Source organism: Castanea sativa, chromosome 2, assembly GCF_040712315.1.
Source record: "Castanea sativa cultivar Marrone di Chiusa Pesio chromosome 2, ASM4071231v1".
Taxonomy (NCBI): domain Eukaryota; kingdom Viridiplantae; phylum Streptophyta; class Magnoliopsida; order Fagales; family Fagaceae; genus Castanea; species Castanea sativa.
Window position 1 is genome coordinate 12,522,310 of NC_134014.1, and position 72,089 is coordinate 12,594,398.

General features: G+C 33.3%; 2 protein-coding genes across 3 annotated transcripts; both read right to left on the reverse strand.

The window, feature by feature from the left end:
* Nucleotides 1-5,794: 5,794 nt before the first annotated feature.
* LOC142623672 (uncharacterized) lies at nt 5,795-10,183 on the reverse strand. 2 transcript variants are annotated; one of them, XM_075797114.1, is made up of 7 exons: nt 9,931-10,183; nt 8,074-8,483; nt 7,027-7,636; nt 6,746-6,846; nt 6,579-6,668; nt 6,334-6,461; nt 5,795-6,150 (listed from the first exon to the last, which is right to left on the reverse strand). In XM_075797114.1, the coding sequence occupies exons 2-7, from the start codon at nt 8,443-8,445 to the stop codon at nt 6,006-6,008; spliced, it is 1,446 nt and encodes a 481-aa protein (XP_075653229.1). In that variant the 5' UTR covers nt 8,446-8,483; nt 9,931-10,183; the 3' UTR covers nt 5,795-6,005. The 2 variants fall into 2 exon arrangements, with proteins under 2 accessions (XP_075653229.1, XP_075653230.1); XM_075797115.1 differs by having other exon boundaries at nt 8,074-8,486.
* Nucleotides 10,184-14,469: 4,286 nt separating this feature from the next.
* Nucleotides 14,470-17,272, reverse strand: LOC142625740 (universal stress protein PHOS32). Its single transcript, XM_075799449.1, has 4 exons — nt 16,851-17,272; nt 15,683-15,792; nt 15,468-15,586; nt 14,470-14,852 (listed from the first exon to the last, which is right to left on the reverse strand). Exons 1-4 carry the CDS (start codon nt 17,029-17,031, stop codon nt 14,762-14,764), a joined length of 501 nt encoding a protein of 166 aa, XP_075655564.1. The 5' UTR covers nt 17,032-17,272; the 3' UTR covers nt 14,470-14,761.
* Between the last annotated feature and the right edge of the window lie 54,817 nt (nt 17,273-72,089).

A 72,089-nucleotide genomic window follows, 5' to 3' on the forward strand; every position in this document is an offset into this window, starting at 1 on the left:
AGTTTCATTGGATTTTTTATTTTTCTGATCTGATTGGGTTTTGTGATTTTGTGATTTCATTGGCTTTTGTGATTTTGTTTGTTGTGAATGATAGTGATTGGCAAGGAATGGTGGTGCAAGTGGTTTGGGTAGTGTGGGGGGTCCTATTTTTAACAAAATGAATGCAACCACTACAATTTCTCTTAAGCATATGCATCCTATTAAAATTAGGCACACCTAATACCAAAAGAGACATGCATGGTGACACATGTTCTATACATTAAGCCTAAATTGGCCACATGGCCGGCCATGCAAAGATCTTCATTATAAAAGGGGGAGAGACCATTTGGAAAAGGGGACATACTCTCTCTCACTCACTTTCTCCTTCTTTTTAATTCTCTTAGAACTTTAACCGTTTGAGGGATTATTTCCCTTTGGCCGAGGTGACCTTCCGGAGTACTCCCTCTGACTTGGCCGAGGTGCATTGGGCCGAGGACTCCCTTTGGCTAATGCAACCTTCCGACGTACTCCCTCAAACCTTCCTCAATACTCCCTTTAACTTGGCCCCTGGTGCATTGGGCCGAGAACTCCCTTTGGTCGAGGAGACCTTTCGGATCACTCTCTCAGACCTTCTCAGGTACTCTCTCTGACTTGGCCGAGGTGCATTGGCCTGAGAATTCCCTTTGGCCGAGGTGCATTGGACCAATGACTCCCTTTGATAGGTATATATTCTTTGATTTTACTAGGTATACACTCTAACCCTTTTAGGTATCTTCTACCGATGACACCCTCATGATGTACTTAATTTCAGCAGAACTTCCTTCAAATAACAAATTTATTGTAGGAAAGTCAATAGTACCATATTTTTACCCACTACAAGCAGTGATGTTAAAAGTGTGTTATGGACCTATGGTGTGTTGCTGCCATAAGGGTGGGGAGGAGAAAAAAAATTATATTTATTTTTAGAGAGATAAAGATATGCTTAAAAAATCTCAAGACCCAAACCAACAATGATATGCTCAACTCAACAATTCTTTATCAGTGTGTCTGAATAGCAGGATTTGGGCGGATTTGGGTTTGAGTGATTAAAATTAATACTTTGATTTAAACCTTGAAAGATTTAAACATTGAAATCCTTGCATTTCAAATAACATCTTAGCCCATTGAATTTTAGAAATTGTAGCCACACTCCAAAATAACTAGAACATCCTAAACTAATGAAATGACTAAAATACCCCTTAAAGCTAAAAAAGAAAATAACTAAAATACCCCAAGTTTCTAAAATGACCAAAATATCTTTAGAACCCAAAAAAATGACTTAAATACCCCCAAACCTCTAAAATAACAAAAATACCTCCCCAAATCTCGAAAATGCCTTATATTAGGGAATTTTTTTGAGCGTGTCAACCACTGGACGGGTGGCTTTATTAGACCAAAGCTTGTTTTTATGAGTCCAGCTCGAAACTCAACAATGGCTACTAGTGTACTTTAAGCGTGAGTGAGCAAGAAACAAAGCCCAAAGTACAAGCAATGGAGTATGGTTAATAAAGGAACTTCAACTTTTATTTAGCAATAAGGTTATTATCATAATAATATAGATTTTGTGACAAGTTAAAACAAAATAATTATATTAAGTGATGAGATCAATGGAAGAATGTATGTCTAACATTAAAGAAAATTAAAAAAAAAAATTATGTGTTCAACGCTAAGGCGTCATTGAAGCCATATATGTCTAGTGGTAAGATTTTATTATTATTATTATTATTATTATTATTATTATTATTATTATTATTATTTGTTTTTTTGGTGAAAAAACGTCTAGTAAGATTACAATGAAATAACCTGCATTTAATCGCTTAGAAAACATCAAATAACCAAATTCCCCCAAAACTCTAAAATGGTCATCACACCCCCAAAATCACAAAAATAAAAGCCAAAAATAAATTTGAATTTCCCAAATGAATAAAATACCTTAGACTCTTTAAAATGACAAAAATACTCCCAAACTTCTAAAATGACCGAGTTACCCTGAAAAACTCCAAAACATAATTGCAAAAATAAAGGGATTTTTTTTTTTGTTTTTTTGTTGTTGCAAAATGACACAATTTTTCAAACAATTTCGTTAGTTAGATTGATTTCCAAGCTGTTTAGGAAACTAACATCTCAAGTCTTTTAGACTCAATTTTACTGTAGCAACTCAAGCGCAAGAGACTACTCGAGTTTTATGCTCTGGCCACGCTAATGTGGAATTTTAATCCACATGGAACTCGAGCTTATAAGACTCAAGTTCCTTACCGAATTCCTTTCATTTTCTCAACTTCAGTTCTTACCTTTAACCAACTCCACCAAAACCTTCCTCACAGTTCCGATCTTATCCGAGCAACTCCAACAAATATCAGGTTCAATCCAATCTGAGCAAAATCTCCACCACCTCATACCGATCTGATCAAAACCTTACTAACAAACCCAAACCCAACACCTCATATCGATCAAAGCCAATCAGAACTCTGCAAACCCAAACCCAACAAACACGTCATCACCTCATACTGATCAGAACTCACAAACCTAATACCAACAATTGCGCCACCACCTCATCCCGATTGGAACCTGCAAACCGAAACCCAACAAATGCTATTCATCTTGATCGGAGGATAGCTTTGGTGGGGAACAAGAGATATGGAACAGAATAGAGTGAGAGAACCACTTCGGTGATGAGCTTTAGCCTTGGAGGCTCGATTTGAGCTTTGATCTAGAGAAAAAACTATACAGAAGAAGGTTCAGAGAGAGAGAGAAGTCAGTTTTTTTTTTCTCTTTTTTAAAAAAAAAAAAAATTTATTTTCTTTTAAGGAACTCTAGTCTATGAGACTTGAGTTTCACGTGGATTAAAATTCCACATCAGCGTGTCAGAACATGGAACTCGAGTCTCTTAGGCTCGAAAGACTTGAGTTGCTACGGTGAACTTGAGTCTAAAAAATTTAAGATGTTAGTTTTCTAAATAGTTTAGAAACGCTGCTAACTAGTGAAATTATTCGAAAAATTTTGTTATTTTGCATAAAAATTCAAAATAAGGTTCCAACTTCCATGAGATCTAAAGACTTCTTTCTTTTATGCTCATCGTGATACCATGAGATTTTCCTTTATACGATAATTTTACATTTTAATTACGAGGAAAATGAGCTCAAAAGATACAGGTAGATAATTGAAAATGCCAAAGCAACCTATCAATATCTGAGAGAAAAGGGGAATCATGCATTAGAGATTCTATAAATTAGGGTAAGAATATACAAGCCATTGGTGCTTTGCTTTCCATGTTATTGAAGGTTCGACTATCAATGTTCAGGAAATCATCCACCATGAAAGCAGAATCATCCGCAATGAGAAATCAACAACCTGTTGCAAAAAGGAAGAAAACTGAGCAGGGACAAGGTGTGTTAGCCAAAATAAATTAGAATACAGTGATCAAATTAGATTTTTTCAGTTTAGACAAGGAATCGAGAGTGTCTTATATTAAGCCTAACTTCTTAATTGGGAGGTAGCATTGGAGAATAATAGCATTTGTTTGAGCAATCTGGTCGAACTATTTATCAATAAGCTGCTAGCTTTGATCAAAGTTCTGAGCACTCAATCAGAAAGATTCATTATTTTTCTAGGCATTGTGATATTGAAATCTCTTCTACAATTAAGCTCTTAATCAAGTGAGGGATTTAGAAATTTGCTTTCTGGCACTCTGGCTAAAAATTCTGATACGATTGTTATTGTCAAATTCTTTCTTGTTTGGACCTATCTAATGTTTCATCATGTGAATTAAATGTTCCAAGTATGTTTTTCCTTAACCAAAAAAAAAAAGTTCAAACTTCAAAGTATGTTTTAGTAACATGCTTTCAAAGTATGTTGTAGACTCGTAGTAACTAAAGACTTTCTTTTTTTTAAACGACTTGTAAACCTTCTCTTATAATTATAAAAGTGGTTGTAGCAGGTACGGTCAATTCCACATCCTTTTCTTAGGTTGAACGACCTGTAGCTCTCTCTCTCTCTAAAACCAAACAAGTGGCACATATTCCAAACTCTGGTAAAGAAAATATAAATTACAACGTAATGAAGTGCAATGAGCTCAGAATGAAAACCGATTACAATTCTTAATCCATATTGAGAGAGGGGAAAAAAAAACTTTTTATATTTATCATCAAAAAATAGTATTATTGGGAAAAAGAAATGGCCCATTTGGGAAAAGGGATGTTGAATCCAAATTTATAGGCTATTACGGTTCCATCTGTTGACATAGCCATTGAACAACCAGGTTGTCAAGGCAAACACATTAATCAATTTGGATTTGTTAATTGCCCGGTCATTATTATACATCAACAATATTTTCACAATAAATGATAGGTTGTTATTAGTTGTTATTAGTGGGCAAACAGATAATTTCAATTACAGAGTTAGAGGTTATTTTTGAGGCATGTGTGCAAATGGTACCATTTATATTTCATTATTTTAGCCCCAAAATAGTAGATTTTTTATTAATTTTTTTCAATATCTCAATAATTATGCTTGTGACAAATTTTTAATAGCAGTGGAAGGGAAGATGGGTTCAAATCATAGACATGAGGCAATACAAAAGTTGATATTATTACTAGGCTATCACTTGAATCCATGATAATTTTACAATCCTCACCCTTTAGTGTTTTATTTTATAAACAGAATAAATGAAAAACAATAAGTATGTAGTGTGCTAATCATGCGTTTATAAATTTGGAAATTACATGATATGGTGACTAGTATAAATAGACTTCTTTTATGCCAACTAAAAAAATGTAAACATCACTTTGGTAGTAATAAAAAAAATGCAAATATCGTTATTATCAATTTATTTATTCTATTTTTTAAATTTCTTTCATTCATATCGTGCCTTATTTTACATACTAACTATTAGAAACTTTCTTTTGGTATGCCATTTTTTTGACAAAAGTAGTAAATAATTTTTCATATAATGAGGATTGTAAAATAGGAGTAACTTTCTCTTCCCGATTTGAAGTGTTTAATAGATAAGACATCTTTATTAGAGAAACAAAAACTTCATTATAATGAATTCACATAGTCCTCTAGGTAAATTTACCTTCTACGTTTGAGTATTTTGCTTCATGTTATACTTGATCATTAATTGATTGGTATCCTAAACGTGCAAGATTGGAACTTCCCAAAAATGTTTTAAGGTAATCATGCAGGGTTTTATGTGAACCCCATTTTGCCAAAATTCATATTAAGCATTTACATGCTCTTGCCACTTATGGGTATGAGGAAAAATAAGGTAACATGATTATAACCATTACAATACTGAGAGAGTGGAGCAGGTTTTTTTTTAAATTATAATTTCATTGAGAATTTTATGATTGGATTTATTTTGCTGCGAAGAAAACAAAGGAAGACGAGGGGAAGAGAGAAGAGAGGGGAATGAGGGTTAACAAAGGGCGATAGATTTTTCACGGTTGGTTAGCAATAGATGAGGTGAAAGCTTTGCTGGATTTTTAATAAATTTGGTAAGCTTTAATTGGACCAACTAAGTCATTTTGCAAAAATTGTACCCTAGTGATATGATTCCACAATTTGCTTCATTATTAACGTGACAAATTATTATTAGAATAATATCACTTTCATATAAATTTACTACTAACATCACTTTTATTAGCACAATGAAGCAAAAAAAGTCTTATATAGATAATAAGAAATCATATCACAAAAAAAAGAAAGAATGAAGGAAAGAAATGGAAGTTTGATGACCTAAACATCATCCACATAAACAGGATTTCCAAGATATAACTTTTGTACGAGCTTCATCAATATTCATATCCAAAGTTTTAACTAGTTTTTATTTACATTAATGTCCTTCCCTTCCCCATAAAATTAGATCTCAAAAAATACTTTGGTAGACTATATTTAGAGTGTATCACTTCTAAATGATGAATTTCACCTGACTAATCCAACCTTCACCCAACAAACAACAATGTGACAAATTAAGAAAGAGGATGACATTAGCAGGCAATTAGAGGTTGAATCTTTTGGTGTATTGCCCTGTAACAGTGGAGACTGCAGAGGGGAAGCTTTGACTTGGAATCCCGATACTTGTATGAATTTGTGCAATTTGGAGCTGCACATTTTTCTCGTGGGGGAGGATAACTGAAACTCCACACAATAAAAACCCGTCAAACAATGAAACAACGACGTAGGTCAAGTACAAGAAGAAAAATATGATATATGTATACACACACACACACAGTTGAGTGTGTGTATGCGCGTGTGTGTGTGAAGAAAGAAAAAAGGGAAGATAATAATAATAATAATAATAAAGCAAACTTGTACCTGCAGGGCACAGAATCAAATATACTTGGCAGACCAATATCTTCAGAAAATGTAACAATTGTCCCAGTAGGACCAATGACCCATCTGACAGTGTTTGATGCAAGTGATACGGTGCTGGCAGCCCTTTCCTGCATGACATAATGTATTAATACCTGAATGTGTAAGGTGAACAGGCATTACATTTTTTTTAGGAGGGGGGGGGGGGGGGGTTATTAAAATGAAGGATGTTCATCAATTCTTAGAACCTGTGCTAATTCATCTCGCTGCCTTTTCATCTTCTCTTCCTTCTTTTTTCTTCCAGAATCTTGCCCAAGTATTTTTCTAATTGCCTCAGCCTAAAACACAAAGAAAGTAAGGTTGATTCCTTCATTTATTGCCAAGAGCCAAATAAAGCATGACCTGATGAGCAAACCTCGGCCTCCCTGGCAGCCTTCTCTGATTGCATTTTACGCCTCTGTGCAGCCTCAGATCTCTTCAATTGCTGTTCTACTTCAGAGAGTTTCTCCTTTTTCCCTGTCCACAACCAACCAATGATGAGATTATTTAGATTGACAATATGCAGATACATTGGCATTTAGATGAGTATGTGCTTGTGTTATCATTACAATTTCAATTCATCAATGGTACTTGATGCAGAAAAGTACTTAATAATGAAAATGTAACAACAATAGCATGACAAACATAAATGCTCACTTTTAGAGGAAGCACCATTTGGGAGGTCAGTAAGACCCACATCAGATGCAAATACATCTTTGCCAGATTGAAGTGCACGGTTACGTGTAGTGGGAATTGATGCATTTCTTCCTTCAACAAATAAATCAAAAGTTTCCCTTTTTGACTTTTTCGCTTTATATTCAAGTTCATCATCCAAGCTTTTGTCTTTATCTTCTTCCGCATAATCTTTATCCTTATATACCTTTTCTAATCTTGACCTTTTTCTGCCATCTTTTACTGATCTTGGTGATCCATAATATTCCACATCATCACCATACATGCCATCAGCCAATTGACCACTCTCCTCATCTTCATAATCTTCAGAAATTCTTGAAGCACTCAATCGCCCAAGATATTGGATTTCCTCATCATCGTCGTTATCAACTCCTAAATCCAAGACACGTCTTTTAGGAACCCGCTTACTCTTACGAACAGGCTCATAAATCACAGAAAGACTTCCCTCAGATGTCCTTCCCCTTGAATTATATTCCTCTCCAAAACTAGAACCAGTATTGGAAAAGCCCTTCCACTTGAATTTAAGGTTATTCCCCTTGTCCGAAGGATAGACACGATTACTATCTAAATCATCCTGCACCAATCAGATTATAATGTCTTTTAGCTTATTTAAGAATCTACTACATTAGAATATCCTATAAACACAATAAAAATCCTAATAAATATTGCATGATGGGGAAAACAAAGTCTTGCATAATGGATAAAACAAGGTCATATAAGGAAGGGGGTGATGAAAAGGTAATCGACCTGAGACCAGATAGAGTTAAATGGTTTCAAAAGCCTAAATAAATGAATCCATCAAATCACTTCAATGACTAATATAGTAACTACTGGACTAGAAAAGTAGAAATGCCCTCAATGAGTCTCTTATATCTGTAGTAGTACTTACTAGGGATTAGCGGGGGGGAAGGATTGGACTAGATTAGCGGACATGATAAGTTACCCTGATCAGCAGCATAGAATGAGAAGAATTTGGGGTTGGAATGATTAACAGGGATCAACACAACATACCTGTGGAAGAAACTTCTGGAGGGGCTTATGGCCATCAGAACAGTGAGAAATTTTTGTGATGGAAGAATCACCAATTAAGTCGTTGCTAGACTTGCTGTGAATTGTACGAGTAACACCACCAACTTTGAGCTTTAGTCTCTTCAGCTTGTTTTCAGTTCCTAATTTATCAGAAGCAATTATTGTATCTCCAAAATTCTTATATTCATTGTGTCTTCCACTGCTAGATGGTTGTGCAAATGAAGGTAAAAGATAAAATTTCTGTTGAAATGCCTGTGAGTCAGGGTGAGGTCTGCGACATACACTACTCCTCTTCTTTTTCACAGTGCTACCAGTACCAACAACAGCAAACTTAGGCCCACCAGAGGTTTCCATTCATACTAAAAATTTGCAGCACCCTTATGGCGATTTCACTGCTACAAAAAATATAACATTAGTCAAGGAAGATCAGCAGCACTCAATAACAACAACATGAGCCCAATGACAATATGCACAATGGGAATGTCAAAAGTAAATATATAATGAACAGTCCCAGAACCAAGAAATAAGCCTTACCAAACATTATCAAACAAGGTGTAAAACAAAAAATAAGAAGAAACTATCCTAAATACTACATAAAACATTCATTAGAATAAAAACTAGCAATAGTTATACTCCATTTTGTCAGTCGGAAAACCAAGGAAAAGAAAAGAAAGGGGGGTGGGGGAAGCAAAAGTTTTAAATTTGATATCCTAAATACTAACATGCCCGTGCAATGCAGGATCGATAAAAAAAATCATGTGTAAACTAAATAATTTTTTTTATATACATTTTAAGTGGGGGAGAGGATTTCGAACACTGGTGACTGGATGTAAACATCATTGGATAAACTAAAGAATATATTTCAATAATATAATTCTTATCACATGCCAAAGCTTATTATAAGATGGGTAACACATATGTTAGCCACTTGGTGCAAACAACGGTTGCAGCACCTAATTTTTATTGTATAGTATATGATATGTAATATGAGTCACATACCAAAGAATAATTCAAACTAAATTGCACCGCCTAAATTTGATCATGCTCACTTAAGTGAAGGTTTCAGTCATCACGATCAACAAAGAGGAAAAATCATTAATAAACAAAAAAAAAAAACTAATAGGATTTAACAATAGGACTAACAACTTCAAGAACAAGTGCACCAGAGAATATGCATGCATACATATACACACCAACTATGGCTCAACTGGCGCTTCCTTCTCCATTAATATGGGATGGAGGGTGAGTTGGTGGGTTCAAGATCTACTGGGTGTGCATAACTTACAAATTAAAAAAGAACAATAAATCTGAACTACAAAAGGCACAAATTATATAACAAAGTAGCAACTAATAATAAAAACTTAATAGATACCTGTCAATGAAAAGTGAATACAATATTACAATGTAGAATGTTCAGAAATATCTGGCCTTAATATGAAACTTAATCAGTGTGGTGTTTTACCAATAAATAGGGAGGGAAAAAAAGAGAGTAGAAATTGAAGAAAAAAATCATTTTGAAGCTATATTGTCTCATCTGAGCCTCAAACAACTATTGGGTAACACAAATTTTTAGTATTTTTCACTTGGACACAATCACACAACATTAGTAGAAGAAACATAAACTTTCATAACTTTTTTTGCTTCTCTCTTCTTTTGGTTTTTCCCTGTTTTCTCAGCAGCCAAACTGAAAATAGAGGCTGCATTTTTATACAAACAAACACCCTTACCTTAAGCTTCAGGAAAAGAAAATTTTTCCCAGAAAAGAGTTTCCCTCGTAACAAACAATGCTTAAGAAACAAATTAAGTGACTAAGTAAGTGAAAGAAAGCAAGGAGCTTACGCTGAGGAACAACGCTAGGTTGCCAGTAAAAGAAGTCTCCAGAAGCAAAGAAAGAAGCAAGCTTTGGAGACTGAAAGAGGGTTCTGAAAACTTTTTCTTTTTTATTTTATTTTCTTAATTTTAGGGTATGAGTTTTTTTTTTTTTTTTTTGCAATTCTGAGACTGAGACTCATTTTGGCTTGGTATTGGTAAAGGCCTTCAAGTCCCAGAGCTTTTATCTGCTCCATTTCTCTCCATATTTTGGGGTCTCCAACCATTTTTTTTTTTTTGAGAATCTTTTTCAATGAGTTATATGGGTATATATATATATATATATTATGGATAAGAGAGAAGGCTAGATGCAGTAGATTGCAGTACAAGCCCAAAGCCCAAAGCAAAAAAAAAAAAAAACCTAACAAAAATCTAGCGGCAACAAATATTTGTAGTTTTTTTTTTTTTTTTTAATTTTTAACTTTTACAACTATTAACGTATGTGACTTATTTTTAATGATACATCAGAAAAGTGGTATTAGTAATATGTATTATATGTTCACGTAAGAGTAACATGACTTAAATCACAACTTACTATTTTATTAGCAAAAAAAAAAAAAACAATCACAACTTACTATCCTTTTGTTAGATTCCAACACAACTTAGTGTTTGTTTGGCAAAATTATTTTTGTCAACTTATTTTACTATTTAACTTATTTTTGCTACTATTTATGAGGTCCACTGCACTTTTTAATACTATTCATGAGTCCCACTGTACTATTTCAACTAACTTTTACCTTTATCTACCGTACTTTTAACAAAAAGTTTTCAGTTTCAGTAAAATAAGTAGATCCCAAACAGACCATTATTATCTTAATAACTCATTAATAAGTTTTTGAAAAAATATGTATATTTCTTACATTGCTCTCCCCTTAACCGGACTTAGGACTTTGAGTGGACCACACCACCAATCAAGGGACAAGGATCATCTCTATTGCAAAATTATCCATTTTATGGTTACGATTTAGTTTTTGTCTAAGACAATTTCACTCCTCCAAATAAGAAATGAACGCTAGTTTTAAATGATATTTTATTATTTATACCTTAAATTCTTGAAAACTAATCTTTGCAATGAAAGGGATTATTTTCCTATCAAAGACAAATGAAGAGAATTTCAAGGTAGGGTCTAAATGGGATTCCATTTCAACTGCATTTCTTTTAATTGGGACAATTTGCATTTGATTTTGACGTTCAATTTGGTTTGGGGGACTAAAGTTTGATAAAGAGAGCCTATAAGTTACTTCTTAAATTTCTTTCATTTTTTTTCTCCATAATTTATCATATGATATGCTCATATTTTCTTCTTCTTTTCTTTTTAGATAGATTAATATGATATGTTTATGCAATAGTCTTACATGCACATCACATGCTTACTAAATTGGGTATAAAATAAATCCTATTTTGGCATATGAATCACTACAAGTTCTTAGTTTTCCTATGATTTTGAAAGAGTAATGACGTTTGAAATATGATGTATATCGTAGGAGGAACAAATCAACAAATTCATTTGAACTTCATAAGACTTGCATTTATACCAAATTAATAAAGCAGTGTCTTTGATTGAAGAAATTAACAAATTAAGAATCATATGTTTCATCAAATGATTATACAAATTTGTACCTTACAGCCAAATTTTCCCTATAGTCATATAGACAATCAAATATAATAGGGTACTAAAAGCTTCTTTTATTCCTACTACATATACATGAATCTCTCTTCTTTTTTCTTTTTTTATGGAACACTTACATGAATCCTAATTGATCTCTCTCTTACAGAGAGAAACATGTACAACTAATTAACAACAACCAAGCTTCGTTAGCCCAAAAACAAAAACACCAAACCTTAATCCAAAAAAAAAAATCACTTAATTAAGGAAGCGATGGCAAGGCAATTGCTAGCCATCTTGGTACCCTTGTCATCATAAGGGGATAATTCGGAAGTTTCTCCACTAAATTCATCCTCACAGGTCACAAAATCTGACAAAGCCGCACTAAGCATGGTATTGATTGTGCCAATGTCACGAGCTGGAATTGCATCCATTGCACTCTGAAGGTTATCTAAAGCATCATTGTACATTTCTGTACAGTCTTTGAAAAAAGGAATATTGCCAGAATCAGTACTAGCCTTGTGCACATTGGTGAGAACTGAAGCCGTGGCTATTGCATCCTTTACATGTTGAGTGCAAGCCTTGATTGCCATTTCAAGCACTGAAATGGGGTCAGTCTTGCCACTTAGAAATGGGGCTAGAGTGGAAAGGCAAAGAGCAGGATTGTCTGTGGAGTCGCATATTTTTTTTATGGCAGGATCCATTGATGCAGGTATTGACGGTGGGTTGCTATGTGGACTTGTTTTGACAATATCTGTTTGGAGACTCAGAGAATTTGAGGATTCTGAAGAGGGATTGATAGTTTTTTGAGAATCCATTGATGCAGGTATTGACGGTGGGTTGTTATGTGGACTTGTTTTGAGAGTATCTGTTTGGAGACTCAGAGAATATGAGGATTCTGAAGAGGGATTGATAGTTTTTTGAGATGAAGAAGGGATTGAGAATTGGTTTGAAGATGGAGGCTTTGAATTCGAAGGCTTGGAAGTGGGATTTGGGATTGAGTTATGGCTTATTGGTGAATCTGATTGTGTCTGTAGGGAGGATGGTGCAGACTCTGATGGAGAATTCAAGGGGGGAGTTGGGGCTGTGATATGGTCAACTGGAGATGAAGAAGGAGTTTGATGTGGAGTATAATTTGGTGGGGTAGAGGGGTGAAGGTTTTCCTTCATTGGCATTGGGGAGGGTGGCAATGTTGGTGCAGACTCCGGTGGATTACTTAAGGCTCCCGATGGGGCCGATATATGGCTAATTGGGGTTGTAGATGGACTTGGTTGTGGAGGAGAATTTGGTTGTGGAGAGGGGCCGAGAGAGTGCATTAAGTTGCGTGGCACACATACTCCTTGTGCAGTGAAGAAGATGAGAGAAAACAAGAAGATGAAGCGTGGTATTTGATTGTTGTTAGGCTCCATTGTTTCTTAGTTTGTTGTTCATAGGAAGCTAGAAGAGAAGAAGAAATGGATTTGATGGGAAGGTAGACGAAGATTTAAAGTTAGGGAGTCAAATTGGTTGGTAATTATAGTTATCCGAAAAAATAGGATGACAGTGAGGAATACTAGCCGTTAGCATGGTTTCAAGGAGCCCTTGTGGTTTTAATTACTTCTATCTCAGATACAGAAATTTGGAAAGTTTGGGGTTCTGTTTTCGTCATCTAAGCCTGCACCATAGCTATAAGCCTATAAATATATACTGTACCGGTGGTCATGGATTTACCCTTCAAAATTTGATTGGTGGCTGCCGGCTGGTATTCATTTTATTAAGTTTTCCTATTAGTATAATAATAGTAGAATGGCATGAATGATAAAACATAGGGAGGGTGAAGATTCAAGCAAAGCTCATAGGAAAAGAATGGAAACCACTTCATTAACTTTGGCTTTATGTAACGAGTTTCATGCTTTATGTAACGAGTTTCATGCTTTATGTAACCATTGCTGCATCAAAATAGGCAATTAAAAAAAGAGTAATACTACATACACAAACTATTTGACAATATTTTTACAAAATATTGATGTGACCAACATCTTATTGGTTTTCATATAAGCCTACCATTGATATCACTTTTTTATTTACTAATAATCACTCACCACATCAGCAATTTGTAAATTTTTTTGTAAAATAGTTTGTATCTTTAGCATTATTCATTAAAAAAGAATAATATTACAGACACAAACTATTTTACCAAAATAGATTACCCGAAAAGACTTAGCTAGAGTATTTGCTTAAGGGCAGGAAAAAAAGAATATTACCGAAATGGGTTACCCGAAATTCATTCTACATTCACTTTAATGAGATTTTTTTTATATATTTAAATTACACATTACACCTTTTTAATTTTTCCTATTTTCAATTCACTTTTTCAAATTTTATTATTTCAATCATTTAATTTCTATGCATTTTCAATATAATGGAATATAATGGAATTTTGTCACCAAAATAGGCTTTAGAAAAAGAATAATTTTAGAACCATACATTTTACCACAACTATCCTACATTGTAGACGGTAATAATGTCGTTTTTACATGGACTAGCCACATTTTCTCCACTACTACCTAGCAAATTGTGGCACAAAAAGATGTAACCCTTTTTTTAAAAAAAAAAAAGAAAAGAAAAGAAGAAGACACAACATTTGATAGCGGGAACATGAAAATCAAAAATCAGCTTTGTTAAGAAGAAGACACAACATTTGGTAGCGGGAACATGAAAATCAAAAATCAACTTCAACAAAGCGAAGAATAGACAGAAAGCCACAAGCTTTTTCATGTTCTAAAGGTTGTAGGATTCTCCCTTATTACCATTAAAGCTACTTTTTCTTTTTGTTTTTTTGATAAGCATAAAAAAGATTTAAAAATAAAAAAAAAATTGCTCTGGCTTTTTTGCCCTAAACGAACAAAAGCACATCCAAAACGTTAACTAAATACTAGTGCATTGGTAATGCAAGAAATTATTGAACAGTTTGCTGCCATAAAATACTGGGAAAGTCAATGAAAGAGAATACAGGATACAGTAGAATACACTCCAAACATATATAATGACTATGAAGTTCAACCAACTTCAAAATGAACTAGGTGAGAGCAGGTTTATTTGGTACAACTCCATCCTAGATACCAAATGGACTAGGAGTCAGGCTGGCAAAAGAAAACCAGTTCAAGCACAGTCAGCATTGCACTAGTTTCACATACAGCCATATAGGTAATGGAACTAATGATGTTCATTATCCACATTCTTCACCACAGTTACAGGACAGGCACCATTGTTCACCACATAGTTGCTGACACTGCCTAATATAGCCCTGAAAGGAAATCAAAATCAAAGCAAATCCAATCAAATCCCAAATCTGCTTGGCAACAACCTTTTTTTTTAAATAGAGTTTTAGCTTTTTGCTTATGTATAGCTTTTCAAAGCATCACTTCTTCTAGGTACAACCATACTTTACAAACCAACTTTTAGCAAAAAGTTACATTCCTTGATCCACTAACTAGTGCCACAGAAATTGTGCATTTGAACCCATACACTACACTTTAGCATATCCAATCCATTTAAAATCATTTTTCCTAAGAAACTTGGCTATTTACTTGACTATTATATGGTGATGCATGCTCTCTACACTCAAAATAAATGGTCCATAAAATTTTGGTATCACTTGACTCCTATTTCAAAAAGGCTCTCTTTCACTACAGAAATATGAATTAAATAGATTCAAAAGAGGATAATTGAGGAGGAAATTCCCAGTTGGTATCACATCATTGCCTCAATAAGTCAATATGAACTTGATAACCAAGCACCACTGTCCACCCAATGAATGAGTATGACATCCATGGAAAGCATTATCAAAAGTTAAGATCCAAATAAACCTAACCAAATACACAGTCAATTCCATGAACTAAAGCAAGTAGTGGAATTTTACCTCTTAAGCTTGCCGAGCCCTCTGTTTCCTATAACAAGGCAGCTCAGAGGAATGTTATCAATTGCTTCGCATATTTTCTCGCGAGGATCTCCCCAGAGGATCTTCATGACTGCCACAATCTGCTTCCACCTCACAAAGTTAAAAATGATTGACAATTACAATTAACAATAACATCAAAAGCAGTAAGAGTTCACTCATATGAAGAAGACACATGCCTGCTTTTGCTTCGCAGCAGTGTTGACAATGTCCAGGGTCTCGGGGTCAGGCTTCACTCCATACTTTTTCATAATGATAGGATCAGAGAACTCGCTCATAGGGATCAAAGCTGCACAGTGGAAATTTTTCAAACAAATAAAAATCCATAGGCGACAAAGAAAGCATTGCATAAGGGACTTAGACCGTGAAAGGGCCGCCAGCACTGCTTAATGTGGGTTCAACTATAGCATGACCAGCCCCTCCAGGTTCACAATAGTATGAGTCAGTCGTAACTCGTAAGGGTCTTGACCCCAACCAAAATTACAGCTCCAACTCCAAGGGCTTGAACTCAGGACATTAACCTCAACCAAACCAAATGGGAGTAAGCCTCTATCATTGGACCACTCATGGTTTAAATACATTAAACCATCAAACTCTAAGCATGAAATACATGTCCATCAGCAGGTTCATTTAAGAACTAAAATCTCTTAAGAAGATAATTAGGCTACTGATAAAAACCCAAAATCAGTAAAAGAAACTGTTAGTTCAGCTAGTAAATTGTTGTGACGTTAATTTTAAGAAATCAAACAATTGAAGAATTTCTGACTAGAAGGCAGGTTTTTCCAGCACAGATCGTGGATAGTAATATATCAAAATCCACTTTCCATTCATTGTTATAAAAAAAAAAAAAAATTACCAACAAATAATCTATGTTCTGGTTCCATCACTAGCCTTTTTTTTTAATGAAAAATAAGTACCAAACATTTTCTAATCTCTACCCTTCTGCTCCTTGAAAATGAAAAATTGAAGCAAAATTCAAGCATTACCAAAAAACAAAAATAAAAAAAGGACGATGAATTAAATAATTAATAAATAAAAACAATAACAACAACAACAAAATCCACCTATCTGTTGCTAACTTAAAAAATAAATAAATAAATAAATTGTATTAACAGAACCCCTTTCTTAAAATATATATATATATATATATATATATATATATTTACTTTATTACGAAAGCTTTTTTTTTTTTTTTTTGAGAATCTATTACGAAAGCTAAGAAGGTATATCTTAACCTTCAAAGCTTTCATAATTTTTCTATTCATATCTGAGGATTCAGAGCTCTTAAAAGTTAAAACAAACAAACAAACAGAGAGACAAAGAAGCAGAGAGATCATAGAGAATTACGAGAACCAGTCGTTTCCCAGAGTTGCATCTCGCCCTCCTCGTAATGCCCTTCGGGGCGTACGGTAACGAGGATTAGGCTATCCCCATCACGGACAACGTTGTCCACAGCCCATTTCAGCGCTTTCTGGCTACACGCCGAGAAGTCCACGGCCACCCCAACTCTCCGATCAACCTGCTCCATCTCTCTCTCTCTTTCTACACGAATACGTATGTGTGTGTATGAATATATGTTTGTCTTTCTTGAAAGTTGAAATCAATATTGGATGCTTGTCCCAAAATGGACCGCGACTTAGTGGCAGAGAAACAGGGAAGACAAAGTGGCAAAGTCCACACTTTTACTTTTTTTTTTTCCTTTCCTTTCTTTATTGCGCTTTCCCAATTGAGGTAAATATGGTTTATATCTGGTAGTATATTACAGTTACAGCTCATCTGGCCAGATGGGTGGGTCTAATGTCTGTGATACCATATCAAGAATTGAAGTAATCCTATAATTACTAGCCTCACGCTTTTTATTTTTTATTTATTTTTTTTATAATTTTAGGTTTAGTCATAATTCTTCGTTAATGAAAAAAAGAAGAAGAAATTTAATGAATAACAAAATACAATTTAAAGAAAAGGAGATTTGAGAAGGAGGAAAAAAAACCTTAAACGTTTGAGTAGGGATTAAGGAAACTAAAAATTCAAAAAAAAAAAAAAAAAAGAGAAAAAAAAAACCGTTATCTCTTGTTGATAAAGTTTTTTTTTTTTTATTTTTTTATTTTTTATTTTTTTTTATTTTTAAGTAGAGTTGTTATAAAGACATGGGTTAATGGGAGAATAATTCAATTTTGTAGGCAAAGTTCTAGGTGGAGTTGGAGATGTATTTTTATTATGTTGTTCTCAAGTTTGTTATGCTTAAATTTAGAGTGAAGAGGTATTTTCGAAACACATAAAAATCCAATTCAATAAGATATTTTATGAATTTTTTTTTTGACGTTATTGACCCTATTCATAAAACATTTGTAAGAAAAATCATTGGTTATTGGATAGAGTATTTTTTATCTTCAAAAATTTTTAGATTAAAATGGGGAATCCTATTATAGATAGTATAGATAACATTTACCAGACATTTTTTATAATTATTCTATGTGACAAACCCTAATTAGCTGTTTGTCACTTTTACATGAACTCACTATTTTTAAAACATTTGTAAGAGAAATCATTGGTTATTGGATAGAGTATTTTTTATCTTCAAAAAATTTCAAATCACAAAGGGGAATTCTGTTATATATAGTATAGATAACATTTACCACACATTTTTCATAACTATTCTATGTGATAAACCCTAATTAGTTGTTTGTCACTTTTACATGAACTCGCTATTTTTTCTCAATCGCTCACAATTTGTCAGATGAGGAGAGTAGTAAAGTTGCAACACAAAAGGCTATAATCCTAGACTTTTTTTTTTGCAAGAATTATCTTGCCCATGACATGAGATGCTAAACATATGATTATTGTTCATTTAATATTATTTGGATTTTGAGTTGAGTTTGATAAGTTTGAGTTTACCAGTGAATTAGATTTTATGTTAAAATTTGATTAAAAAAAATAGGTTTGAGTTTGTTCACGAGTTAATTGATTAATTTATTCTTTTTTTCTATATATAACAAAAATCATGAGTACATTTTTTTTTACTCTTTCACAATATACCCTACTATTTAATAACTAAAGTATTGTAGAAATATTATTATTTGAGTTAATTAGAAAGAATCATTTTTGCTTATGAACTAGTAACAAATTAGATTTATCATCCTCTTGTAATGTTTAAATTTGTATTTAATTTTATTATATAACATGGATTATTTATATCATTCAATAAATTACAAGTAATAATTTTCGTATCTTATGAACTTATTTACAAACTTACATAATCTAATCTATTTGTTTTTATTGAGCATAATCCAAGGTTAAGCCCTTCTAAAAAAAAAAACCAATCTTAAGTCTATATAAATGTAATTTAAACAATTACAAATATAAATATGTATATATATATATATATATATATATATCATATACATTAATCAAATCTCATACTCACAAGTTCTTCATGAGCACATTATAATTGTTGAGCTTAACTTAAAAATGGACATTGTGCTTGACTTTTTAGTTAAATAAACAAACATAAATAAGTTTTTCCTCAAATCAAATCCAAGCCATTAATGAAAAATTTGATCCATTTACATCACTAAATATGTGAAATATTTTTCTTCTAAACTTCGTAATTATGTCCTTAGTTTGTGGTGTACTTTTAGGGATGGATCCAGGATTTCAAATTAGGGAGGCTAGAGAATATGCAAAAAAAAAAAAAACACAAAATAATAGTATTAACAAATAGACATCTATATAGTATTAACAAATTATCAACCAAGACAAGTACACAAAATCATTATTTTTACATTAATATGCAATCATCTACCAATAAAGACAATAAAAAAAAAAACACAAAATAATATCGTTTCTTAATATTGAGCTGGCTAGGAATTTTTTACTTTTAATTTTTTTTTTTTGGTTAAGTTTTTGGGTTGGGTAGTTTCTAGTTGGATTGGGCTGGTTGGAGTGGAAGGGGGGGGGGGGGGTTTAAGGTTTTGAAAGAGGGAGGCCCAATTCCAAAAAATGAAAAATAGAATCTACAAAAAAAAAAAAAAAAAAAAAATTCTTAGGGCTAAGGGGGCTAGGTCCCCTTGGATTATTTATATCATTCAATAAATTACAAGTAATAATTTTCGTATCTTATGAACTCATTTACAAACTTACATAATCTAATCTATTTGTTTTTATTAAGCATAATCCAAGGTTAAGCCCTTCTAAAAAAAAACCAATCTTAAGTCTATATAAATGTAATTTAAACAGTTACAAATATAAATATGTGTGTATATATATATATATCATATACATTAATCAAATCTCATACTCACAAGTTTCTTCATGAGCACATTATAATTGTTGAGTTTAACTTAAAAATAGACTTTGTGCTTGACTTTTTAGTTAAATAAACAAACATAAATAAGTTTTTCCTCAAATCAAATCCAAGCCATTAATGAAAAATTTGATCCGTTTACATCACTAAATATGTGAAATATTTTTCTTCTAAACTTCGTAATTATGTCCTTAGTTTGTGGTGTACTTTTAGGGATGGATCCAGGATTTCAAATTAGGGAGGCTAGAGAATATGCAAAAAAAAAAAAACACAAAATAATAGTATTAACAAATAGACATCTATATAGTATTAACAAATTATCAACCAAGACAAGTACACAAAATCATTATTTTTACATTAATATGCAATCATCTACTAATAAAGACAAAAAAAAAAAAACACAAAATAATATCGTTTCTTAATATTGAGCTAGCTAGGAATTTTTTACTTTTAATTTTTTTTTGTTAAGTTTTTGGGTTGGGTAGTTTCTAGTTGGATTGGGCTGGTTGGAGTGGAAGGGGGGGGGGGGGGGGGGTTAAGGTTTTTAAAGAGGGAGGCCCAATTCCAAAAAATGAAAAATAGAATCTATAAAATAATAAAAAAAAATTCCTAGGGCTAAGGGGGCTAGGTCCCCTTGGATGTGGCTTTATGTGCTTTTGTGCTAAAACCTTATTCCTTTTCCGGTTTGTATGTGTGTTTTTCAACCAAAAAGAAAAGAAAGTAATGTCTATGGATTTTTCCTTTAATTTAGGTAGGTAATGTCTATGTCAATTATTAGTAATAAATATTTTATCTTAATTATTATAATTTTTTGTTATTTGTGAATTTTAACAAAAAATGTATATAATAAAGATTTAAATTTTATATTAAATTAAATAAAAATCCTGATGAGATGAACAAAATATTTATTAACAATAGTTCAATTTATAAAGGTTTCATAGGGTCGAATAAAAATTGTGGATTTGAACCTTGAGACACTAAAATGAAATCCTTTGTTATCCGTAGTTGTTAGTTTTTATTTTTAAGAGAATGGTTTTAAGATATTGTGAGCGGTGGATTGTCTTATGGTGAACGGATAGGTACGTGTGACGAGAAGTGGTGTGATGAGAAGTACAATAAGGTTTCTTTTTCTTTTTTGATAACAAGGTTTCTTGGCTTTCAATAATGGATGTACGACGCGAAAGAACAATGCAACTTGATACTATGCAAGTGGATATTAATTTGGAAGGATAGTCATTGTGTCGATTGTGGGTCCCAAGATGGTGATTACTCGTGAAAGTGAAACCGCTGTGAGAGACGACGGTTTCACAGTTTTCAATGTGCGAATGATGCTTGCCAGGTCCACCTTTGAAATGAGAATGATAGCTCAGAAGAATTTTCCGAGAAAGAGCGAGGGTGTTGGATGACATTGCTTGCCACGTGAGAACGAGTTGATATTTCTGCAAAATAATAAGAAATTAAATGGGAAAGAAAAGATTTTTCTTCATAGTTCAAACCCTAATGGGAGGAATCTCACTTAATCAGATGGTTCATTGAATCATATAGAAGAAATCTGAAGTTTTGAAGGATAATTAGTCAAGGATCCATGAATCCATTTTCCCAGTTTACTTTTCTAGTCTCATTCTAGAATGGATTTTGTGATTTCTTATTAATTTTGAAAAGGTCTAGATTTTTTTTTTTTTGGAGAAAAAATGTCTTCATCTTGAAGTCATAAATAGAAAATGCCATGGATTTATATGAATATGGCTACAAGCCTAAGACAAATTATTGTTGTACTTCTTTGACAAATTGTTGACATATAACTTTTTTTATTTATTGTTTTTATGCACTCATTGTTTATTTATTATTTACAAAAGGGTTAATTATAACTACTTGCTTGTTATCAATGGAAAGGAACGAATAGACAGCCGTTGATAATGTCATGAATGACAATAAAATCAACCGGGGCGTTACAAAGGCCATAAAAGGCATATAAACCATACTCCATACTAAAAGGCATATAAAGACCAAAAAGGTACGGACATAATACTTTTACTAAAAACACACATCCATGTTCCCTTCCTCATAATTCTAACTTAAAGCATCGGAAAATCCTTGGTAAGCATTACTCTTATGTTATAATCAAGGTCAAATTTCAAAACTCACCCTCTAAATCTCATTATTTTTCATCTCAGTTCTCTAAATTTACGTTCTCTCATTTCAATTTTCTAAATTTCAAAACTTCTAAATTCAATCTTTAGTTAAATAGACATCGACTGTTGTTGTTAAATTCCCAAAACTATGTCGTTTTGCCCCTAATTTAATATTTATTTCTTAATTTATAAAAAATGTTAGTTAAAAAAAATCAAAAATTAAAAAAAAAAAAAAACAAAAACAAAAACAATTGCCATACACGGTCATACCTGTTGGTGCAAACACAATAATAATGGAGATAATACGAAGAGAAAATGAATAATACTTCTGAATTTTTTATTAATTTAAAGAAAGAGATTACACAACACTATTTGGACTGAGACGCGGCACTCGCTCTCTTTAAGGAGATTCAAGCCCTTGGTTGGCTAAACTTTGTAACCGGTGCAGACCGTTTCTGACTTGTCTCCCTCAGGATACAACAGCCCAACAAGTGTCGTATGGCTAGAACAACCTCTGCACAAAGTGTTCAAGCCCAAAGCTCCACCAGAAAGAACACCCTTCCTTGCCAAGAATCTCTCTATTTTTTTTTTTTTTGTATATTGCAGTAACTTGGATTGTGTCTGAATGGGTCTATTTATAGGCTCAATGGGCCTCACGAAATTACTACCCAAATTAATCTGATTAATTATGCCCATTATTATGATATAGTGGGTGTTACAAGATTAATTGTTAGATATTATTCTGATGGGCTAGAGTTACACAATTTAATGGTGAGATAAGAAGTTTTCTGAATAATGAAAAGGCCCAAACGGATAGTACATTAAGTGGATTAATGGCTCATTATTTTCCATAATAAAAATGGAATATTAATTCGGGCCATTTACTCACCAACGGATATAGTAATTACTCTGAATGGGCTGTCAAGTAGGAGGATCCAAGGTGCTGATTCATTTCCAAATTTGATACCTCCACCCTTCACCTCCCCTTTGCGCATGTATCTGGCCCAATATTTGAAACAATTCATGTTAGCCCATTAATCACCACAATTAAAAAGAACAAAATAGTCTCTCTCCTTTTCAATGTGGGATTAAACATTTTCACTAACTCCTCATCTTCCACATTCACTCCCACATCTTTACATTTATGTTATAAAATTTATTCATTTTAATTATTTAATATTAAAATGTTCCAACAATACCTAAGGTTGATTTGAGGCCCAATCTTGTAAAAATTGACTTGAGAAATTATTTATGGAAAAAATAAACTTATTTTTGAAAAAATAAACCTATTTTTGGAAAAAAAAAGCTACTAAAAGCCTTAGGTGTGCGTACGCATACATATGTATGTGCACACACACTCAAGCCATGCATACATATACTTAGGGCATGCGCACGTATATCGTGAGTATGCACACACAGCTAGGGTTCCAAGATTATATGAAAGAAAAGTTTTTGCACACAAATTCATGAGGAATGAATCTCACATCGTTTGGGAGCTACCCCACACCCCTACCTTACCACTATATAAAGCCATAAAAGGCACTTTTTTAGAGGAAGGTGAATATGCGCAAGATTCATTAGAAAATAGTGATAAAAAAGAGAGTTTTTTACAAAACATCCTCAAGTCAAAATCTACTTGGTTGGGACCTGTTTTGGTCTTGGCTTTTGAGTTCTAAAGCTTACTAATTTGTTGGTTTTGTTGTTGGTTAGACTGGCTGAGGGGAACGGTCAAATAAAGCTCTAAAGTGTTCTTGTGTTAAGGTAACGGTTTTAACTTTGGCTCTTCACTTTTCTTTCTTTTGTTGTTCGTTCATATGATTTATATGTTTTAATATGTTTATGTTAGTTTAGGTTTACTTTGTGTTTGTATCAAAAGCATATTAGGTTGTTAGCTTTCTTGTTTCGTTTAGTTTTTCTGTTTTGGTTGCTAGGTTTGTGTTTCTGGGCATGTATCAATGTGCATACTTCATGCATGCATACGCATACCTGAGTGTGCATACACATACAACTGGGATCCGCACGCATACTCGTATCCAAAAACTCTAATTCACTTTTTTTTTTTTCGTTTTCTTTTGCTTTCTTTCACATATTTAGTCTCTGTTTAGTTATGCTTCCCATGTTTTGAGTTCTGTTTCAAGTTATGTTTTAAGGTTTTAACATGTTTTGCTTTATTTCATTGCTTAGATCTTGATTAGGGTTCTTGATTGGGAATCACATGAACATGCACTTAAACTTGAACATGCATTAATGTATAGGTGTTGTGATGCAGTAATGTAAGTAAGGTAAGTCATGCATAGATCACATGAACATGCATTCTACATTTGAGTATTAAGTTACTTAATATGCTTGGTTGAATACCATGAGTTTTGACGCCTTTGCTTGAGTTTTTTTGACATACTTGTTTAATCTGCTTTGTGACGTTTGCTGCCCTTGGTGATATTTGTTAAATGCCATGATAGATGAATGCTAGATTTGGGGATGATATGTCATGTTTGTTTGCTCTAGATGCATGTTAGTGTGTGTGTGTGTGTGAGAGAGAGAGAGAGAGAGAGAAAGTTAGAATAACATATTAGAAAACCCTTTAATAAGATTAAGATTTGGAACACAATAAGTGGAGGTTGACCCACGGGTTGGGTGGAGTTAGGTGCCCAACATCTTCTCGTCCTCATACCTAAACTCTGGACACGTGCTCTAGTAAAGATTAGTCTTTCCACAAGGGTGCTATACTACAGTTCCTATACCTAATCTAGATGGCGACTCCATTTACACCCTCTTCCATAGTCCACTCTAGGCCAAGGCATACTTTCCACAAGATCCCAAACTCATCAGCCCACACTCTCCCTAGTAAAATAAAAACCCCTACCCAGTTGGGTAAGTTAAAAAAAATTTGGATTTTCAATTTCAGTTTGTTTGATTTAATTGTTTGCAAATCGATTTCCCATGTGAACCAAAAATATAATAGAATCCAAGTATTTTGGTGATGACTAAAATCAAACAAACCAAATAGAGGCTAGAGATGCTAAAGGGCGGCCGGAGACGCTAAAGGGTGGCTGGAGATGTCGAATGGTGAGATGCTAAAAATACCTCCTTGGAGCCGCCGGAGTCGCTTTGTTTTCAAGTTTCCTAGAGAAGCCAAAAATAGATCTCTCTCTCTCTCTCTCTCTCTCTCTCCCCCTCTCTCTCTCTCTCTCTCTCTCTCTCTCTCTCTCAGTTTCCTCTTCTCTCTTTCTCCCTTAGTCAGGCTAGGGAAGGAATTTTAGGAATGATGGGTTATTATTATTTTTTATTTTACTGGGGAGGGAGCCATGTATGGCAGTTGTTTTTTTTTTTTTTTATTTAATTTTGGAATATTTTTTAATTAAAATTTTTATAAATTAAGAAATAAATAATAAAGTAAAAAATAAGTATTAAATTAAGGGCAATATGATGTGGTTTTGGGAATTTAAAGGCAACAATGAATGTCTACTTAACGAAAGACTGAATTGGGAAGTTTTGAAACTTAGAAGATTGAAATGAGACAACATAAACTTAGAGGACTGAAATGAAAAACAGTAAAACTTAGAGGGTAATTTTTGGAATTTGGCCTATAATCAAAAGTAGTTTATCCTATTTTGCAAGTTGCGTTTGGTCTTCCAATTCACTTGGACGAATGATTTAATTGATCAAATATGATGCACCATATAAAAAATAAGGTTTCAAAAACTTTTTAAAACAAATATATTAAATTAAAAAAAAAAACTGATAACAAACATAAATCTTCAGACCACAAAATCAAAATTACTTGCAACTGTGTTTGATTGAGGGAGAGTATAAAAGAGATTTGAGAGGAAATAGAAGATGAGTTGATACTTGAGATTTTTCCTATTGGGTAAAGTGGAAAAAGTGAAAATAAAATAAAAAAAATAAAGATGAAGAGAGAGATGACATTCTATATTAATTATTGGAATTCAGTATGCAATCGGCATGGACCAAGTTCATGGGTTGTAGCCTTGAACAGTTGGTGAGCTTTCTTTTATGATTAATAGGTTCTAGTGGCCCCCTCTAAAGCTTATTTTAGGTCTTAATTTACATGGATAACGGGCCTTGATTTGAATGGGGTTTTCGGCTATAAATTTAGTTCTCAAAATTAGCAAAATTAGTAGGCCTTGTTTAGTTTTTTTTCTTGACCCAATTCAACTAAATTTTAGTTGTTTAGTTTCCATGAAATTGGACTAACATTGTGGGCTTTAAGCTTACTAGTTAGTCGTCCAAGAAAAATGCTTCTAACAACATCGTAACAATAAAACAACTTCCTAAACAAACCAACAAGAAAAATACTAGGACCACAACTTGCTCACGTGGCAAATCATGAGTGGTGGAGTAAAAGAGGTAGGTTCATTTAGGTCCACAATTCCACCACTCATAACAAGCCACATGAGCTAACTGTGGCAAAAGCTGTGGTAAAAATTATTGTGAGAGACCACAACACCTAGGGTGCTCTCAAAAAAAGAGATTTAAGTGCTTTTAAGGGCACCTCTCTTTTTGGATAAGTGGTGTGGATTCTTCACTTATTTTTTGTACAAAAAAATAAATACAAATTACATGATCAGAATACTTCATGATTGAATAAAAAGAAATACAATCTTGATAAATTGAACCTTACAAGGTTTTGAGTCTTAGTTACAATCTATGCAAAAGAATACAAAACTTTTTGTCCTAGTTACAATCTACCCAAAAATAAAAAGAAAGACAAAGCACAGATCTACCTATCCAAAAGAACTAAGTTTAGGAGCTAGGTTACGGAATGGAAAGGTGTTAGACACCCATTCCGCCTAGACAAAATCCGGTCTTCTAGACTTTCATAACCAATGTACCCTTCTTGCATGATGTGAATGATATGTTGCATATACATGACAAACACTTGACTAACACTAACTCAAATAAATCTATCTTATGAATGTATCCATTTTTTAGAAAAATTCAGATCTGTTTTGTGAATTAAAAAAAAAGATTTGTAAAGAAAAATCAAATTTGTTTTTGTGTAAATAAAAAATCAGATTTGTAAGGAAAATCAGATCTGTTTTTGGTGTAAAGAAAAGAACAAGATTTTTTGTAAAAAAGATCAGATTTGTTTTTGGTGTAAAGTTAAAAAAAAGTGATTTTATTAAGAAAAATCAAATCTGCTTTGAACAATTAAAAAAAATAATTTTTGGTTTATATGTAAAAAAAAAAAAAAATCAGATCTGTTATTGAATTAAAAAAAAAAACTTTTTGAAAGAGGATTCCCACTCATTAGATAAATTTATATTACATGCATCACATATACAAAACTTCAACCTAACTTTTAATTTCTTCTTCTAAATGTCAAAATCCGCCAGTGCATCAAAGAAACTTTTTTCTAAAAGATCAAATCTGTATCTAATGAAAATCCAAATCAGTTTTGAGAGTTTAAAAAATTCAGATTTGAAAATTCAGATAAGTTTTATGTGTTAAAAAAAAATCAGATCTGAAAAATTCAGATCAATTTTTGGTTTAAAAAGATCTTTGATAATTAGTAGATTTTGAGATTCAAGAGAGAAATCATAACAACAAATCAACTAGAACATTTTTTTTTTATAAAAAACTTTAAACAAAACATGGCAATTATATCTAGAATTAGAAATAATAAAACACCTTAAACCTATTCATGCATTATCAAATAAAATTAATAGAGAAGAACAGAAGAAAAAGAAAAGAAATAGACTACCTCTTACATGAGTGTGCTCTTCTTTGTGAAAGGATATTTTAGGATTCAAAGAAATTTATTCAATTCTCTTTGAAGCCTAAAATATTTTTCTTACAGAATAGAAATTCCTAAGGCAAGAGCCTTCAAAACGTCTTTAATGTAAGAGAGAAAAGAAGAGAAGAGAAGAGCTAGAAAGAGGGGGGGTCAGAAAGCTTGAAAAAGTGTGCTGAATTTTGAGAGGCATCCTCTATTTAGAGAGGCTGGGATGTTCGAAAAATTAGCTAAATGATCAGAATACGAACTAGGACGCATTCTTATCTCTAAAACATCGAAAAGAATCAGATTTATTTCAATCTAGGAGCCCTTAGGCCATGCCCACAATTTTTGCCAATCGACACTTGAGAAGTGCGAAATGGCCCTCTTGGGTGCTGGTCCAGTGTTTGAGTTTTAGTCCATTTTGGATTCCTTTTTTGAGGTTTTTTTAAGCTGGGACTTACGCTTAGACTCGTTTTTCATCCATATTCTTAAAATTAAACTCCTCTTCTGATGATTCAGGTCTCTACAGCAATGATTATTTTGTAGATAAACACTCCCAAAAGTCTTGATTATCCACAATTTTATTGCTATCTGATTATCCTCTTTATTTCCGTGCAAGCAAGCCTATTTTTAACACTAACTAACAACTAATCACAAAATTATTTAATTAATTTTAATTGTCTAGCCAATCAAAATTAATTTAAATTATTCATGTGTGGCTGGTTCTACTTAAACAAAACTTGATCATGTGATGTCTTTCAATCCGACGGTCCGATTTGGAAATTGAGCACACCGTCACGACTGTTAAAATCCTAAGATCATTTTTATGATATGCAATGAATGAATTAATGCATGTAATGCAATCATGAATTTTGGGTATATGAATGGTAATTCTAGCCATCTTCCTTGATTAAATTATGGGTGCAAAATCGAGTGTCTACAGAATGCCCCTCATTGATAGAGCTTGTAAAGTGAATGTCAATGTAAAACGAAGACACTGATTTTAGTAGTCATGATTTAATTGAGGTTGACTTTTCAAAGAATACCTAGCCTTTGAACCTAAAACCTCGGGACGTAAAACTAGTGCCTTACTGCTTGACAAAAATGAAAACTGTGAATACTTGACCTACTTGATAACTGATAAATTTTGGAATGAATCTTGAAATTTGGGGTGACTGAGAGGCTTCTTTATCCCAGTTTGAATATGGCACGTCGATCAAGGGGCTTCTCTACCTCGATCTTGATGAAAGGTGACCAAGGGGCTTCTTTACCACGGAACCTAGGTTGTGGCGACTAAGGGGTTTCTCTACCTCGATCTTGGTAAAAGGTAACCAAGGGGTTTCTCTACCTCAGAACTTGGGCTGTGGCGACCAAGGGGATTCTCTACCTTGATCTTGATGAAAGGTAACCAAGGATCTTCTCTACCTCAGAACTTTTGTTATGGTGACCAAGTGGCTTCTCTACCTCGATCTTGATGAAAGGTAACCAAGGGGCTTCTCTACCTCAGAACCTGGGCTGTGGTGACCAAGTGGCTTCTCTACCTCGATCTTGATGAAGTGTAGCCAAGGGGCTTCTCTACCTCAGAATCGGGGATGTGGCGACCAAGGGGCTTCTCTACATCGATCTTGATGAAAGGTAACCAATGGGTTTCTCTACCTCGGAACTTGAATTGTGGCATTGTTCTTGAAGATTTGTTCATGGAGAGTCCATTGAATATTTGTTCACGGAGATTTGTCCTATAAAGATTTTTTCTTGGAGATTTGTCCTTTGAAGATTTGTTCTTGGAGATTTGTTCGTTGAAAATTTGTTCACGTAGATTTGTCTTTTGAAGATTTGTTCTTAGAGATTTGTCCATTGAAGATTTGTTCTTGGAGATTTGTCCATTGAGGATTTGTTCTTGGAGATTTTTCTTTTGAAGATTTGTTCTTTGGAGATTTGCCCATTGAAGATTTGTTCTTGGAGATTTCTCTTTTGAAGATTTTTTCTTGGAGATTTGTCCATTGAAGATTTGTTCTTGAAGATTTGTCCATTGACGATTTGTTCAAGGAGATTTGTCCTTTGAAGATTTGTTCTTGGAGATTTATCCTTTGAAGATTTGTTCTTGGAGATATGTCCATTGAAGACAGCCACCCTTTGAAGGGGTTCATTTAGTTGATTTGTATAACTCATGAACAACCACCCTTTGATCTTTTCATTTGATGACTTCGATGTGTATGGACTTATTTTTGTAAGAGCTTGATGCAGAAAAGTTTAGATTTTACCTGATGAAGCTTTGTGGTGCAAAAGTTTGAATTTACCTGACGGGGTTTTGACATGGGTGATCTTACTTGAATGAGGCAAGGCTGAATGCCCCTAGTCTTGCAAATTGAAGCATGATTTTTGGGAATCTTGATTTTTAAAGAAAAGATGACCCCCTTATTTTTTTCTTTGAAATTTGAAACTTGAGACTTGGGACTTTAAAATTTGAAACTTTTCTTTTCGAACTAAGGTATTCTTTGTCCTTGATCATCTCTAAGAATTCATTTTCCTTTGAAGTCACAAAATTTTGAAATTGATGTCATCTATCTTTGAAATTTTTTTGAAAAGTTTTTTTCTTCTTGATTTTGTCCTTTCTCTTAAAGAAAAACAAAAGAGAAATCTTTTTTGGAAGTTGACGGAATCAACTCAGGCTCAGTCAGACCTGAGTTGACTTAGCAACTCAGATTTGTTAAAACAAAGGGGGGCGAATTTTGGCCCCCATTCTTTGTCTTTTCCTTCTCCTTTTTTTTTTTTTTTTTTTTTTTTTGTTGCTTTTCTCTCTTCTTTTTTCCTTCTTCCTCCATTGTTACTATTCACTCCCCCATTCCACTTGGATTTTCTCCCTTGTTACACCATTTCTTCTCTAAAAAATCACTTTCCTAAGCTTCTCAACCTTCTTTCACTCATCTCCCTCAAAATTTTTTAAGATCTTTGTGGTCTTGACCATTTTTGCTACAAACCTTTTTATTTATTTATTCAAAACCCATCTCCAAACCTTCATTTTTCTTGCATTGACAATGGCATCTTCCAATGGGCCTTCCTTTCTCACTTTCAATGGGAAAAAATATCATTCATCTCTTGAGTGGAATGATGGAGAAGGGCTCCTTCAAGACCCAAAGACCCATGCTCCACACTCCAACATGAATTTTAAGGTGAGCTTACTTTGCTTGCTTTTTTTTTTTTTTTGGTTGGGACATTTGTTGATTTCATGTTTTATTGAAAGTTTGGTGTTGAGAGACTGTCATTTGGTTGTTGTTTGCTTTTGTTGGAATTTTGGACATTGTAGGGTTTGGTTGGAAATTCTTGTGATCATGTTGTAATCTTGGCCTTGGGGTATTTTTGAATTGTTGAGCTATTGGACATGGTGAAATTTGGGTAATGTTGATGGCTCATGAATTTTGGCAATGTATGTAATTTGTGGTATTATTGGATGAATTTTGACTTGAATTTTGGAGGCATTGAAGTTATGAAAATTTGTTGTGTAGGCTTGGTTGAGCAAATTCATTTTTGATGAATGCAAAAGTTTTATTGGAATGTGTAAGTCTTATTTTATGAGCATGAAAAAATTTCATTGGTATGGGTATGAAAATTTTTGCGGTGGTATGTATTTTTGTGTTTGACATGAGATTTTTGGTTTTTGAAAATTTTTGTTGGGCATGGAAAATTTTTGTTGGACATGTGAGTTTGGTCACGGAAAATTTTTTGTTGGACATGGGATTTTTGGTCATGGAAAATTTTTTGTTGGGTAGGAAATTTTGGTCTTGGAAAATTTTTTGTTAGGCATGAGATTTTTGGTCATGGAAAATTTTTGTTGGGCATGAGATTTTTTATCATGGAAATTTTTCGTTGGGCATGTGATTTTTTTGATTATCCTGATGATGACCAACTTTGTTTTGTAGAACCTTAAGAGCCGAGGTAGCCTTCAAATACTGAAAGACATATGGGAAATATTGTCTCTAGATATTAAGAACATCATTAACAAAGCCGGCTTCTAGACTTTTTTCCAAGCTTTATTGAACCAGGAAACTCAAAAGTACAAGGATCTCTAGTTACTCCTTGCTTTGTCTGAACGGTTTTGGGATACCACATGATGTTGACGCCTTACGACTTCTCCGTCATCACTGACTTGAGATTGGACTGTGAAAGAATCAAGGTCAATAATTCCCTTTCTTCGAAAGAGATTAAAAGTCTTTTAGGCATAGTGCCTTTAAAACTAAAGAGCAAAAATGTCTCTTTGATGTGGCTGTATGAGAATATTGAGAATTGTAAAACCATAGCAATCGGCACACACATGTTCATGCTTCTCTTTATTGGGACTTTCTTGTGTCCAGACTTAGGTAGTACTGTGAGCTTGCGCTATGGTGTTATGACTTTTGCTACCCTCTTGCACTTCGTGAATCAACTTTTTCGGCGTAGTCTCTCAAGCTTAGGTGGTGCACCGTTTGTTTGGCAAGTGAGGTTTGGAATTTTTGGCTATGTGTGGGTTTTAGAAGATCATTTTGGCTATGTCATAATGATGTGTGTTGATTTTTTCAGGTTTGGATGTATGAATATTTTAGGGTTGGTCCTCAAGTTTTGGAAGATGTTGATGGTATATATCCAATGTTTCTTCGTTGGTTGCCCAAATACCATCTATCAACACCTTCCAAGAATTCTTTGGATGTTTGGCATATGGTGATTGACAATTTAACTGTGGCTGATGTGAGTTTCCTTTTTGTTTGGGCTTTTTGTGTTTGATTGTGGTTTGGCCTTCTTTTCATTATGGGTTCTTTGTGATTTTTAGATGTCTTTGGATCCTTGGCGTGGATATGAGGAGTATGCTGAGTGTGAATGGGCTCTGGAGCTGAATAGCCGTTAGGTTTTGTTTGAGTGTGGCCATGGGAGGTACTGGTATCTTGGTGATCGGGTGTTGCCTTAAGTTCAACATGTGTACCCTCCTACAACAATTCTAGTTCCTCCTTGTCCCTCCATCCGATTGGCTGACCTTCTAGCTAATGAAGAGATTGCTCGTGCTCGAGTTGGCCATGTTGTTTCAGGGACACCAAGAAATTATTTTGAATTTATTCAAACTCAATTACAGGGTTGTCTAGCTGGAATTCCTGTAGCATCGGTATTTTCTCTTTCCTTCCAAAGTCAAATTGTATTTCATTTTGTATGCTCATCCTCTATGTTTTGGCTTTCTGACAATATCTGTATGTTACACTTTCAGGCTTCATCTTCTGAAGAAGAGGAAGAGGAAAAAGAGAATCCCCCTCCTAGTCATGCTAGCGGCTCTTCTAGTTCTTTCATGGAGACCTATCCCCACTTTCCTATGTGTCAATATGAAGTGATGAATCCTAATAAATCATACAACTCCATTACTTTAGACAGGCCAAAGCACACCCCAAACGTCCCTTGGCCTGATCCAGTGTGTTCTCAAATCCTTTAGTTTCTTGTCCTCATTTTTTTTTGGATCACTGAGTTGTTCATGAACTGATGCATTTGTACTTCAGGTCGATGTTGATCTTGTGGAAGAAAGTATGCAGATGATTAGAGGCTTGCAATTGGTAGCACGCATTCAGTCTTCCCAATATGTGATCAATGAAGTGAGCTAGGTATAAGATGATGCTCTCTGAGTGTTTTTGCTTGGACTTTCCTGATGATTGATTTAACACTTTTCTTTGTTAATTTTTCAGGCAAGTCGCATGGCATTGGCTGATGCCAACACAAGATCCTTGGAGGAATGGATCAGAAACCTTGAACTTCAAAACCGGCAGCAAGAGTCTCGATTTTATGCAAGTCAAGAAGGAAACACTGAGGGCAGCTCCTATAGAGGTGGGTTGAGGAGATCTTCGTGCAGGCGGACCTGGAGTCCCAATGATGCTTGATTTGTGTTTTTAATTTTCTTGCAAAAACAAGAAGACATGTTTCTTAAACAAATTTGTATTAATTTCAACTTTTAGCTCTTTGTCTTTTGAATTTCTTCTAATCTTGTTGGAACTTTAAGTGAGACAAGTTTAGAATTCACCTAATGAAGTCTTGTAGTATCAATTTAAACTCATCGGACCAATTCTTATGGAATTTACACTTACTTGAATGAGACGGAGCCGAATGCCCCCTGTTTGAGAGCTGAATTCATGGTTTTGAAAAATCTTAATTTGATCAATTTTTGTCTTTTTTTTTTGGAAAGCAGTGATACAAGTGATTTAAAAAAAAAACAAAAAAAAACAAATAGGCAAGGCATGTTTGAATGCCCCAATTTGACAATTCATGCAAATTATTGAAAACTTTATGGGCCCAATTAAAAAAAAATTCAAGTTAAAACAGACCCGAGGAGTGCCTGAAAATCACAAAACTGGGCAAATGGACCTCAGTGGGACTGGGTGCCAATCGGCACTTTTAAAGTGCCGAATTGCATTTTAAGGTGCAAATTGGCACTCTCCATGGTAGGCCAACTCGTGTTTTTTTCGACACGCCTTTTGCGTTTTTGAGTTTTTTGAAAGATATTTTCTTAGTTTGTGATCATGAAACACTTTCCCACTTAGCTACAAACTCTTCGGAACTTATTTAAACCTGATTAAGAATTGAAGTAGCTTACTTTAGCAATCTATCTTGCAAACAAATCTCTAAATCAAGGTTAGCAAGACACAATAATCACAAGCAAGAGTTATCCATGGCTAACAATCAAATTTTTCTCATTCAATATAGTTCATGATATCAACAGATGGGTTCGTAGCTTTGATTTTAGCACCAAGACCGGTTTTACAACCTACAAACTAGAGGGAATTAAAGCTTTGATGAATGTCAAGATCAAGTGGGATTTTCTCCATGCTATTGTGAAGTTCTGGGATATTGGAGATCATGTATTTTGGTTTCAAACTGCTGAACTTTGCCCCTTTATTGAAGAATTTTCAGCTATTTTGGGTTATGATCCTAGCAAGAAATCCTTAGTAGTTTCTTGTGATCCTAGGCATAGGGAAAATTTATTTGATGCTCTAGGACTTCCTACTTCAATTACCAGTAGCATGATCAAAGGGCAGATGGTGAATCTTCGTGCAGTTCTTTCAAGACTGATTAATAAATGTACATCGGAGTGATTGACAACATGCAGAAGAATTTTGGCTTAGCTCTTTGCTTTGTGGGAAAATTCTTGCTTTGCTCTGGAAGGCCTTATTTTGTGGACGCTTGAGCCATAGGTGTTGTGAGTCAGATTAAAGATGGTGATAATCTTGTTCCTCTGATCTTAGCATAAAATCTTCTGGGGTTGGATTCTGTATTTCATGGTGGAGAGTCATAGAACTTTCTCGGGAGTCCCTTGGCTTTGCAAATATGGTTAATGGAAAGATTGGATATGATTGCCACGCTTACCGTTGCTGATTATGGCCCTGGCAATTTTCTTAGTAGGACTGTCTTCAAAATTGAGTGTCAAACTGAGAGTGACTGGGTGAAACTTCTAAACAAAAAATCCAGTGTCTCAATTCTGTGGAATTGTTATTGGTGGAAGTGCCCACCCCCTTTGTTGTGGTCTTCGAGATCAGATCATATTTTCCTAGTTGGGTTAAGGAAAGAAACTTTTTACAAGGCTGACAAACTCTTAAGGTAATTCCAATATGAGCAACCTAGTGGAAAAAGAAGAAAACCTTTTACTCTTGTGGACACAAATCCTACTTCTATAAGGAACATGTTGTTGGGCTTGGAGATGGCTAACCGAGTGGATCAGTCCTTTATTAAGGTTCACTTTCAAAGGATGACCACAGACTACTTTAACTGGCTAGTGAACAAGATTGTGGATTAGGAGGCTGACATGGTTGTTATGAGAAAACAATTCCTCAGAGACAACCAAGAAAATCATGAGACTGACAACTATGAATTTAAAAGGAGGGAACCAGATGACAAGATACCTAACATAGATGAAAGTAATGAACAACCCAAGGAGAAAAGACTGAAGAACAAATGACCACCTTATTTTTCGGCTTTGACCATGTTTATTTTAAAAGTGGATGTAAAACTCTTAGATTTAGGAATTATTCAGGACTTTCGGGTTAAGGGTTCTATTTAAGGTGTATTTTTTTTTTTTTTTTTTTTTTTTTTTTTTTTTTTTTTTTTTTTTTTTTTCAGGATTTGGTTTAGGGTTTGGTTTTTTTAGTTTTTATTTATTTTTAAGGTTCAGTTTTTGAATTTTGTGTAATGGCATGATTTAATGGAATGGTTGAACTTTGGAATTTTTTTTTCTTTTTTTGCTTAATGGGTAAATGGTGGGTTTGGGGAAATTGTGACCGGACCAATGCATGCTTGCCTATGTACCTCCTTTGGCAGAAGGATTAGGTCATCACGTAGTTCATTTTTTATTTGCCTTAGCTTTTGCCTAGGCTGCCCTTTCGGGTTTTCAACCTAGCAGGCTTTTTTTTTTTTTTTTACTCTCTTTTTGCGTAGATTGCCCTTTCGGGTTTTCAACCTACCTTCTTTGCTCATTTTTTTTTTGGTAACAAACCTAGGAAGGGAAATAACATAATTTACAACCACTTCAGACGTGGTGCTTTGAGACTACCACCTTAGACGTGGTATTTCTTCAATTGATCAATGTTGGTTGGCTCAGTGAAAGGGTTTGCATCTAAATCCATCAACCTTACTGCTCCCCCAGAATATATCTGCTTGATAATGTAAGGGCCCACCCAATTTTGCTTGAACTTCCCGTTTGCATCTTGGATCGGGGCTCGGATCTCCTTTAGCACTAAATCTCCTAACTTCAAATCTCTGGTTCTTACTTTCTTGTCAAAAGCTTTCCTATGCCTCCTTTGATAATCTTGAATGTGATACAGGGCCTTAAGTCTCTTCTCATCCATCATGCATAATTGGTCATATTTGCTTTGCAACCAATCTACTTCAGGGATTTCACTCTCTAGTACTGTTCTTAATGAATGAACACCCATTTCAATGAGAAGGACTGCTTCCATCCTATAACCCAATGAATAAGGAGTGGCTCCTGTGGAAGATCGAATTGATGTCCTATACCCCTAAAGTGCATAAGGTAATTGTAGGTGCCAGTCTTTGTAGTTTTTTGCACTTTTCTTCAAGATTTGCTCTATATTCTTATTAGCAACCTCAACTGCTCCATTAGTCTGAGGACGGTAGGGCGAGGATTTGTGGTGTTGAATGTTGAACTATCGCAACAGCTTCTCTGTTTCTCCCTTGAAATGCAGCCTATTGTTAGAGATTATTTCATGTGGTACCCTATATCTACAAATGATATTGGTTTGAATGAATTGAGCAACTTTCTTTGAGTCCAGAACCTTGTATGAGGCAGCTTCTACCCACTTAGTAAAGTAATCAATGGCTACAAGTATGAATTTATGGCTATTGGATGCTATTGGGTGAATTTTCCCAATAATATCTATCCCCCATGTAGAGAATGGTCAGGGTGAAGTCATGGTATGCAATGGCATAGGTGGCATGTGCTTCAGATCTCCATGGACTTGGCATTGATGGCACTTTTAGACATGAGCTACACAGTTGGCTTCCATAGCAGTCTAGTAATAACCTTGTCTCATTATCTTCTACGACAGCATGTGTACATTCATATGTGGCCCATAAATTGACTCATGAACCTCTTCAATTATTTACTGTGCTTCCGTGGTGGTCACACAAAGGAAATGAATTCCATCATATAATCTTTTGTAAATCCTCTCACCACAAATAATATAATTAGTAGACAGCCTCCTGATGGTCAATTGGGCATTCTTGTCTGCAGACTTTGGGTGTGTCCCATCCTTAAGGTACTGTAGAATATCTAAATACCATTCACCTTCTCCATTCCTTTCCTCATCTTCTTCTATTGTCATGCAATAAGTTGACTCTTCTTTTTGTTCCACCACTATTGGTCTAGCTTCATCTTCCTTTGGCCCATCTATCATGGATGACATCATTGCTAAAGCATCTGCAATCTGATTATACATCCTTGGCACATATTGATATTGAATTTTTCTGAATTTCGAGGCCCACTTTTGAAGACATTCATGATAAGGCATTAGCCTTTCTTCCTTGATCCTCCATTTATTCTAAATTTGAGAGATTATTAAGGCTGAGTCACCGTACACCTCTAACTCTTTCACTCCAAGGCCTAAGGCTGCTTATAACCCCATAATGCAAGCTTCACATTCAGTGGCATTGTTAGTAGCAGGAAGGTTAAGTCTACCAAAAATTGGGATATGTATCCCTTTTGGAGAAATTAAGAGAACCCCAATGCCACTTCTATTTTGATTAGTTGCTCCATCAACATACATCTTCCATGATTCTACCTCAATCCTCATGGTATTTTCATCTAGAAAGTCTCCTTGAATTTCTTCAGCTTTTTTAGGTGAACAATGGGCTAAGTGATTAGCGATTGCTCTCCCCTTTACAGACTTCTGAGTAGGGGTGGCAATTCGTGTTTGCGTGTCGGGTTCGTGTCGTGTCAAGTCATGAGTATTCGACTACATAGGTCAACACTAACCCGACATGTTTATTAAATGGGTCAAGATTCCTCAACCCTAACACGACCCATTTATTAAACGGGTCAGTCGTGTCGACCTGTTTATCAGATTTTATCAAAGTAAAAAATAAAAATTAATGAAAAAACAAACAAATAAATATTTTTAATATAAAATTCAAAACTAACGAGTAACTGCATCACAAATAATCATTCAAAATTAAAGCATATCCCAATATCACAAAGAATCAATCACAATATGTCAAAGAATATAAATCACAACAACTAATAAGTTCATATACCTAGAGTTTGAAGGGTATATTGGTAAAATGTCATTTAATTAAACGGGTCAGACGGGTCAAACGGGTTCTATGTATTCAACACTAACCCAACCCATTTATTAAACGGGTTAGCCGTGTCAACCCGAATATGACACGAACCCGTTAAGCCTCAACCCATAACCTGCTAATTTCGTGTCGTGTCGTGTCGGGTTCGCGAGTCGTGTCAAATTTTGCCACCCCTACTTCTGAGTCACATATTTAATATCAAATTCTAACAGAAGCAAAACCTATTTAGCCGTCTTCCCATCTTGAATAGGCTTTTCCATTAAATATTTTATGGGTCCATTATTGCAATCAACAAGACCTTGTAAACAAGCATATAGTGTCTGAGTTTGCAGGTTACCCATATAAGTGCTACACATGTCTTCTCAAGTGGTGAATACTTTTCCTCATAAGGCAACATCTTCTTGCTGATGTAGTAGATTGCATTCTCTTTTCCAGTCTCCTCTAGGTATTGAGCAAGCAAAGCCCCCATGACTGTATCTGTAGTTGTGAGATACAACAACAATGGCTTTTTAGGTACTGATGGAACCAATATTGGTGGCTTCATCAGATAATTCTTAATCTTCTTAAAAGCTTCTTGGCATTGTTCATTCCATACTAAAGGAATTTCCATCTTGAGCAGTCGGAAAATTGGTTCACATATTATGGTGAGCTGGGTTATGAATCTGTCAATGTACTGTATCCTTCCTAGAAACCCTCAAATCTCCTTCCCAGTCCTTGGAGGCTTCATTTCTACAATTTCTTTGATTTTGTCATGATTGACTTCAATTCCTCTTTGACTTACCGTATACCCTAATAGTTTTTCGAATATGACTCTGAAAGTGCACTTCTTTGGATTCAACCACAACTTATAGAATTGGATTCTTTCAAAGAACTTCCACAAAGTTGGTATATGCCCTTCACGGTCTTTGGACTTCATTATCATATCATCAACATAAACTTCTACTTCTTTGTGGATCAAATCATGCAACAAAGTAATGGCTGCATGTTGGTAAGTAGCACCAGCATTCTTAAGGCCAAATGGCATGACCTTGTAGCAATATGTCTCCCATGGAGTAATGAAGGAAGTTTTCTCCATATCTTCTAGAGCCATAGCAAGGCATATCCTGCTCTGTTATCAACCAAGATATTGATGTGAGGCAAAGGAAAATCATCTTTTGGGCTGGCCTTATTTTAATCTTGGAAGTCTACACACATCCTTACTTTCCCATCTTTCTTTGGCACCGAAACAACATTAGTTAACCTTTCTGGGTAATTGACCACCCTCAGGAATCTTGCAATGTACTGTTTTTTAACTTCTTCTTTGAACTTGAGAATCCATTCTGGTTTCATTCTTCTCAATTTCTGCTTGACTGGCTTCATGGTTGGATTTATTGGAATGCAATGCTATACTATATCTGTATTGATCCTAGGCATATATTCATATGAGCTTGCAAATACCTCTTTGAATTCTGTCAATAGGGCAACTAATGCATCTTTCTTAGAGGTGGTTAGGGTATTGCTCACTTGTATCATTTTAGGTTCATCATCAGTTCCAAGGTTAATAGGTTGGGTTTGTTCTTTTAAAGGTTCTAAATGCCCTTATTTTAATTCCTTATTATTAAGAGTTTCTTTACCAAATTCATAAATAAAAACATTTGAAGCCAACAAATAAGCAGAATCAAAAATTCATATTATAAGGAAAAGAGTTCTCGACAGACTTAATAAACTTAACTAAAACAGACTCAATAGTAATACTATCACAAACAGACTTGATAGGAATAGTAATACTAGCAGAAATAGACTCAATTGGGATAGAAATAATGTTCTTGGTGGGGGTGATTGGCTTGACAGTCTTGATCTTCCTGGCAGGAGCGATTGGCTCAATGGTCTTGATCTTCTTCACGGAGTCCTCCATGGGGTGGGCTGCTCCCTCCAATGCCCAGTTCTTCAAACTCGGTCGTGGCTTCAACAATGGTAGGTGGCTCCCAGTGAGTTCCTTCTTCCCTCAGCATCAGTACTGTGGGATCTTCATCCATATAATCCATGCCTTCATCATCAATTTTCATATTTGTGGGCTTGTCAGTCACAAAAGCATCTAGGCGCGCTATGCTATCCATCCACTCACCAAACAAATCTTGCTTCCCTTTGTTGTTCAGGTGGGTATATTGAGGGAGGTATTCTGACTCATTCCTTTCCATCTTCTTATTATCATTTTCAGGGTTCTCTAGTGTTATGTTTTTAGACTGTGGACCATCAGTTTTTGGTCTAGAGCGGCCAATCTAGCATCTATATCATCCTCTTCTTCAATTCTGAATTTTGAAATGACCCCAACTCAGGAATCTCTCTACCATGCTTGTTATATCGAGGACCTGACTTTGAACTAACATCGATAATGCAACTCTAATCCGAGAGATGCCCATAAGGACAATCATCATAGTCTACATCATTGGCTTCTCCAATCTCTTCTCCTGCAGCTTTTAACACATTTTCTAGCCTGTAATGATCACTGTCAGTGTCGCTCCCCATGTCTATAGGTTCAACTTCGGCAGCATCCTCTATATCTTCATCATAGTAGTCTACATCATCATCATAGTCTTCATAATAAAGCCCTTCATCTTTATATTCTCTATCACTAGAGGGTTCACCCCAATCATTGCCACTGTATTGGCTATCATAGTCTTCACTATCATTGCTTTCACTATCACTGTTGCTTTCATCATCACCATGTCCACTGTCACTGCTACTGTTGTCACTACTACTATCACTCTCTCTGTTTCTACCTTCATCATCATCACTAGGGGCTTCTCCCTATTCCTCTTCTTCATCACTTGTTTTTACTTCATACGGGCTCTTCAATGCATGTTGGCAAGCCTATCAGCACTCTTCTTCTTCTATATTGCAAATGGCATCTCCTAGAAGTGTAATCATTGCATCAAGGTCCATATAATTAGCCCAATCAGTAGGAACCCAAGTTATGTCTTCCTTTTTCAGCTCTGGAAGCTTGTTATTGCAATCAAGTAGTAGCTTGTACCCAGGCATCATAGTTCTGGTCTTAGGATCAAATCTTGGTTTAGGAAACCCCCAATAGCGTTGAATATCTCCAGCTTTGACAAACTTCCCATTCAATGTAGGAGTATAGGGCTTTAGGGGTTCTAGAGGACAAGGAAGTCCTTTGGCTTTGGCTTTGGCACGGGCCACCATCTCTAACAACTCATCACCAGTGGGCTTATAGCCTAGCCCAAAAGGTGGTGTGGCAGTAGTATTCATCGGGACTTGAATAGTGGGCTTCTTCATGGTCTTCCCCAAGTTCATTCCTGGAAGATAATTCATTCTCTTCATCACTGTCACCACATTATTATTGCTATAAAGTGCAAAGTCCATAGGAATATTCTCCACTTCCTCTTCCCTTCTTTCAAAGCTAGGCCTCTCAATTTCAAAGCCATCCAAGGTAATTGGCTCCTTCTTAGAGTCGATACCAAAGATAGGCTTAGGTGCAGTCAAAGTATCACCATATATGGTAACTATGGCTCTTTCATGTGGAAACCGAATCTTTTGGTATATGGACGAAGGTACGGCCTCTGTGTCATGGATCCATAGCTGCCTAAGGAGCATATTGAAGCATGATGCTATGTTCAGGACTTGAAATTCCACCTTTTTTTATTATCATCGACCCTATAATGAGCTCTAGTGTTACGGTTCCCAAGACTTCCCTTCTACTATTGTTGTATGCCCTCACATGCTGATTAGTTGGCACGAAATCTTCAATACTTAGGCCTAAGCAACTTGTAGTCTTTAAAGGACACACATTCAAGGCGCTTCCATAATCAATTAGAACCATCAGAATCCTCTTTCCTTTGGCATCTACAGTAATTTGCAATGGATCATTGTGGTGCTTCCCCTTCTTTGACAATTCTTTGTCAGAGTAAGAAATAGTGGATTCCCTACTTATGGACCCAATCATATCATTCGGATCTTGAGAAGTAGTGGTTGTAGGGACTTGGATTTAATTGAGATGGTCTACCAAATTCTAGCAGTGCTTGTATAAGGCTATGAGTAAACCTTATAAAGATATGTTGGCTTATGTCTTCTATAGATGCCTGAGGACCTCATCTTCTTCAGTGGGTGTTTGTTGGGTAGATTTATTCAAGGCTTCTATTGGGTTGTCTATCTCCAAATGTGGGGGTTTGAAGTGTCTCCCCCTTGTAATGTGGGCAATTTTTGTTGGGTTATTAAGATCAGTATCTTGGGGTTATACAAGTAATAAATTCTTTACAACCATAACTAATTGTTCTTCTTCACTTGGCCTATTCATCATTTATGCAGCTTTGGACCTCCACTTGATGATGAAGGTAGAAAAGGATTCTTTCGGCTCTTCCTTCGAGGTCTCGAGATCCCTTCTTGTTATATCCACCTCTATGTTGTACTTGTATTAATTGTGAAACTCACGGTAGATGTCCTCCCAACTCCTTGTTCTAGCATCATCTAGGTTAAGGAACCACCTAAGAGTGGCTCCAGTCAGAGTGTTTTGGAACATTTGAGCAAGTAGTTCTTAGTTGCTCCCAAGGGCTGCATGGCCTATACATGTTCACATGGGACTTTCGGAAGCCAGTCCTGTCGAACCTGTCCAAGGCTAGCATCCTGAACTTGGGAGGCGATCTCACATTAGGGAAAAGTGAAAGTGATTGGTAGTCCATGAGGTCTTCCATCTTGCGAGCTTTCCTAATCATCTCTTCCACCTTGCTTATTCTCTCATAGATCTTATTCTCTGCCTCCATGGTTGGGGAATTATTGTCAGTCTTGTTTTCCTCTTGGCCACTCTTCAAGTTCTGAAATTGTTGTACTATAAGGTTCATGTCCTCCCTCAGTTGAATTTGACTAGCTACCATGGTGTTCAGTAGCTCTTGGGTGTTCATAAGTTCTTCAACGTTCATGTTTTCTCCATCTTCCACCATGGTGACAAGATTTTTAGTCTTCTTATGGCTTGAATTGTCTTGTAGGTCGAATATAGGATTATGATAGTGCAGCAGCGGAGTGTCTTCGATGCTCACAGGCTTCAGTACCGTGATGGGAGTGATAGGTTTGGAACAAGAATTAATAGTTTGAGTGTCAATCTTGGGTTCTCTTTGGAGCCTTCCCTTTAATCTTGACCAAATTTTCCCCTAAGAAAAGGCTTGGTCAGGTCAATCAAAGCTAAGTCTTCATCTATATTAATCAATCAAACAAACACACACAACATGCAATGCAATTTTAACACAGACTGGCCTAAGGCTAGGTTCTAAGTCATTATGTTGTAGGGTGGGTTTGTTATTTCATTATTTCTTATAGCTAGGACGTTACACCTCCCAACTTGTAATGTAATGAACATTGCGTTGGTCCAAGCATGGTCTATCCTTTATAGTCAACAAGAAATGATCCAGGGATTTTAGGCTATGAGTTGGTGAGTTCGCTACTAGGTACCCGAATCTAATGAAGACCAGTGATCCATGGTTGCTACCACCATATTGTTGAGATGGGTGCATACATATTTGTTGTTTTGATGGCACACACTATAACAGTTAGGGAAAGTTCTTAACAAACAATCATGACAACACAAACAAAGATATCATACAACATCTCAAGACATAAAGAAACAAACAACAATATCATGCAAAACCATGCAAAAGACAAGGGTATATATTTGGTCACTTAAGTCTAACACGAAGCTTAGCCCTTGACATCCCCAGTGGAGTTGCCACTGTGAGAGACCACAAAACTTGGGGTGCTCTAAAAAAAAGAGATTTTGATACTTTTAATGGCACCTCTCTTTTTGGGTAAGTGGTGTGAAGTCGCCACTTATTTTTTATATAAAAAAATAAGAAAAAATAAATACAAATTACATGATCAAAATACTTCATTGTCATTGATTGCATAAAAACAAATACAATCTTGGTAAATTGAACCTTACAAGGCTTTGAATCCTAGTTACAATCTAAGCAAAAGAATACAAAACTTTTTGTCCTAGTTACAATCTACCCAAAAATAAAAAGAAAGACAAAGCACAAATCTACCTATACAAAAGAACTAAGTTCGGGAGCTAGGTTACGGAATGGGAAGGTGTTAGGCATCCATTTCGCCCAGACAGAGTTTGGTCTTCCAAACTCTAATGACCAATATACCCTTTTTGCACAATGTGAATGATATGTTGCATATACATGACAAACACTTGACTAACACTAACTCAAATAAATCTATCTTATGAATGTATCCTTTTTTTTAGAAAAATTCATATCTGTTTTGTGAATTAAAAAAAATGAGATTTGTAAAGAAAAATCATATTTGTTTTTGTGTATATAAAAAATTAGATTTGTAAGGAAAATCAGATCTATTTTTGATGTAAAGAAAAGAACAAGATTTTTTTAAAAAAAGATCAGATCTATTTTTGGTGTAAAGTAAAAAAAAAAAAAGGATTTTATTACGAAAAATCAAATTTGCTTTGAACAATTAAAAAAAAATGATTTTTGGTATATGTAAAAAAAAAAAAAAATCAGATCTTTTATTGAATAAATTTTTTTTTTGAAAGAGGATTCCCACTTAGTAGATAATTTATATTATATGCATCACATATATAAAACTTAAACCTAACTTTTAATTTCTTCTTTAAATTTCAAAATCCGCAAGTGCATTTAAGAAAACATTTTTCTAAGAAATAGATCTGTATTTGATGAAAATACAGATCAGTTTTGAGAGTTTTAAAAAATCAAAACTGTATTTAGTGAAAATCTAGATCAGTTTTATGTGTTAAAAAAAAATTAGATCTGTATTTAATGAAAACACAAATCAGTTTTGTGTGTTAAAAAAATCAAATCTGTATTTAATGAAAATACATATCAGTTTTGATGTGTAAAAAAATCAAATTTGAAAATTTCAGATTAGTTTTATGTGTTAAAAAATCAGATCTGTATTTAATGAAAATACAGATTTTTTTTTTGTGTAAAAAAAAAAAATCAAATCTGAAAAATTTAGATAAGTTTTCAGTTCAAAGAGATCTTTGATAATTAGCAGATTTTGAGATTCAAGAGAGAAATCATAACAACAAATCAACTAGAACATATTTAAAAAAACTTTAAACAAAACATGGCAATTATATCTAAAATCAGAAATAGTAAAACACCTTAAACCTATTCATGCATCATCAAATAAAATTAATAGAGAAGAACAGAAGAAAAAGAAAATAAATGGATTACCTCTTGCATAAGCGTGCTCTTCTTTGTGAAAGGATATTTTAGGATTCAAAGAAATTTATTCAATTCTATTTGAAGCCTAAAATATTTTTCTTACAGAAAAAAAATTCCTAAGGCAAGAGCCTCTAGAATGTCTTTAACATAAAAGGGAAAAGAAAAGAAGAGAAAAGCTAGAAAGAGGGGGGGTCTAAAAGCGTGAAAAAGTGTGCTAAATTTTGAGAGACACCCTCTATTTATAGAGGGTAGGATGTTCAAAAAATTAGTTGAATGATCAAAATATGAACTGGGACGCGTTCTTATCTCTAAAAAGAAATTGGAAAGGATCAAATTTATCTCAATCCAGGAGTCCTCGAGCCGTGCCCACAATTTGTGCCAATCGGCACTAGAGAAGTGTCGATCGGCACTCCAAGAGTGCCAAATGATCCTCTTGGGTGCTGGTCCCGTGTTTGAGTTTTAGTCAATTTTGGACTCCTTTTTTGAGGTATTTTGAGCCAGGGCTTGCCCTTAGGTGTGTTTTTAATCCATATTCTAAAAATCAAACTCCTCTTCTAATGATTCAGGTCTCTACAACAATGATTATCTTGTAGATAAACACTTCCAAAAGCCTCGATTATTCACAATTTTATTGTTATCTGATTATCCTCTTTATTCCCATGCAAAGAAGCCTATTTTTAACACTAACTAACAACCAATCACAAAATTATTTAATTAATTTTAATTATCTAGTCAGTTAGAATTAATTTAAATTATTCATGTGTGGTTGGTTTTACTTAAACAAAATACATGCAGACGTGCAAACTTGATCATGTGATGTCTTTCAATCTGACGGTCCGATTTAGAAATCGGGCACACCGTCGCGACTGTTAGAATCTCAAAATCATTTTTATAATATGCAATGAATGAATTAATGCATGTAATGCAATCATGAATATTGGGTATATGAATGGTCATTCTAGTCATCTTCCTTGATTAAATTATGGATGCAAAATCGAGTGTCTACAGTTTTGGTCTTAGCATTACTCAACCAACAAAACACACTAAAACCTGTAACCAATAATCTTTTAACATATATACAACTAATATACTTAATTCATACCAGCTCAGTTAAACTAATGCACTCGACTTGTTGCTTATGTAATATGGCATGTAGTGAATGGACAACGACATGCAATGGTGCAATAATGCAATCATCAATACAACATTTAACTCAACTTCTCTATTTAATTTTGAAGATTTGTGTTTTTTTTTAAAATTAAAAAAAAATTATATATAATTACTCACTCCATCCCAAATTGTTGGTCCTCTATTCTATTTTGGGATGTGCCAAAATGAAATCCTCTTTCTAAGATTAATAAATAAAATTTTTTATCTTATTGTTTATTTTATTTAAACTTTTAATGTCATTTTTTAATAGTTTAAATTAATGAGATTGGTTTTGGAAATTTGTATATTTTTAACTGACATGCAATGCATTAAATGATATTATCTTAATAGGTTCAATTTTCACCAATATTTTGGGATGAAAGGAGTACCATTTACGTATGTACAACATAACAATCACTTACGCTCTATTTGTTTCAATATAAAATATTTACAAATGTAAAATATTTTACATGTAAATTATTTTCAGTAAAATATTTTCATTTTACCGTGTTTGATTGTCAGCACGAAAATATAATGTAAATTTTTTTCTTCATATTTCTCAAAAACTCACCAGGTGCACAAACCACCCCACCTACCACCCAAAACTCCACGTCAGAAGAAAAAAGCAATCACCGAACCCCATCAACAATTCAAAAAACAGCCACCAAAACACCACAAACCATTCAAAAAACAGCCATCAAAATTGCCACTAACCACCAAGCCACCACCAACCACCCAAAAGACAACCACCATCAACCAAAAATCTACATCAGGGCGCCAAGAAACCCCCCCCTCCCCCCACAAACTCAGATCGGAAACCCCAAAAAAAAAACCCAAGAAAAACCTCTATAAAGCCAGCAGAGGTGAGATCGAGTAGCAACCAAAACCATCTTTAGGTCATAACCACAGTTACCATAGGCATCTATAATGATCATTGCCAAGCAATAGTCCATATAAAATTTCGATTTTCTAAAAAAAAGGTGTCCAAAGAAAACTTCAACCATAGAGGCATTTCCTTAGGCCTGAAGATTCTCCGAAGTTCTCTGCACTAAAGCATTGATTGAAGCAAGGGGCTTAAGACATTAAAATGTCCTTTAAGAATAAGCAAATTTCAGGCAGTGACTTGAACAATTTAAGTAAGATTGAAGGACAAGCCATCAAGTATATTGATTCCACTGGCTCGTACTGTTGGAGTTCCCGTCAGACCCAAGGGATGTGTGAGAGAGAATAGAAGATGGGTTAGTAGCATCGGTCAATGGATGGGTGATGGTCAGTGGGTGGGCGTCAGTCATTAGCGTCAGTCAGTGAGTGAGAGAGCTGAGAGATGGAGAGAGGGAGAAGAACTGAGAAAGTAAGAGGGGGAAAAACTGACAGCATCGGGAGTATGAGGGGAGGAAGAAAGTGTAAAATGTTTTACCGATTTTTTAAGTATAAAATATTTTATAGTTTATGCCTTCATTTTTTCCTTTGACTGAAAATATTTTACATTTGACTAATTATTTTACTATAAAACAAAAACTGTAAAATATGAAACTATTTTCTTGAAAATATTTTACATCAAAACAAACAGAGCGTTAATCAATTAAAGACTTGACATTTAATACAATATAATTTGATATAGGTGGAGCCTTCAACACTGGCTGAAGACCCCTGGACCATGGTTTAATGGGCCAAAACCCATCCACCATGGTTGGGTAGCCAAAAATAGAAATTGATAAATCAGTGTAATTTAAGAATCTAAATGGTGTAAAACTATTGTGGACATAACACTATTCATAAGGTACTCATTGCACCATTTATTAACTAAGCATATTTATTGATAGATATTAATTTTTTTTAGGAAGGATAGACATTTAATAACTAAATTAGAAATAATTTATTGTAAGATGTAGTAATGAGTGCTAAAACAGGAAAGTATATTTAGTGCTAGACAATTAACAAAGAACTCATTAACACAAAGCTTTGCCAGTTGTATAACGAGGATTCCACCTTCCATCATCTTTTCAATCTCAAATAAAAAATCAAATTTAATTAGGGGTTACTAATTGCTCCAAAAAGTTTCAATTAGGATCTTTCATTATTGAAAATGGTTTAAGCATTTAGGCCAAATATGTTACTGACTCTTAGGTGAGATAGCACCAATGACTCCTTTTAAGAAGGAATCTTGCTCAATAATGGACTAGTCTAATACCAATGGTCTCTTTTGTTTTCTCCTTCATTTGGTTGGTCTTGAACTAGTTCTAACACCACTAAAAACAAAAAAAAGGAAGCCAAAAACGTTGGGGGGGGGGGGGAATTATAATTATCACTAGAACAAAAACTATAACATACACACAATTACTTAAAACAAATGAAACCTCTTAATTCTCATTCAAAAATTTATTTTATAGAACATATTGAAAGATTGAATCGTAAAAATTTAGATTTTCTAGTACATTGAAAAATAATTATTTTACCATTTTGTGAAGTTAAATGAGGGTTGCAAAATGGGGTGTCAAAAAAAGAAGAGTTTTTATTTTTTATTTAATAAAAGGAAAGAAAAATAAAAAACCAAGCCAATATTGATGTCAACGAGACTACCATTTTAGTTAGGTCACAAATTCCATAAAAATTTTCCCTCATAAAATCATCAATTTCATTTATTTTGATATGTAAACATTTCACCAACTTAATATTTGTTAGGCTCTAAAGATTTAGAATATCATTGTTGTATTGTGCTGGCAAACCGAGAACAAAACATATCTAGTCTAGGTGTTTAGACAATGCTTAAATAAGATTGTTTCAAGTTTTGAAATCTAGCTGATTGTAGAAAAGAAAGGTGAAGTTCTGCCTTTCTCGATTGATCGAGAATTAGGCTCAACCGATCGAAAATCACAGGCACAGCTTCTGCAGAATTTTTAAATAGGCCCAAAGCCCGCGAAAATGTTTAGGGTCTCATCTAAACTTCTCCTAGCCATGTTTTGAAGGAGCTGAAGAAGACTTGTGTGTTACTCTTTGTGAGATTTGAGAGGTTTTGTACCTTTAACTACACAAGAATCTACCGAAGCCAAAACTACAATCAAGCATTGGTAGAACTAGTTGCTGCATCAAGATCAACAAGTGATGGTGATCTGAGACCTTTGAGTGGGATCTTAAAGTCACAAGCAAGGTGGCTTGTGTTGCTATAAATCCAAGAAGAGAAAGAGTCTGTGGATTCAGAGCTTGCACATGGTCGTGTCAATAAGTTACTACTTGAGGTAGCATTAGATTTAGGGTTAAATCTTTTGTAAAAACTTCAATTCTCTTATAGTGGATTTGGTTTACCTTGAGAATAGCTAAGTCAAATCCTTCTCAGGTTTTTACCTTGAAACGGTTAGTTTCATCGGTTTTCCGGGGTCATCATATTGTGGTGTTATTTACTTTTTCGCATATTTGCATGATATGATATATTTATGTTTAACCTAGATCTAAATAATTAATGTAAGTAATCACTTGGTTAATATATTAGGTTAAACAATCTGTTTAAGGGGTATAAACGAACAAACAATTGGTATCAGAGCAAGTTAGCTCTTGTTTATAGGTATTTTTACCTAGAGTTGATCCTTGACCCCTACTGTCATGGAACACAGTCACTCTCTTGTGATCCCCCAACACTTTGATGGAAATAACTATGCTTACTGGAAAGTTAGGATGAAAGCCTTCTTGAAATCCATTGATGAGAGAGTATGGCTATCTGTTGAGAACGGATGGGAAAGACCAACCACTTCTATTGGTGAATGGACTACTGCCCAAAAGGAAGCAACAAGCTTCAATAGCAACTCTATGAATGCGATATTCAATGCTGTTTCTATGAAAGAATTTAAGAGAATCTCAAATGTGGAGATTGCTCACACTACATGGAACATCTTACAAACAGTGCATGAAGGCACCAAGGTAGTAAAAATTAATAAACTGCAGCAGTTGACATCTAGATTTGAAAGTACAGAATGTCTGAAGATGAATCTTTTGATGAACTCAATGCTAAGTTGAATGATATTGTTAATTCTACTTTTAATTTGGATGAAGTCTATGATCAACCTAAAATTTTTAGGAAAATTCTTAGATCTTTGACTGAGGATTTTAAACCCAAAGTGACTGCCATAACTGAAAGTAAAGATGTTCAGTCCTATGAATTTGATTTACCAAAGACTAATAAATCCAAATCTATGATTTTAAAATCTGTTGATGATGTTGATAATTGTGGATTGGATGATGAACTCTCATCTACTGAGATTGTTTATCTTGCCAAGAACTTTATAAATTTTCTAAGAAATAATAATAGGAGGGCAAGAAATAGAAACAATATTGATACTAAGAATGTGAAGAAGAATGACACTGCCAAAAACAACAATGCTGAAAAATCAAAAGAAAAAGTAAGTCAATCTTAAAATAATTCTTTTGGACAACAGTGTTATGGTTGTCAGGGTTATGGTCATATGAAATCTGAGTGTCCAACTTTCTTGAGGTCAAAAGGTAAGGCTATGGCTATTACTTTGAGTGATGATGAAGTTTCTGATCATGAGTTTGAAAGTGATCAAGAAGGAAACTTCATGGCTTTCACCGCTATTGCTGTACTAAGTGAAATTGAGACTGCTGATGAAAACCCTTCTGATGGGGAACTCTCTGAGAATGCAGATTTGTAGGAAGCTTACAACAAGCTTTGCAAGATAGCAGCTAAAGATGCTATGAGTGTTGAATTAGGTTTGAAAAAGATAAACACTCTTGAACAAGAAAAGAAGAATTTGCTGCTAAAGTTGTTTGATGCTAATGAACTCTTGAACTCTACTAAGATTGAGAACGTATCTTTGCTTGAAAAAGTTAAAAGTTTAGAATTAGAATTATCTGTTGCTAGAGAACAAATAGATAGAACTTCTACCTCTAAACTAGATGAGATGTTGCATGTTCAAAAGTCTATTTTTGATAAGACTGGTCTAGGGTTTGTTGAGAATGAGTCTACTACTGTAGTGAATCCTCCTAAGTTTGTACCTGCTACATCATCTTTTGTTGTACATCAAATTTTTTTTGATGTTAAGGTTCATAAGGAAGTAGCTCTTGCTTCTAGAAGAATTAGGGTAGATCTGAGTGAGTTTGAATCTAAAAAGTATAATCAATCTAGAAGCAAGAAAAATCACAAACCTCAGTAGTGCCTCTAAAAAGTGCATGTGCCAAAAGCACAAGATCCTGTTGCACTTATTCAGGAGTTGGTGAAGGTTCTTAACCTTTATACCAATACTGGAGCTAAAATTAGGACAAATCCTAACTCCAAGTATGTATCTAAAAGGGTCTAGATGCAAAAGACTCAATCTCTGTGAGTTTGTCTGACATGGTCCTTGTGTTGATTCTTTCTATCTCTTGTTACCAAAACTATTTTTCTTTAGGATTGCATTTGCATAACATTCAAACATTGCATTCTATGTTTGTTTTGTTTTATGTTTTTCAATTTTTTTAAAAATAATATATTAAAAAAAATAGAAAATTAGAAAATAAAAAAATAAAAAATGGGTTTTGTATTATGCATCTTCAAGATGTGTAATTGAGGTTAGCCTATGAAATTTGCATTTCATGACTGTGTACCTTATTTAACTTTGATGAGCTTTATTTTTCTGCACTTTGCTAGTTTGTGTTATGTAGTGCTTATATTATGTGAGTTGTCTATGGTTTTTAAACACATTCTCTTGATTTTGAAGTCAGATTCTTTTGATTGAAAGGATTAAAATATCCTAGAAGAAAGGCATAAATAACCATCTCACCACTGTTACTCGCTAATCATGAACCCCTGTGTGCAAATCATAAAAGTCGTGCTCGGTAAGGTGTAGCACTTGCACAGCAAAATACTTAAGGTGTTATCATACATTAGTGAAAAGAAGCAAAATCAAAAAGAAAAAGAAAATTGTGGTTCAAAAGAGAAATAATAAAAAAAAATTGCATGGTTGCAAGCGTGTTTTCTAGGAGATGTGGGAGTAATGTGATGTAAATTTTTAGGTGATAGTCACATTCAAACTTATGTGATGAATAATGTAGAAAATGTGTTTATTCTCTGTTTACATATCACCTTGTGAGTATCTCATGCACTTGCTAGTTGCACACACCACAAGCAAAACTTTGTTAAATATGGTACATGTGATTGTGTGTTATGTTTTGTGGCCTACCAAAATTAAACTTCTTGATGTGTTTAATGCATTTTTTTTTGCTGTGAGAAAAGAAAAGAATGAGGAAAATTGATAGAGTTGATTTTTTTTTTCTTTGAAAACATTGGTTTTGAAGATCATTTGAAGTCATGAACATTTATGCCATATCATAAAAATAGATTTTCAAATGATTCTGTAGAAACTTTTTCTAGGATTTTTCAAAATTTCTGTTTCTTTGAAATTCGACCGATCGAGCCTATTTTTCGACCGATCGAAATGTGAAGCAGAAAAATGGCTTTTTCTATTAAAAGTTTCGAGTTCCTTCGATTCCTACCCAATTCCTTTTGATCTGTCAAGCCTGTTTTCATGTGTATTTCGATTCCTGGTCGATTCCTCTCGACCAATCGGATTTTGAATTTTAAAAACAAAAGGGAATTAGATCTGACTTTTTCAAAAGAACATTTTGTTATCTCTTCAACTCCTCTCTCGATTCCTTCCCTCAAAATTTTTTTTTTGTCGTTTTCGTGGTCAAAAATTCAAAGGTTTTCTTCATACACTTAAGTTAAGACTCTTTTAACCTTCCTTTTTCATCTTTTTACATGATTACATGCATTTTTCATGAATTTTTTAGGGATTTTTGCACATTTCAAATTTTGGGGTTTTTTATGAAAATGGGGTTTTTGATCAATTTTGAACCATGGTTTTTGTTCATGCATCATTTAAATATATTTCACATACTTTAATTTCAAAATTTTTGTGTTTAATTGAAAATTTCAAAATTAGGGTTCTTAGTTCTTGAGAAATTGGGGATTTTGTGAAATTCAGCAAAATTGAGTGAAATTGGCTTTTGATATTAATGGATTGAGTGATTATAATTTGCATTATACTTGTTGTGTTGTTCAATTGGTCAATATAAGGATTTTTGAGAATTAGGATTTTCAAAATTGGGGATTTTCTAAAATTCTTAAATTTTCTTTGTCAATTTTTGAAATTATGAAGAATTTGGACTATTTAACAGCATTATATCATGCATCACATGAGTTTAACTGTCATGCATCATATAGTTTTTTAAATTGCATGTTATCTTGTCTCTAGTCCTTCTTATGCAGTCTACCTTTGATTTTTGTTGTTTTCTTTAATTCTGATTCTTAGTCATGGCTCCTAAGGTTGGTAGGAAATTCAAAACTAGGGCCAATATGAACCCTGGGTCTTTTTCTTTAGGTTCAACCCTAGGAGATAAAGATCGATTTTTGTTAGCTAAGTGTGAGGAGACGTATGAGACCTTGACTAAGTATAGGTCTATTTGGGGTGAGAGGGAGATAGTGTTAAGCGAACTAGATCCTTCTATATGTAGGAACTTCGTGTCTAGGAATTGGGTTTCCTTGTGTGACATGTCTAATCCTCCTCCTGCAGCCTTGATTAGAGAGTTTTACTCTAATCTCTCTATCTATTCTGAGGTTACTGATGGTCATTATTTGACTTCCTAGATCTGTGGTCAGAAGTTTACCATCACTAAACAAACTGCTTCTGAGGTTTTAAGAGTACCTTTAGTTCGTAAACCCACATACCCATACACAGAGTTTCTTGTTATTGATGATATAATGTCCCTTCTTTGTGGTTGTCCTGTTTCTTAGGGTTTTGAACCAAGAATCAATTCTTTTGAGTTTACTAAGCTTAACTCTATATACTTAAGGATCACATGTCATAACATTTATCCAATTTCCCATGTTCATACTATTCCCATTAAGCGATGTGCTTTCATTTATGCTTTCATTACTGATGGTTCTATGTGTTTTCCGTCCATGTTTATACAAACCATTGTTGATATTTATAGGAGTAAGAGTAAGAGTCAAAAGTTATTCTTTCCTATGTTCATTTTTAGGATTTTGAGTTTTTTAGGTTTGTCAAACTTTTCTCCCCTAGAGTTAGTGCATATTATTGCCTCTATAGGAGCCATCTACCTTAGACAGAAACAAGCACAGATGAAGAGTGCTGAGTAAAGCATTGAGACTTCTAAGAGACCACGAGGAGATGCTGCTACTAACTTTGGTGCTATGCTTGCTACTGAGGAGACATTTGTGGATCCAACTATAGCTGTGGATCCTGCTAGTGATGCTGAGGATGTTGATCCTACAGTTGCTCCTCCGCTTTCACTCCGTGCTATGATGTAGTCCATCATGACTACTCAGGTTGCTCATGGACAACTTCTTGATGAGTTGTTGACGGAAGTTGCCTCATTGAGTGCTAATTTTACGAACAACAGGAGTGCGTTTCCACCTCCTCCACCCTTTGAGGATTGATTTTCCCTTTGGCAATACGTAACAAAAAGAGGGAGTAGATTTAGAACTTGTTGTACATAGGGGGAGTAGACTTATTGTATTTAGGGGGAGTTTTGATGTATTTACATATCAGTTTTGATGTTTTTGGATATAATTTTGTGTTTATTTGTCTATCTTGTCTTTGATTCACAAACATTGATGTAATGTGGTTATTGAGTATGATAGTTGATGATTATGAGGTTATTCATATTGATGTGTTCACTATCTATTTATGTGTTTTGTGAATTCAAAATTTAAATTTTGATTTAGAATGTTATACTGTAATTTCCACACATGCGTTTATGGTTTGTTTTCAGTGTTTCAGGAATTTACAGGTTAATTCTTTCTACAGTTGCTGTCTATTCTAGCAACTAATAGTTAGTAGTTGTGTAAGAATTGTATTAGGGCAATAATTTGTATTTGAGTTGGTATTTGATTTAAGCATTACATGTTGTATGTGTGTTTTGTCACAGATTGCCAAAGGGGGAGATTGTTAGGCTATAAAGATTTAGAATATCATTGTTGTATTGTATTGGCAAATCGAGTCTAGGTGTTTAGGCAATGCTTAAATAAGGTTGTTTCAAGTTTTGAAATCCAACTGATTGCAGAAAAGAAAAGTGAAGTTCTGCCTTTCTCGACCGATAGAGAATTAAGCTCGACCGATTGAAAATCCCAGGCACAGCTTCTACAGAATTTTTAAATAGGCCCAAAGCCCACGAAAATGTTTAGGGTTTCATATAAACTTCTCCACATATAAAAGGGAAACCCTAGCCACATTTTGAAGGAGCTGAAGAAGGCTTGTGTGTTACTCTTTGTGAGATTTGAGAGGTTTTGTACCTTCTAACTACACAAGAATCTACCGGAGCCAGAAAACTACAATCAAGCACTGGTAGATCTAGTTGCTACATCAAAATCAACAAGTGAAGGTGATCTGAAACCTTTAAGTGGAATCTCAAAGTCACAAGCAAGGCGGCTTGTGTTGCAATAAATCAAAGAAGAGAAGGAGTCAGTGGATTCGGAGCTTGCACGTGGTCGTGTCAGTAAGTTACTACTGGAGGTAGCATTAGATTTAAGGTTAAATCTTTTGTAAAAACTTTAATTCTCTTATAGTAGATTTGGTTTACCTTGAAGATAGCTTGGTCAAATCCTCCCCAGGTTTTTACCTTGAAATGGTTAGTGGGTCATCATATCGTGGTGTTATTTACTTTTCCGTATATTTTCATGATATGATATATTTGTGTTTAACCTAGATCTGAATAATTAATTTAAGTAATCACTTGGTTAATATATTAGGTTAAACAATCTGTTTAAGGGGTCTAAACAAATATACAATATTTATTTGCTCCAATCATGAAACTTCACATTTTGACCCCCAGCCCATATGATATAAGTAGAATCCATCCTCTTGTACTGTCCAAATGCAATGGTCCCCACCACATTTGGCTTTAAGCTTACTATCTTCTATGTACACATCAAAAGCTCCATGGAAGTTTTCATAAAAAAAAATTAGCAATAGAAATCTGTGATCTTAAAAGCAGCAGCGTCAAAAGAGAATTCCCACTCTCTATTGGGTTGAAGAGTTCTAAAGCCTAAATCATTATCGGCAGATTTACAATGATTGATAAGGGGTTTGTTGTTGAGATGATTGACAATTCGTACATAGTGCGTTAATATGTTGTTTGTTGACTTAGAAGAAGTAGTTTGGCCAAAGGCTAAGATAAGGATAAACAAGAAACAATAAAGTGGGGCTATGAATATTTGATTCATTTTTCTAGTGCTCAAAAAAATATTTGGTTACAATTGAAATGCATTTGCTTTCTTATTTATAACTAGAAATTGTCAATTGTATCTTGTATAAAAAAAGAAAAAGAAAAAGAAATTGTCAATTGTACATTTACTAACCATATTCAAATATTAAATGATTTGGTAGACATAATAAATGCACCTTAATGTCTATCAAGCATATTTATTGATAGACATTAAATTTTTTTTAATGAAAGATAGACATTTAATAACTGAATTAGAAATAATTTATTGTAAAATATAGCAATGAGTGCTAAAACAAGCAAGTATATTTACTGCTACATAATTAACAAAGAACTAATGAACACAATTTTTTTCCAGTTGTATAATGAAAATTCCACCTTCCATCATCTTTTCACTCTCAAATCAAAAAGCAAGTAGCATTTAATTACTGATTGCTCCAACAAGTTTCAATTAGGGCACATTTGGTAGATTATAACAGTAATTACATAGGAGTAGAAATAAATATTACAAGGAATACAAAATGCTATAATGCAATACTTATTACTATTCATTTGTTTGGTGACAATACAAGGAAATATCTTACTCATATAATTATATTTCCCAAAAAATAATATTTTTCAAATTTGAAAGAAAGATTAATTATTTTTTATAATTTTTTATTTTCATAATTGTTAAGTGCATATGGAAAGTTTGTTTATTTAGAAATATATTAATTGTAAAAATTAATACACCTACTAAATAATAGCTATTACATCCCTTTTAGCGATGAATAGTTATTCCTCATTTTAAAGAATAGCTATTCATAAGAAATGACTATTCCCTATAATAAAAATATAACCAAACTACTGAATAATTAAACCATAGGAATAACTATTATATTACAGTGCCTATTACAGTCTGCTAAACATACCCTTAGGATCTTTCATTTATTGAAAATGGTTTAAGCATTTAGGCCAAACATGTTACTGACTCTTAGGTGAAATAGCAGCAAGGACTCCTTTTAAGAAGGAATTCTGCTCAATAATGGACTAATCTAATACCTAGTGGTCTCTTTTGTTTTCTCCTTCATTTGGCTTGTCTTGAACTACTTCTAACACCACTATAAAAAAAAAAAAAAAAAGAAAAAGAAGAAGAAGCCAGAAACGTGGGGGTTCGGGGGTGGGGGGGGGTGGGGGATTATAATTATGAACAAAAGCCATAACATACACACAATTACTTGAAACCTCTTAATTCTCATTCAAGATTTATTTTATAGAACACATCGAAAGATTGAATCGTAAAAATTAAGATTTTTTAGTACATTGAAAAATAATTATTTTACCATTTTGTGAAGTTAAATGATGGTTGCAAAATGAGGTGTCTACAAACAGAAAAGTGTCTTTATTTTTTATTTAATAAAAAGAAATAAAAAAAAACCAAGCCAATACTGATGTCAAAGAGACTACCATTTCATTTAGTTCGCAAAATCCATATAAATTTCCCCTTATAAAATCATCAATTTCTTTTATTTAGATAAGTAAACATTTCATCACCATAATATTTATTTGCTCCAATCATGCAACTTCACATGTTGACTCGAACCCTTATTATATAAGTAGAATCCATCATCTCGTGCTATCCAAATGCAATGGTCCCCACCACATTTGGCTCCAAGCCAACTATCTTGTATATACACATCAAAAGCAGCATGGAAGTTTTCATTATAAATATAGCAGTAGAAATATGTGATCTTAAAAACAACATCACTAAAAGAAAATTCCCACTTTCCATTTGGTTAAAGAGTTTTAAGACTTAAATCATCATCCGCAGATTTACAATGATAAGTAAGGGGTTTGTTGTTGAGATGGTTGACAATTCGTACATAACGCGTAAATATACAGTTTGTTGACTTAGAAGAAGTACTTTGGCCAAAGGCTTAGAGAAGGATAAACACAAAACAATAAAGTTGGGCTATGATCATTTGATTCATTTTTCTAGTGCTCAAAAAATATATTTAGTGTAACATCCCAGCCTAATTGCATTACTAATTTTATGGGTTTATATACTTGGTATTATCTTAATTAATTTAAGTGCATAAGGCTTTAATATTTTGATGTTATAAAACATATTTGCTCTTTTAACGTTATGGAAAGAAGTTTATAAAGGTAAGGGTTTATATGCAAAGTTATTTTATTATTTGGGCCTATCTAGAATATAAGGTTATGGAGGGGTGGTAAGTAAATTTTGAAAAGTGGTAAAGGTGAGTCATCAGCACACTTTCTCCTTTGCAATACATGTGCCCCACCTAAAACTTTTTCCCTAACTCTGGCTAAATTGGGCTTTTGCCCTTATTTTGCAAAAAATCTAGTAATATGTCCCTGTTTTGAAACTATTTAGATCCGTATCCCTGTTTTGAAACTCGATTTTCTCAAAATCGAGTTTCAATGTAAAACTCGATTTTTAGGAAATTGAGTTATGCTAAATCAAAATTAAAAATTAAAAAAATTGTGGAACTCAAGTTCCATAATTTTTTTTTTTTTTTTTAAAAGTTTGATTGCCTCTAACTCAATTTTCTACAGATCGAGTTTTATATTGAAACTTGATTTTGAGAAAATCGAGTTTTAAAACAGGAACACGAACCTAAATGGTTTCAAAACAAGTACACATTGCTAGATATTTTAAAAAATAAAGGCAAAAGCCCATTTTCTCCCTAATCTCTTTGTTGCTGCACTGAAGTCATTCTTTTGTTTCTCTATTCTTCTTTCATTGTCCTTTGTTCTTACACAGCAACACCATCTCACACGCTAACAGCCCTCCCTCTCTCACCGAAACCATATATCTCTCTCTAAAGAAGAAGTTAAAAGATTAGCCCTAAGGTTTTAGTTTCAAAGTTTGTGGGTAAGTAAATAAAAACCTCATCTTATTTTTGGTATTTTGATGGTGTAATTGTTTTGTTTAATTTCCCTTCTTTATTCTCTAATCTGATTGTTAGAAGCTAAAATTTGTGGTTCTATGTTAGTATTTTGAGATATTGAAGATATTATGGTCAATTGGATGCCTATTCATGTATTCTAACATGTATAGTATAGGTATAAAAATACCTAAATGAAATGAAGGCCAAATGCATTTATTTGATGATTTTGTGAGAGAATATGTTAAAGCTATCACTATGACAGATTTGGTGTTTACAAGAACAAAAATCTGGATTAAATCATATTCTTGAATTAGGATGCTAGGAGTAGTTCTTATAAATTTTAAGACACATATGGTTGTAATGAAAGTGGTCTCACAACATTTGGACTAATGTAAAAATAATGGTTTAATTTCTAAGTTGCATGAAATTCTGAATGGACAGATTTGAGCATGTTGTCTTGTATGATTTTTAATAAATCATGGTTTTATTCTTTGACTTTGAACTTCATATGGTATCTACTAGACATCCAAAGGAGTGGCTCTGTAAAATTTCATGAAGATTGGATGTGTTTAGATAGCCCAATTGTATTTTACAAATGAGGCATATGCTGCTGAAATGAACAGTAAACAGTAAACGATACACCTAACTTTGAGGATTTAATTCTAAAGTTAGGGTGAATGTTTTAAACTATAAATTGATATACTCATCTTTTGGTATGTCTAGATCATAAATAAATTTGTGTGCCTTGATTTCTCTATGGTTTGGTACATAATGTGCTTGATGAATGTATCTTGTATTTGGGGAACCTTTGTGTGATGAGAATTAAGATTTTCTTGAGCTTGAGAGTTAGGTTGTGATTGATATATAAGTTTATATATTTAGGAAGAGTTGTTAGTAATAAGTTTTGGTCTTTCATTAGGTGACGAGAATGAGAACATGGACACTTGAGCTCCTTTTATTCAAATCTCTTGCATCTTCTATTTTCAGGTAATGAATATGCTACATGTACGTTTGATAAGTATAAAGATTGTTTAGAAAATTATTGTGCATTAAAACCTTTTAATTAGACCTATTACATATAAGCATGATTTAAGTAAAGATATATGTTCGTGACTTATTGAATCTTATATATATATATATATATATATATATGATAATTTTAGCATTTTGATGCTATAACTTATATCACGAACATAATATTTAAGAATGAAGTGGATATGCTACTATTATGAAATATTTGTATAAAAGCATAATTATCAGAAAAATATAGTTTTCAGTTATTCCATTGTTATGATCTGAACTCATCCAGTAGGGATTATAGTATTGGTATTTTCATGGAGATTTTGATTGGTCATTATAAGTGGTGAGGGCTCTGTTGTATCAGCCCTTGTTGGGAACAACCAACTTGTGGAGGATGCCAACTGACCCCATAGTTGATGATATGATCACACCAAAAGGGGTGATACTTTCTGATATGATCCTAAGATTACCTAGCATTGTGGAGAATGCTGGATGCCTAGCACATTGTGCTGGAAGCCTCCCAAAGTTGTAATAGACTTACAATTGGACTGACTATTATGTATTATAAATGAGCTATTAAGATATTTGGAAATTATAAGAAAAGTATGATGATAAGAAAAGTATGTCAAACGTGTTATAAGTCTGATGGAAAGTTTATGATAAAGTATTTTATAGTCTATTTAAAGACAAGGTTAAGTTCATAAGATATTTTAAGAATAGTATGAAGACTATTTATCAAAGCAGGTATCCATAAAATATTTGATTTACATGCATTATTATTAAATGCTCATGGAGCTTAAAACCTTACTTGGCTTCGCAGCTCACCCTATTATATTTCAATGCATAGGTTCTTTCTGGAAGCAACAAGAGTATTAGAGGTGGCAAGAAATCTGTAATTCTCGTTTGTTAAAATGTATATAGACTTTGTTGTGTAGTAGTTTAGCTCTTTTGTTGTATAGGAGGAATCAAGATATACTTGATCCTTTTGAGCATAGATGTAATTGAGAACCTTAGTTTGTTTTGAACCCTATAAGTCTTTGGGGTTAGGTTTGTAAATAAAAGTTTTGCTAAAAGTTTAGTTATGTAATAATTACTTGAATATTTTAAGTTTCAGCCAAGTTGTAATCTTGCAAGTTCGAAATAAAATGAAGTTTCAAAGTTTTGACCAATTTTGTATATTATGGCTTTTATGCAAGAAAATAAACAGGAATACAAGAAACGATTTTTCATAAGCACCTTCAGCTTAAGTTGGTTCGTGTTAGTATTGAGGTAAACTTGATATTAACATGCCGGTCATGCTCTAAATTCTGAAGTACAGGTTTGGGTCATGACATTTAGTTACACTTGAAATGCATTTGGCTTCTTATTTATAACTAGAAATTGCCAAGTAAACATTTACAAAGAACATTCAAATATGAAATGATTGGCAGACGTAATGAATGCAACTTAACTTTACATTTGGAAAATTGCACTAACCTCCCCTAAGGTTATTAAAATTATACTAACCTCCCCATTATTGACACATTGAATCTTTTTTTGCAATATTGATATATTTTCATATTTTGGTTTGTTATTGAATTTTGTTTAAAAAAATTCCCTTCCATTTTAAAACTCATATGGATAAGATTATGGGATTTTCATTTGTAAATGAGGATAAATGCATAAATACAAAAAATTTCTAAATTATATTTAAGATTCTTTTAATTGATTTAATGGTTTTAAGTTGCAAGAAATGTGATTGTAGTTTATTTTTAAAAACAGGGGTTTTTTTACAATTAGAATTACAGGGGAGGTCAATGTAATTTTAGTAAACATCAATGGTGGACGCTAAATTTTTTATTTTTGGCATTCATTAACAATTTTCTTAACAAATATGCTTTGTAATATCCAAAATTAAATACACTTGCATATTAAATGTCTTAACACATTAAATGAATTTCTAAATTAAACTTTTAATATTTATATTCAAAATTTATTTCCATATATCAATCAATAAAATTATTGTGATAAATATCCAACATTAAATACAGTTGATTGTTAAATGTCTTAAGGCATTAAATGTATTTTTAAATTAAATTTTCAATATTTATATACTAAATTTATTGCCATATATCAATAAATAAATAAAATCATTGCAATAAATATCTTATATTTATTTGATGGGATATATTGAATCTTGCAATATTGATACATTTTCGCATTTTGGTTTGTTGTTGAATTTAGGTTTTAAAAAAATTTCTTTTATTTTTAAACCCATATGGATAAGGAATGGGATTTTCATTTGTAAAGGAGGATAAATGCAGAAATACAAAACTTTTCTAAATTATATTTAAAAATCCTTTAATTGATTTACCGGTTTTAAGTTTCGGGAAATGTGATTGTAGCTTATTTTTAAAAACAAAGGTCTTTTTACAATTAGAAATAAAGCTAAGGTCAATGTAATTTTAGTAAACGTCAATGGCAAACACTTCAATTTTTTTATTTTTGGCATTCATTAACAAAATTCTTAATAAATGTGCTTTGTAATATCCATTATTAAACACACTTGCATATTAAATGTCTTAACACATTAAATGTATTTCTAAATTAAAATTTCAATATTTATATTCAAAATTTATTGCCAATTAAATGTCTTAACTAGAAATTGTCAATTGTACATTTACTAACCATATTCAAATATTAAATGATTGGTAGACATAATGAATGCACCTTAATGTCTATCAAGCATATTTATTGATAGACATTAATTTTTTTTTTAATGAAAGATAGACATTTAATAACTAAATTAGAAATAATTTATTGTAAAATATAATAATGAGTGCTAAAACAAGCAAGTATATTGTAAAATATAATTAACACAGTTTTTTCCAGTTGTATAGTGAGGATTTCACCTTCCACCATCTTTTCACTCTCAAAACAAAAAGCAAGTAGCATGTAATTACTCATTGCTCTAGCAAGTTTCAATTAGGGCACGTTTGGTAGACTATAACGATAATTACACAAGAGTAGAAATAGATATTACAAGAAATAAAAAATGTTGTAATCTAATGCTTATTACTATTCATTTGTTTGGTGACAGCACAATAATAGAACCATAAAGACAATGGAATGAAAGAATTTTAAATCAAACTTAAGATATTTTTTATGAAATATCTTACTCATATAATAATATTTCCTAAAAAGTAATATTTTTCAAATTTGAAAGAAAGATTAGTCATTTTTTAATAATTTTTTATTTTCATAATTGTTATGTGCATATGGAAAGTTTTTTTTATTTAGAAATATATTAATTGTAGAAATTAATAAACCTATTAAAGAATAACTATTACATCCATTTTAGGAGTAATTCTTAGGTACTCCCGGAGCACGGAGAATTGTGCTCCCTCCTCTTACATTTATGGCGGACTTCACTAATTAAATTCATGGTAGGGTACATCATGAATGTGAGAAAAGAGAGCAGTATTTCTTCGTTCTCCAGGAGTATCTAAGAATTTTCCTCCTTTTAGAGATGAATAGTTATTCCTCATTTTAAAGAATAGTTACTCATAAGGAATGACTATTTCCTATAATGAAAACATAATTAAACTACTGAACAGTTAAACCATATGAATAACTATTATATTACAATGTCCATTACGGTCTACTAAACTTACCCTTAGGATCTTTCATTTATTGAAAAAAGTTTAAGCATTTAGGCCAAACATGTTACTGACTCTTAGGTAAAATGGCAGCAATGACTTTTTAAGAAGGAATTTTGCTCAATAATGGACTAGTCTAATACCCAGTGGTCTCTTTTGTTTTCTCCTTCATTTGGCTGGTCTTGAACTACTTCTAACACTACTATAAAAAATAAAAAATAAAAAGCCAGAAACGTGGGGGCAGAGGGGAGATTATAATTATGAACAAAAACCATAACATACACACAATTACTTGAAACCTCCTAATTCTCATCCAAGATTTATTTTATAGAAAACGTTGAAAGATTGAATCATAAAAAATTAAGATTTTTTAGTACGTTAAAAAATAATATTTTACCATTTTGTGAAGTTAAATGAGGTGTCTATAAAAAGAAAAGACTTTTTTTATTTAATAAAAAGAAATAAAACTAACCAAGTTGATATTGATGTCAAAGTGACTACCATTTCAATTAGGTCGCAAAATCCATATAAATTTCCCCTTATAAAATCATCAATTTCATTTATTTAGATAAGTAAACATTTCACCACCATAATATTTATTTGCTCCAATCATGCAACTTCACATTTTTCCTCGAACCCATATTATATAAGTAGAATCCATCATCTTGTGCCGTCCAAATGCAATGGTCCCCACCACATTTGGCTTCAAGCTTATTATCTTGTATATACACATCAAATGCAGCATGAAAGTTTTTATTAAAAAAATAGCAGTAGAAATCTGTGTTCTTAAAAACAGCAACGCCAAAAGAGAATTCCCACTCTCCATTGGGTTGAAGAGTTCTAAGACCTAAATCATCATCCGCAGATTTACAATGATAGGTAAGGGGTTTGTTGTTGAGATGGTTGACAATTCGTACATAACGCGTAAATATGCCATTTGCTGATTTAGAAAAAGTACTTTGGCCAAAGGCTAAGAGAAGGATAAACACAAAACAATAAAGTTGGACTATGATCATTTGATTCATTTTTCTAGTGCTCAAAAAATATATTTAGTTACACTTGAAATGCATTTGCCTTCTTATTTATAACTAGAAATTGTCCATTGAACATTTACAAAGAATATTCAAATATTAATTGATTGACAGACATAATGAATGCAACCTAACTTTACATTTGGAAAATTGCACTGACCTCCCCTAAGGTTTATTAAAATTATACTAATCTCCCCATTATTGATACATTCAATCTTGCAATATTGATTCATTTTCATATTTTGGTTCGTTATTGAATTTTGATTAAAAAATTTCCTTCTATTTTTAAACCCATATGGATAAGATTATGGGATTTTCATTTGTAAATGACGATAGATGCATAAATACAAAACATTTCTAAATTATATTTAAAATTCTTTTAATTGATTTAACAGTTTTGAGTTGCAAGAAATGTGATTGTAGTTTATTTTTAAAAATAGGGGTCCTTTTACAATTAGAAATACAAGGGAGGTCAATGTAATTTTAGTAAGCATCAATGGTGGATACTAAATTTTTTATTTTTGGCATTCATTAACAATTTTCTTAAGAAATGTGCTTTGTAATATCCAACATTAAATACACTTGCATATTAAATGTCTTAACACATTAAATTTATTTCTAAATTAAATTTTCAATATTTATGTAAGGCTGCAATTTGCACCCTAACCCAAAAATAAGATTGGGATAGACCCAAAAAGCCCAATACAATGAATTTGTAGATAGTGGTCTTGAAATTTAGGTTCTAGTGATTTTAAATAACAAAAATGATGAGTTAGATTGCAACATAGTACAGATAGGATAGTTCATATAAAAAAAATTTTCCTCGAACTCAACCCGAGGAGACTGGATCCTATATTTCTCTTTCTTAAAGACAGGTTACAAATATTGATCTTAATGTCTATAGTGTTTTCTTTCTCCTATTTTCAATCCCCCCTCCCTGAATGTCTTCTCCTCCTTTTATATCATCTTTCTTCCTCTCTCCATCCTCCACATATGGATCAGATTACTGGTTTGAACATTTCTCCCATCAGCCCATCCCTAAAGTCTTTAGAGGTAGTTATAAGGCTGAACCCTGATGCTTAGGCATCACTTCCCCAATAATGTGGCCAGAGGTTTAGTTGCAGAGCATTTAATACGGTGGTAGCAGCTTTATCTTGGATATTTCCTAGCCCTTCGGTATACCCACCATGCATATCCTTACTTATAGGTTCTCCTAGAACATTGCTTTTGGACATTGGGCAACCTTTTCCTACTTTGGCTTTATCTAGTTGAGGACGGACTCCTGCTCGAACAACTTTCTAGGATGACCTTGATCAGCCTCCACCTCTTTATCCATCAACACTGCCTCTTAAGTCAATATTCCCACATCCTCGGACCATTTAGTGTCCTCGGATTAGGCCTCTGGCCCAATACATATTCCTGGACCCATTGACCCTACAATAGCCCCTCGAGATTCTCATTTCTGCCACCTCGAGGCGAAAAGAGGATCTCGATATCTGTCACTGTTACTTTGTATTCGTCATACATCGTCCCTAATAGTGAAGGAATCCCTTGAACAACCCATTGCACACTCCTGAAGTTTCGGTACGCGAGGCGTTCCCTCATTAAATTTCTACAGCTTTTTGTTCCACACATTCTACGATACGATGTAGATCTAACGGCTAAAGATTGCGCAGGAACACAGGCGGGAATTTTCCCGCTTGCAAACCCTCTTTGATATAAATATCCTCAAATCAAATCACCTTTCTCACTTCAACATTTATACAATGAACTTGCAAACTCTCTCAGTCTACACGTGCCCTCACAGTTACCAAGAATTCATCCTAGGTGGTTTTTCTTCTTAGCATAAGTCTTCATAAACTTTCTTCACTCATTATCTTTTTGCATACTTTTCTCTTTTCTGTGTCCCTTTCTCCTCGGCTCACCTATCCCTTTCTCTATTTTCACTACCTTCAACCCTCTCCCTAAGAATGGGTAGATTTGCCTCCTTAGTAGATTCCGAGGAAAAAATAGAACAGTTTAAGGCTTTGTATAGGATTCCACCAGGGGACCCGTTAAGTACTGTAAGGAAGGGGAATGGCATGAGAAAAGGCGAGAGGGAGAAGTAGTAATCCCAATGATCACTTTTATAGAGGGAGGGATGAAAATCCCTATAGGGACAGTCACTAGGGATTTCCTTAGGGCCTACAGATTAGCTCCTACCCAATTCGCCTAAATATGTTTAGGATTTTAGGTTCTATAAATGCACTCAATGAAAAGATGGGTTTAGGACTCACCCATCATGATGTTAACTGGATTTACAATCTCCACTACCTAAAGGGGCAGGGATATTACATAAAATCTAGGTATCCCAAGGTTAGATTGATCCAATGCCTCCCTAAATCCAACAAGGGTTTGAAAAAAGACTTTCTGATCATATTGGGGGAATGACACGATGGCCTCCCTTGTCCGACAAGGGAAGGGCAACCAGGTGAGGCTCTAGGTTTAGATGAACTACTTATAATTACCCTCTCTTCTTTTTCTTTACTTTGGGGCTATATAGAAAATTTCCTTTGATTTAATCTTGTTTTTCTTGGTGATTTTGCAAACAGAAGTGCTGCTATCCCCCACTTTGGCCTTATCAACCAATTGAAATTGGACGAAATATTGAAGGCAGAAGTTTTAATACACACCAAAATTGGAGCACTTTTTTTTATGATTCATTTATTCTAGACTCTTTGGTTTTTGTACTTAATAACTCACTTAGATAAATATTTATGATGTGGTTCCACATTTGATTCTAAAATTAAGAAATAAAACTCTTTAAGAATAAATAATTTATGACACAAGGCGCAAAATTAGAACTCTAATTTGGAATTCTAATTTGAGTTTCTCTCAGCTTCACCTATTATTATTATTATTATTATTATTATTATTATTATTATTATTATTATTATTATTATTAACTCACTCAGCACAAAAATTTAAGAACTTAGATTAGATAGGACACGCGACGCAAAATTAGACTCTAATTGAATTCCAATTTGAAATCTAATTGGATTTTCTCTCAGTTTTACCTATTATTATTATTATTATTATTATTATAAATTTGAATTGTTTTTAGTTCTACAAAAGAAAAGGCTCATAAATATAAAATCATTTCAAAATTTCTTTTTTATGGTTTACTCATATTAAACTCCTCGTTTTTTACACTAAATTAACTCATTTGGTACAAAAATTTTAAAAACTTAGATTAGATGGGACACATGTCACAAAATTAAACTCTAATTGAAATCCAATTTTTACATTGAATTAATTCACTTGGCACAAAAATTTTAGAACTTAGAATAGATAGGACACGTGGCGCAAAATTAGATTCTAATTGAATTCCAATTTAAAATCTAATTGGATTTTCTCTCAGCTTTACCTATTATTATTATTATTATTATTATTATTATTATTATATATATATTTCTAAATTGAATTTTCAATATTTATATACTAAATTTATTGCTATATATCAATCAAAAAAAATTATTACAATAAATATACTTGTTTAATATTTGCACTAAATAATTTGTCTTACATTAATAAATACGGAAAGTTAAATTGTCATTTTTTTTTATAACTAAATTGTCGTATTTTATTTATGAAATATTTGTCATGAAACTTGCTTGTTTTATAAAAAAAACAATAAATATATATGTATGTACCTAAAAAAAATAATTTTTTTTTGTCTTAGGTTTACAGATAATAAATCTATAAGCCTCAGACAAATTGTTGTGGGACTTCTTCCACAAATTTATTGACATATAACTTTTATTTATTTATTGTTTTTATCTATTGTTTATTTAGTATTTACAAAAAGTTAATTATAACTTTTTATAAGTATTGATGAGCACATCGTCCTTACACAAACACAAACACAATACTTTCACTAAAAAAACACACTCATACTCCCTACATCATAATTCTAACTTAGTCATCAGAGGGCACTTTACAGGCACTACTCCGATGTTATCATCAAAGTAGTTTATCCCATTTTGCAGGTTGTGTTTGGCCTTCCAATTCATTTGGATGAAGGATTTGATTGAGATTTTTGGCATCATTAAGTATGATATACCACATAAAAAATAAGGTTTACTGTTTATAAACAAATATATTAATTTAAAAGAAAAAATTGATAACAAACAGAAATCTTTGAACCACCAAATCATATATAACTAGCCGTTAATCCATGCAATGCATGGGAACTTTAATTGATTATGAAACTATACAATTGCATAAATTGCTCCTATCTTACTTGAATTTGTGTTACAATTTGATGAAAAATTCAAAACTTAAAATATTCGCAAAACGGAAGATTCATTGCCTAGGAATTGTTGAAACAAAACAATATATATATATATATATATATATATATATATATATATATATATATATATATATATATATATATGGCTACACAATAGAGAAATATTAGTTTTCTTCAAAATAATTACCTATGGTATAGTTGTTGAAATCTACCAAACATGTTCAAATATTGCTCAAACTAATGCAAAAAGTCAGATGTTAAAACTTCTAAAATGCCAAAAAAATAATTTAAAAAAATTAGAAGATTCTAAACCTAGAATTATTGAAACAATAGAAAAAATATATATGGCTACAGTCATTACACACAAAAGAGAAATATAAGAGAAATATGCAGTTGAAATATGTCAGACGGTTTCATATAATGCAAAAAATAAACCCAAAAATTCATATGAAACTAAAGAATTAGAAAATTTGGTGCCTACAAATTATTGAAAAAAAATATAAACAAAAAAATATGTAACTACACATAGAGAAATATAAAAGAAAGATATTCAACCCTCAAAAGAATAATCCATTGCTATAATTGTTAAAATCTACAAGAAAATTTTAAATGTTACAAAATATTAACCAAATAGCCAGCAGTTAAAACACAATGGAATTATTTAGATGAAACAATCTACTAGTGGGTTGAACCTAGAGCCAAGTTTACCCTAGGATAATAACTTCTTGTTGAGACTTGAAATCGAAATTATATATATAATGAGACTTCTTTTTCTTCCTCACCAATCAAGTCGTCACCATTGAAAGCCATCTATGCTAGTGCCAATAACTTCTCCACCAAGTGGTTAGTCTCCCAAAGTTCTAATGTATCATGATCTTTTAGCATTCGAAGAGTTCAATTATTATATATACAAATTTAAAAAAATTAAAAAAAAAACTCTTTCAATTTGTTTAATAATATGATTCAGATTTTGATGTTGGTTTTGATGTTGGTTTGTTTTTACCCTTTGAATCTTAGGGTTTCAAAAAAGTGGTTTTTGAAGTGGTATCCAGTTTTTAATTACATCTTTAGTAAAAAAACCTAATTGTATACATTATCCATTTGTATATATCGCCCCTTACAAAAAAAAAAGTTTGATATATACACAGTATTAACGTAGAGTTAAAGAATTTTAAGGTATTTAATTTTTACTTGGACTCCTTTTAAGTTGAGAAAATGTGTATATATATATATATGTACACGGTTAGTTGGTGTATTTTTCTTTTTTTGATGAAATTTTGTGTTCTTTAGAACTCTACTTTGGATTGATACAATTTATGTTTGTATTTTTAAGTTTTTTTTTTTTTTTTCAATCTAATGGAAGAAATTAAAAAATAAAATAAATTATAATGAGGAGTAAAAATTTTAAATAATTTTGTTTTAAAAAAATAATAATAATTTGGCAAGTTCTGGAGAGGTTAACAAAAAGTCAAAGACTTCTGTATAAGTTTGAGTTTGAGTTTAAGTTGGACTTGTTAGAGAGATAGAGTTTCACTCCTTATTAAGTTTGGATTAAATAAAAATAATTTTGTTTAAAAAAATGATAATGATGAGTTTGAGTTTAAGTTGGACTTATTAGAGAGATAGTTTCACTCCTTGTTAAGTTTGGACTAAACAAAAATAATTTTATTTAAATAAAATGATAATGATGAGTTTGAGTTTGAGTTTAAGTTGGACTTGTTAGAATATTGTACTGACGTGGAAAATTGTAGGAGTCTCAGAAGTTTCGGTTATATATATATATATATATATACACACACACACTAGTCGCTAACCCGTGCAATGCACGGAAAAACTATTGGCTCTGAAAAAAATCCAACAATGAGTAAATAGACATTCTGGAAAAAAAAAAAGTAATTAATTGAAATTAATCCAAAAAAATAATTAATCAACAAAAATATATCTTTTAATAAGAAAACAAAAAATCACATAAATCTAAATAAAAAGCATTTGAGGTGGAAAATTAAAATCAACCTACTGAGACGCAAATACCAAAAGCCCCAAGACTTAAAACTTCAAAATTTATAGAATCTCCAAATTCTACTTCAGAACCAAACCAAATTCAACAAATTTATATATAACATACCAAATAAAAATTTATTGCTCCCTAGGCT

What these genes read in the sequence shown, in the direction of transcription:
- LOC142623672 (XM_075797114.1), bottom strand. Translation starts at nt 8,445, where the DNA reads ATGGAAACCTCTGGTGGGCCTAAGTTTGCTGTTGTTGGTACTGGTAGC. An exon ending in AAATGGTGCTTCCTCTAAAA is followed by an intron (nt 6,847 to 7,026) that starts GTGAGCATTTAT and finishes GGTTGTGGACAG; the next exon opens with GGAAAAAGGAGAAACTCTCT. An exon ending in AGCGAGATGAATTAGCACAG is followed by an intron (nt 6,462 to 6,578) that starts GTTCTAAGAATT and finishes TATGTCATGCAG; the next exon opens with GAAAGGGCTGCCAGCACCGT.
- LOC142625740 (XM_075799449.1), bottom strand. Translation starts at nt 17,031, where the DNA reads ATGGAGCAGGTTGATCGGAGAGTTGGGGTGGCCGTGGACTTCTCGGCG. An exon ending in CTGGGAAACGACTGGTTCTC is followed by an intron (nt 15,793 to 16,850) that starts GTAATTCTCTAT and finishes TCCACTGTGCAG; the next exon opens with CTTTGATCCCTATGAGCGAG. An exon ending in GGGCTCGGCAAGCTTAAGAG is followed by an intron (nt 14,853 to 15,467) that starts GTAAAATTCCAC and finishes ATTTCCTTTCAG; the next exon opens with GGCTATATTAGGCAGTGTCA.